The sequence below is a fragment of the Lycium barbarum genome, chromosome 3 (genome assembly GCF_019175385.1).
Source record: "Lycium barbarum isolate Lr01 chromosome 3, ASM1917538v2, whole genome shotgun sequence".
Taxonomy (NCBI): Eukaryota; Viridiplantae; Streptophyta; class Magnoliopsida; order Solanales; family Solanaceae; genus Lycium; species Lycium barbarum.
In genome coordinates this window covers 63,693,677-63,755,130 of record NC_083339.1, presented here as the reverse complement: position 1 = coordinate 63,755,130, position 61,454 = coordinate 63,693,677, and the positions used below count along the sequence as shown (strand labels likewise).

Genomic DNA, 61,454 nt, shown 5'->3' with positions numbered 1-61,454 from the left:
AATTCTCATATAATAAAATTTTATAATTAAATAGAACTAAATAATGTGCTTGCGTAATGTGCAAGAAAGCTAATAATAATAGCAAGAATATTTTATTAAGTAATTTGTGTTATTTATAATTTTAATTTATTTTTTAAATAATTATATTTTAATATGTTTTGTTACGGCTATCCCCTAAAGAGAACGCAAGTGCAGGATTTTCATAATATTCATGACACTAAAAAAGTGGATTTAAATTTTATAATTAAATAATTAATAACCTCTTGAAAACTACTCTATATGTAATTAAATAATTACTACTTTATAAGTAATTAAAAAATGGATACAAACTATAAAAGAGGAAAAGGATAATTAAATAAAGTAAAAAGGGTCAAATATACCTCTTTACTTTATTTTATTAGTCAACTTTATCCTCCGTTAGTGAAAGTGAACAAATATACCACTGCCGTCAACAAAGTGTACACTTGTACCCCTATTTGGACTTGTGCCCCTATTTGGATGAAAACCCCAAATCAAATTAAATTACCCAATTTTAAAAAATTACTCAATTCCTTCCATGACCCAACCCACTCCGACCCAGCCTCAATTTCATCTTATTCCCCAAGAAGAATGCTAAAAAAATCGAGCCAATCTCCTTTAATTCACAATTAAATGAGCTCAAATTTAAGATGCAACTTTCTCAAAATTCAGTGAATAAATCCCAACCACCAATTTTTTCAAACAAAACATTGAATCAAGAATGAAAAAAATTCTTGATGGCTTGATTTGCTCGTAGTTCAAGTAAAGCAATGAAACAATTTCCACCATTTTTTGTCGGCTCTGACATTATGCTATCCCCTAATTGATGGAACTTAGTTTCCATTTCTCCACCGCATCTAACTGATGAGGTCCATCCCATTGTTGTAATTGGCATGTGCCAATTTGCTTGGTTGACAAAAGAACTTGGGCAACAAGTAAAATTTGTGGTGGACAAATTTTGGTTTAACATTTTTTTCCCCTTTTTGTGCTTGAAAGACAAGTTTGGTCTCCTATAAATGGAGAGCCATTCTTCCATTTGTAAATCACACCAACAAAGAGATAAAGAAGAGTGAGGCCTTCACAGATAGGAAAATAGTCTGTGAGGAAAAAATAGAGAGTATGAGTGATATTGTAGTGAGGTGGGAAAATCTTAAAAGAGCGTTATTTCTTTTGAGTGTGTAGTGGTCTTTGGAGTATAATATTCAGACCTACAAAGTGTAAAATCCTTGATATAGTTATATCAGTTGCTCTTCTCGTGTCACGACCCGACTAGGGGCCGCAAGGGTACCCGTGGCTAACCTCCGAGCACCGCTCGTTCTATTACTCATCATACTCATTTAATGCTCTTTTATCAAATTCTATTCAAATCATAAGAAAATCATCTTTCATTTGGAAAACACAAACACTTTTATGTACATTGGCCTTTCGGCTATCAAAAACACTATTTATACATATATACATAAGAGCAACTTCGTAAGACCATATAACCCACACTGCGTATCTACGAGCCTCTACCGGAGTGCTAGACATAAGGACGGGACAAGACCCCGTCATGCCCAAAAGAATAATCATAGCACCTCCGAAACAATGGAGTGCTCTCTAATCAGCTACTGGCTCCTACGAATCCGGATCAAGTTCACCTCCCTGTCTACCTGTGGGCATGAACACAGCGTCCAAGAAAACGGACGTCAGTACGAACATTGTACTGAGTATGAGAGGCATAAACAATAATGAAACATCAATTAAATGAGGAGGCATCAAATGAAGAGTAATCCGTAACTGACTGTGACTCATAAAAGAAATAACATATGTTGACTTAATCATACTCATCCTTATATCATAAATGCATAAATGTATAAGCTGCCCGTCCGTATCGGATCGGTGTGATAATCAATAACATTAGCCTGCGTCCAGGCCTCCCGCGTCCGGGGTATAAGCTGCCCACTATAGTGGTGTGTATATCTGCCCGACCATATAGGTACGGTGTAATATCATCATCATATGCTCATCATGATACATACATGAAGACTCAAGGACAACTACACTCTATCGGGGTGACGTAAGGTCGTGATTCTCCGATTTCATTATGGAGCATTCGCGAGCATTCGCAAGCATTCTGCCTCACCTTGAAAGAAGTAGTATATAAGGTGAGTGTGTACAATGCATAACCTCATCGACTTTATGGTACTCTGCCTCACCTTGAAGGAACAATACATAAGGTGTGTGTATACAATACATGACATACTTAACTTAATGGTATTCTGCCTCACCTCGAAGGGAATAATGTATGAGGTGAGTGTATATAACATATGACTTCATTAGCGTTATAGGAATGTTATATCATGAAATCTAGAGTATTTAGACTCAAGCTTCTCATCATCATCATTGGACTCATAACATATCTCTTATCTTATATAGCTATTCATGATCATAGACTCTTGACTTTCCGGTATATATATAGAGAATTCATGGAGAGAAAGGAGAATCATACCATCGGATTCATGCCATAGAAAGAAAGTACTAGCCTCACATACCTTTGTCGCTTAACTATTTTATTGCTTGCTCGTTCTCCTTTAATACACTCGTTCTACCTTCAAGAGAATTCGTATCGACATTAGCTAAACGGTTACAAGAACGTGCTTGCTAAAGCTAGAGAAAATTGGACGGCATTTCCTTCATTTACACAACTTTTCCCATATTCTATATCAACTCCCAAGCATTCATAACAACGTTCACAATATCATAAACGACAAGCATCATTCATTTATATTATCCACATTTCACAATTTCACTTTAATTCATCTATAATCATGACCATAGTTCACTATCGTGTTCTTTCACATATAATACTCATTCCATGTTCTACATGTCATTCATAACCTATTTACAATCTCAACATATCCATTTTCATGATTCATTATTACTACTCAACAATGTCACTATTCACACCTTCATGACCCATTTCCTATATCTTTCTACAATTCAAGTGTTTCCACTTCTCCATACTCTAAATAACATGCAAATACCATAAAACTTACCTTAGATAGTGTAGGAACAAGTCTTGAGTGATATTACTCTTCTTGCACCGAAACCCTAGTTCACCTCTCCTGAAATTTCTTGACTTGGATGAACTTTGATGTGTTTCTCACACTTAGTTTTGTGGATTTGATGAAATTGATCTTAAATTTTCACTTGGATTCTTGTATTGGAAGAGTTTTGGAAAGTTCTAGAGAGCTATTGGGTCGTGGAGAGAGAAAATGGAATGAATTAAATGAACTTGGGTCATTATTTTATAAATGCAAAAGCTGTCCCGACGTCATTATACGGACAATTATACGGTCCGTATAAATTTATACGGTCCGTATAATTGACCGTAAAACTGCTCCAGTGAGCGTCTCATTTTGTGTCACTTTGACGGCACATTATACGGGCCGTATAATTTTATACGGTTCGTATAATTTGACAGTGAAATTGACCCTTCAGCAACTTCATTCTGTGACAATCCTACGGTCCATTATAAGGGCCGTATAACATTATACGGGCCGTATAACATTATACGGTCCGCATAATCGACCGTATAACCCATCCTTTCACTGATCTTTTTCTTACCACATTATTTGATCTCCAACCCATAGGGAAACTTCTTAGCACTTGTTTATCATTTCATTAACATTCTAAGGGACGTTATAACTCCTCTTCAAAGCACTATTTAGTTATCATTAACTCGGTACTCGTAATTTCTTTCCAATACACATAGTACGCCTTGCCTTCTCTCGGCAAACTTTTTTTTCTTATCTCAAATACCTTTGAAATCTTAATTAGGGTCGTCAAACGTCATTACTTTCTTATTAAAATATTGTATACTCGTATTCTTCGTTCGTCTATTCACTGTACGCAAATGGGGAATCTTCCAAGGTGTAACATCTCGGCCTGTGATTTTTTCCCTTTTGGGTTTTCACGTAAAAATCTTGGTGTCATTATCACACTTTTTATTCTTGTTGATTAACCATATCATAGTGCTACATTATTATTCCGATGTAAATACTGTGAATATTATTTTTGTGGCGGCTTTATTACCAACAGTTGGTATCAGAGCACGGGTTCTGCTCATTCACAGAAATATTTTTTGCTGTGGGTTGTACTATACTCGGTGGAAAAAAAATGTCTGGAGTAAAGTACGAGGTAGAAAAATTCAACGGTAATAGCGGTTTCTCAACATGGCAGAGAAGGATGAGGGATCTGCTCATCCAACAAAGGTTGTACAAGGTACTAGGCGGAAAATTCAAAAAGTCTGAATCCATAAAAGTTGAGGATTCAGAAGAAATGGATGAAAAGACAGCTAGTGCAATCAGGTTGCACTTAACAGATGGTTAATAACATCATCAACGAAGAGAGCGCATGTGGTATTTGGACAAGGTTGGAAAACCTATACATGCCCAAAACGCTGACAAACAAATTGTACCTAAAGAAACAGTTATACACTCTACATATGGGCGAAGGTACGAATTTTTTGTCACATTTAAATGTGCTTAATGGATTAATCAGGCAGCTGAACAACCTCGGAGTACAGATCGAGGAGGAAGATAAAGTCATCGTGCTCTTGAACTCGTTGCCATCATCTTATGAAAATTTGGCAACAACCATCTTGCATGGTAAGGACTCAATTGAGTTGAAGTATGTCACATCAGATCTTCTACTCAATGAGAAGATGAGAAAGAAGCCTGAAAATCATGGTCAGGCTCTCATCATATAAAGTAGAGGCAGGAGTTACCAAAGGGGTTCGAGCAACTATGATAGATTCAGAGCTCGTGGGAAGTCTAAGATTCGATCCAAGTCAAAAGCCAGAATTTGCTATAATTGGGATCAACCAGGTCACTACAAAAGAGATTGTCCAAATCTAAAAAGGGAAAAGGTGAAAGTAGTGTCCAGAAGAATGACGACAACACAACTACCACAGTTCAAAACAATGATAATGTTGTTTTCTTCATAAGCGAGGAAGAGAAATGCATGCTCTTGACAGGTTCGGAGTCGGAATGGGTGGTTGACACAACAACATCTTACCATGCCACATATGTCACGACCCAACCCCGTAGGCCGTGACTGGTGCCCGATCGGGACACCTGTATACATACCTATCAGATATAGTCAAACTGAAACTACGAACAATATGGAACATTACAAAAGAACTCTGAAGGTTCATAGCGTCATCATATATGTATATTTAGATACAATGTCTCCTGAGGAGTCACAACTGATCATATTATGAAATAATACGCAAGCCGACAAGGCTGCCATCACATGTCAATATCATATGCAAGCCGACAAGGCTGCCACTATAGACGAACATCATATCACAGCACATCGTATAGACACAGCTGAACAGAACCCATACACAACCCACACATATGTCTACAGACCTCTAAGAGTAACAACAGTATCATATGACGGGACAGGGCCCCGCCGTACCCCTGGATAAAATACATATACACCACAAGAGATTCTGTACCAAAATCTAGGCTCCGGAACAAGGGAGCTCTCCAAGATAGTTGAATAGGACTCCTAAGCTGGCGGGTTACCAACGTGAGCATCTATACCTGCGGGCATGAACGCAGCCCCCCGAGGAAAGGGGGTCAGTACGGAATATGTACTGAGCATGTAGAGCATAAATACAATAAAACAGGATCATACTGAAGTAAGGAGTACAGAAAAACCAGTACAATAACCAGAAGCCACAAGGCTTACCTTTGAATCATACATCATGGTGTCAAGATCAGACTTAACTCGTTATGAAACTTAATGTCATAATTAGATAATCATCTTGTTCATATGTATATGTATAACGTGTCCCGTCCCTTTAGTGAGGGACTCGGTAAGTAAAATCATATTATGTATATATATAACGTGTCCCGGCCCTCTAGTGAGGGACTCAGTCAGTAAAATCATATCATCATCATGTATATATATATATATGACGTGTCCCGGCCCTCTAGTGAGGGACTCGGTGAATAAGATCATCATATGTCATCCTGGCCGCCATCCCCATACCATCATATCGTCATGTCATCATATCATCATATACATATATATAACATGTCCTAGCCCTCTAGTGAGGGACTCGGTGAATAATGCAGTGAATCTGTGCACGAAAACATATCCTGGCCCGGGACTCAGTGAAAGATGTAACAGTAAGCACGAGCAGAGTAATAAGTAATCATATGTACCCAGATCATCTTTTGAGACTCAATAAAAAAGTAGACTTATTAATTCTTGAATGTCAGGATGACAGCCATATTAAGTTCTCTCTAAATATCATTACGAACTATATAAAGGAACGTGTAAGGGATCATAGACGTGTATCAAATTAATACGAGATAGCTTATGAAAGTCAAGGACACCACTCATTATGGAATTCTTTAAGAATAGGAACTTTTATACATCATATACCAGTCAATCATATAAGAGACTCGAGGGCAATAGCTCGACTATCCTGAGAGTTCTAACATCAAGAAACGAATAAAAATCATAAGTCATGCTCGGAACTAGTGAGTAGAATTACCCCAAAGCTCATATCATATCTTACTTACATCTAGGACATGCCAAAAGAAAGAAGGGATAGGCTTTACATACCTGTTGACGACTAATCGCAAAATCGTTCGCTTTGTCGCTCTTTTAGCCTATTTAACATAAAGGTAACGTTATCGTCAGGAACCATACTTTCTAGTTCGTAAACCGTAGCCCATCACTTTATAGAACTTATTCTTTAATTTATACTTTCTCGTTAAGGGTTTTTTTTCATTATTAAGGACTTAACGAAAATCGGGTAGCATTTCCCCTATATATTCGCCTAACCCGAATTTCCAATAATTCTCCTGTCAACACAGAAATACCAACAACAACAATATACATATAAAATTCTTACAATTCAGCCCATAACAATTCCAACAACCCAACAACTTCTCTAAATTCATTTCAGCCCACAATTTCCTATAACATCGATTTCATGCATTTTCTTAATTCCAATTTCGTCCAATCCAATTTTAATCCTTCCATTACAACACCATTAACATAATTACACCACAAGACAAGAAAATCTTACCTTAATTTTGTCGGAGGAATTTCTACTCTTAATTGCTCCAATTTCGCAGTTTCTTCTTCCCCGATTCAGTATCCTTGTATTGCCACCTCCTTGCACGAAGAACACCCTTGATATTTTAATTTTTGCTGTATAAAAAAACATCCAAAGTTGGATTGGGACAGCCATGGCCGTAAGCTTGCTGCCATGGTTGTTGGTTCATTGGAAAAAAAAATGGTTTCCATACTCTTTTGTCTATTGAAGTTATTGTACGTTCTTGGTATTTTCCTCTCAAAAGGTTAACATTTTTCTTTAATAGCTTTATAAACAAGGGCGTGTATATTGTATGATTTGCTGGCAACTTTTGGTCATATGATTTATAAAGTTGACACCTATTCATTCAATTTGCATAGGTGGCCGAATTATGTCCTCTCAAATCCGACGTTTCACTAGTTGCCCGCGTAATTAATTTCTTGGTCTCAATTCACTTAAACATGGATCACTTTTAACACACTACATATACTCATTATCATAATCATGTGGTAGAATTCTAGTCCATTGCCTCTTTATATGTACACCAAATATTATTCTCAATCACCGTCGTCACACTTGTTAAGGCCTAAATTATTTTTGGACTTCATTCCTCATATACACCAAGTTCTTGATTTTTTTATGGTTTATTATGATCGAATTCTCCGGGCTCGGGTAAATTTTCTCATGTGGACGATTAAATTTTCTAGTCCAAAAATATGGGATATCATAGCTTGGACCGTATTCCATTTGAACGAATTTTGAATCTCGACGAAACTCATTTTCCTCGAGCGGTTTAAGTTTGAATTCTTATGACACACCTGTACTCACTCTAATCACCTATTAGCTTGGGGATAACCACGTTTCCACTAGTAGTGTCATTTAACTCGTGCGCTTTCCAACGCGTAAAAATACGGGCTATAACAACATCGGTAAGAGATATGTTTTGCAGATATGTAGCAGGTGATTTCGGCACTGTGAAAATAGGTAACACCAGTTACTCAAATATTGTCGGGATCGGAGACATTTGTATCAAGTCAAATGTCAGATGCATATTGGTTCTGAAGGATGTGGGCCATGTATCTGATTTGAGGTTGAACTTGATCATGGGAATTGCTTTGGACTGAGATAGATACGAGAACTATTTTGCAAATAAAAAATAGAGACTCACCAAAGGATCATTAGGGATTGCAAAAGGAGTTGCTCGTGGCACGTTGTACAGGAAAAATGCAGAAATATGCCGAGGTGAATTGAACGCAGCTCAAGATGAGATTTCTGTAGATTTGAGGCATAGAATAATGGGTCATATGAGCGAGAAAGGATTGCAAATTCTTAACAAGAAATCACTCATTTATTTTGCCAAAGGTACAATGATAAAACCTTATAGCTACTGTTTATTTGGTAAACAACATAGAGTCTCATTTCAGACATCATCTGAAAGAAAATTAAATATACTTGATTTGGTATATTCTGATGTTTGTGGTCCAATGGAGATAGAATCGATGGGCGGTAACAAATACTTTGTTACTTTATTGATGATGCTTCACAAAAATTGTGGGTTTATATCTTGAAAACTAAAGATCAGGTATTTCAAGTTTTCCAGAAGTTTCATGCTCTGATGGAGAGGGAGACGGGTCGAAAGCTAAAACTTCTCTACAGTGACAATGGAGGTGAGTACACTTCAAGGGAATTTAAAAGGTACTGTTCAAGCCATGGGATCAGACATGGAAAGACAGTTTCAGGAACCCCACAACACAATAGTGTTGCTGAGAGGATGAATCGCGCCATTGTTGAGAAGGTGAGAAGCATGCTCAGAATGGCTAAACTGCCTAAGTCATTCTGGGGTGAAGCAGTTCATAAATCATGTTACCTAATCAATAGGAATCCATCAGTTCCATTGGAGTTTGACATCCTAGAAAGAGTTTGGACCAACAAAGAGGTGTCCTACTAGCATCTGAAGGTGTTCGATTACAGAGCTTTTGCACATATACCGAAGGAGCAGAGAACAAAGCTGGATGATAAATCTATACCCTGCATATTCATCGGATATGGAGATGAAGAGTTTGGGTACACATTTGGGATTTTGTAAAAAAGAAGGTCATCAGAAGCAAAGACGTAGTCTTCTGAGAAAATGAAGTTGGAACTGCTGATGATCTGTCAGAGAACGACAAGAATGGTATAGTCCCTAACTTTGTTACCATTCCTTCTAACCATCCCAGAAGTGCAGAAAGTACGACTGACGACGTTGTCGAGCAGGGGGGGGGGGGGGGCAACCTGACGAGATTGTTGAGCAGGTGGAGCAACTTGGTGATTATGTCGAGCAAGTTGAGTATCCTACTCAGGAAGAAGAAAAACAATCTCAACCTCTGAGGAGATCAGAAAGGCAAAGGGTAGAGTCATCCAAGTATCCTTCTTTAGAGTACATCCTCATTAGTGATGAGGGGGAGCCAGAAAGTCTGAAGGAGGTGCTGTCCCATCCAGAAAAGAGCAGTGGATGAAAGTCATGCAAGAAGAGATGGAATCTCTACAGAAAAATGGCACATGCAAGCTGGTTGAACTTCCAAAGGGTAAAAGACCACTCAAATGCAAGTGGGTTTTCAAAATCAAGAAAGATGAAAATGGCAAGTTGGTCAGATACAAAGCTCGATTGGTTGTAAAAAGCTTCGAACAGAAGAAAGGAATTGATTTTGATGAAATTTTCTCAACTGTTTTCAAAATGACTTCTATTCGAACCATTTTGATCTTAGAAGCTAGCTTGGATCTTGAGTTGGAGCAATTGGATGTGAAAACTGCATTTCTTCACGGAGATTTGGAAAAAGAGATTTATATGGAGCAGCCAGAAGGATTTGAAGTATCAGGAAAGAAACACATGGTGTGAAAATTGAATAAGAGTCTTTATGGGTTGAAGCAGGCACCAAGGCAGTGGTACAAGAAGTTTGACTCATTCATGAAAAGTCAAACTTACACAAAGACCTATTTTGATTCGTATGTATACTTCAAAAGATTTTCTGACAATAACTTATTATTTTTTTGTTGTATGCGGATGAAATGTTAATGTTACATCTCAGAAATTCCGGATCTGTTGTCTTGTGAATAGACTAATGTGAGCTTAAGATGAACATGAAGTCCTTAAGAGATTAATGAGAGTATTAGATCGCTTAAAGTGTGTACCATGAGATTTCAAAGTCATATGGATATGTGAGACAAAGTTTGTTGAAGGAAGTGAATGTAAGTCATGTTTGGAAGGGTTTTCGCGATAGTTGATTTGATACATATTTAGCAATGTCTTGAGGGGCTGCTATAGGGCCTATTGTATGGTTAATGAAGTGTTATATAAGTAAGTGCCAAGAAGGTTCCACAAGGATTAGACGTTGAACGAATCGTCAAGAGTGAAGTTCGAAAATTTCCAGTTTGTACGGCCCATATAATGGTCCGTAGAAAGCTTCTAGAGATGGGTGATTTCCTGGTGGGATTATACGGTCCAATTATACAGACCGTATAATTGGCCGTATATCCGGGTTGGGCCAAAATTTCATTTTTGTTATATATGGCTCCCTTGTTCATTATTTCATTTCCCACCCTCTCTCCAAGTCTTGAGAGCTCCAAACCCTTCTCAAGCATATTCCAATCCAACCCAAGAGAAAACAAAGATCAAATAGTAAGAATTGAAGTGTTCACGTGTTAGAAGACTCCCTAGGGTTAGTATATTTCAAGATTTACTTGGGTATTATAGCTAGGGTTTTGCACAAGTTGATAACTTGATCTAAAGCTCATTCTTATGGGATAAAAGGTTAGTTTTCATGTTTATTTCATGTTATCAAGAATGTTTAGTTGTTGAACAACTTGGGTAGAAGGAGAAAGTAAAAGATGATGTCTAAATGTAGTTTTCATGATGTTTTTGAGTAGTGAGCTAACTTGAATCATGATTCTTAGTATGATATGGATATAATCTTGTTATAGAAGGTAATAATGATGATGAGAAAGCGTTCTATGAAAAATGTGCAAATGGTTGGTATGAAGTTGTTAGTGTAAATTGAATGTGAGAATGAATATGGAAGACTTAATGGAATGTGATCACTTGATTATGATACTGTGGATGTTGTTATGGTTGTTGGGGGTTGTTTTGTAATATGGTGGAAGTCGATGAAATAGGGGAAATGCTGCCCAATTTTCGTTAACTCATGAATTGTTCTAGTTTGAATTTAAGAGTATCTTTTAGGCTTAACCAAGGTATGAATCCTTTTAACTGTAGATTTTTCCAAGCTTCGACAGTGAACGTTAAGTAGTTAAGAAGACAACGAGGTATGTAAGGCTAACCCTTCTTTCATTAAGGCATGGTCCCATTGCTAAATACATTCATATGAGTTCTATAACGTCTTCCAAATGGCTTCATTCCTAGAATCGCTAAGGCTCATGATCCTTGATAAATCTCATGATACCATTGGTCCCATCCTATGATAGTTGATTCTCTACGGGAGGATATAATGAAAATGATGACAACGATGATAATGTTGAGAACGTGTATGTACTCCTACGTATACATATTTATGTATTAAAGTATGAATACTAAGAACACCGAGCTTATATGGCCGGTTATGATACCTATCGCGCGCACACCATTGCAGTTGGGTACGGATAACACTGAGCCTTGGTAGGGCCAGGTATGTATAACACTGAGTCTTGTCATTGCTGGGTATGCGAGACACCGAACCTCTATGGTCGGGTATGGTACTAATATATAAGTAAGCATTAGAAATGGAAAGTTCCTATTAGAAAAAAGGGTAAGAAAACATGATGGTTGCCACTAGAGGTACAAACGGCTCTATTATCTCATGACCCTCCTATCGTATGTTATTTCCAATGCTTCTATTATGATGTTGATTATGCTTTATATACTCAGTACATTATTTGTACTGACGTTCTTTTTTCTGTGGACGCTGCATCATGCCCGTAGGTGGACAGAGAGATAGACTTGATCCGTAGACTACTGGTTCAGAGACTGCTTAGTGGAGCTCCATTTGATTTGGAGCCGCAGCTGTTGGTACTATTCTTTTGTGTATATACATATGGGCATGGCGGGGTCCTGTCTCGTCTATATGATGTCACATGCTCTCTTTAGAGGCTCGTAGATATTTGTGTATAGTTAGATGTCTTTTAGCCTTGTCGGCTCATATTTTGTATATTATTTTGTTAGCCTCGTCGGCTTGTGTATATGGATATGGGCATAGTTGGTGATGATGATATAAATGTGTCGTTGCCCAATGAAATTAGTATTATTGATGTATATAAATCATGAGTAGGCCATGCGGCTCACCTAGATATGAATGTGAATGTACGATAAGAGGTGCCCGGGTGGGTTAGCACCGAGTGCCCGTCATGGCCCTCCGGTTAAGTCGTGACAGTTAATTGTAGGATAAGACAAGAAGCTGATTGCCAAGTTGAAGGGAGATTTGTCCAAGTCATTTGACATGAAAGACTTGGGCCCAGCACAACAAATTCTGGGGATGAAAATTGTTCGAGAACGAACAAGCAGAAAGTTGTGGCTATCTCAGCAGAAGTACATTGAACGTGTACTAGAACGCTTCAACATGAAGAGTGCTAAGCCCGTTAGCACGCCTCTTCCTGGTCATCTGAAGTTAAGCAAGCAGATGTGTCTTACAACAAATGAGGAGAAAGAGGGCATGGCCAAAGTTCCTTATTCATCAGCAGTCGAAAGCTTGATATATGCAATGGTATGCACTAGACCTGATATTGCTCATGCAGTTGGTGTTGTTAGCCGATTTCTTGAAAATCCTGGAAAAGAACACTCGGAAACAGTCAAGTGGATACTCAGGTACCTGAGAGGTACCAATGGAGACTGCTTATGTTTTAGAGGATCAGATCATGTCCTGACAGGATATACAGATGCAGATATGGCAGGTGATCTTGATCACAGAAAATCCACTACTGGATATATGTTTACTTTTTCAGGGGGGCTATATCATAGCAGTCAAAGTTGTAGAAGTGTGTCGCACTCTCAACAACTGAGGCAGAGTACATTGCCGCCACTGAAGCTAGCAAGGAGATGATATGGCTGAAATGGTTTCTTCAAGAGCTTGGATTGTATCAGAGGAGTATGTCTTCTATTGTGATAGTCAAACTACAATAGACTTGAGTAAGAACTCCATGTACCAAGCAAGGACGAAGCACATCGACGTGAGATATCACCGGATTCGAGAAAAGATAGAGGATGGATCTATGCAGGTCAAGAAGATCCCTACAAGTGAGAATCCTTGGGATATGCTGACCAAGGTGGTACCTAGAGACAAGTTCAAGCTGTGCAAGGAACTTGTCGGATAGCTCGAACTTGTCGGCATGCACTCAAACTAGAAGCCCAGCATTACCTCCTTCTGGTGAATAGGACTGAAGGGGGAGATTGATGAGGTCCATCCCATTGTTGTAATTGGCATGTGCCAATTTGCTCGGTTGACAAAAGAACTTGGGAATCAAGTAAAATTGTGGTAGACAAATTTTGGTTTAACTTTTTCTTTTTCCTTTTTGTGCTTGGAGACCAAGTTTGGTCTTCTATAAATGGAGAGCCATTATTCCATTTGTAAATCACACCAACAAAGATAGAAAGAAGAGTGAGGCCTTCACAGATAGGAAAATAGTTTGTGAGGAAAAATAAAGAGTGTAAGCGATATTGTAGTGAGGTGGAAAAATCTTAAAAGAGGGTGTTTTCTTTTGAGTGTATAGTGGTCTTTGGAGTCTAACCTATAAAGTGTAAAATCCTTGCTATAGTGATATCAGTTGCTCCACTCGGCCCGTGATTTTTTTCCTTTTGGGTTTCCATGTAAAAATCTTAGTGTTATTATCGCACTTTTTATTCTTGTTGATTAACCATATCATAGTGCTATATTATTATTCCGCTGTAAATACCGTGAATATTATTTCTATTGCGGGTTTATTCCTAACACTAACTTGGTTGACTCCATCACAAGATAATTATGGACTAACTAATCAAAATACAGTGCGAAAACTCAAATTGATATGCTAGGAGTATGAATTACCAGCTACACCTAATAACTATTTGGAGCCCATATAATACAGTGGGTGTACCCAGAATAGTTAAAGAAATAGAGTAATTTCAAGTCAAAGTGCTTTAGCAACTTGAAGAAGAATGCAGTAAAGAAAGGGGTAAAAACTTATACTTGAAGATTTTCAAATGGCGTGGCAGCAAAGAGGAGTGAAAATGAAGGTTCTCTAAAATGCTGCTGCTTCTTTTTTTTTTTTGGGTTAAGAGTTTGGTAAAGTGAAGCTTAAGGTTCAATGGCGATAAAAAAAATTCAATGTTTATTTGAAGAAATTGGTTGTTGGAATTTCTTTTATTGAATTTTGAGGAAGTTGCATCTCAAATTTGAGCTCAAGGCTGGGTCAGGTCGTAGAAAGAATTAGGTAATTTTTTTAAAATCGGTAATTTAATTTGATTTGGGGTTCCATCTAAATAGGGTACAGGTGTAAAATTTGTTGACAACGAGATATATTTATTTATTTTTACTAACAGAGAATAAAATTGACTAATAAAATAAAATAAAATGATATATTTGACCCTTTTTCCTTAAATAAACCTCTTGGAGTTGGTTAGATGAGGCAAAGCAACTTTCGGGAATTGCATAACGCAACTTTTTTTGTGTTATGTTAAAATATTTTTTTTGAAAAAAAAAACTTGGATAACGGACGTTAACGGAGGATGTTAACTTATTCTTGTATAACTCACAAACAAAAGTGCGTCAAAGTTAGTTTTGTAACTTTTTATTTTTTATTTTTTTATGTGTTACTTTAGACTTTTTTGGGCCATTTAGGTTCCAGATTCCACATCTGGTGCATGCATCACCTAAAAATCTCAAACCTTAAGAACCTATTTGTAACCTTTTCGAAACTTCATGTGGTCCAAATGAATACTCCAGCACTTCATAAAAAGAACACTATAAATGGGAGTATGCAACTTAAATGACCCAAAAAGTGTGTCTGGGTACCAAAATAACCCGATAAAAAAAGGAACCAAACTACCCTTTGCGCACTAAATTAGTGCGCAATAGAAGTTATCTTTTTTTTTTTTTGGTACAATTTTAAAGTTCTCAAATTCACGTTTTTTTTTCATACTTTGACCAAAGATTAGTCATGTTTCAAAACTCCGAAATATCAATATTTTATATAGAACTTGATATCTTTTTTTGCGGACAATAATGTCGGCTCATTACATCAAGTATACTTAAACGTTTGGATCGTCATTTTAGGGGGTGTAAAGTGCCCCGAAGTAAGTTTTGTTTGTTTGAATCTAGTTATCTTTAGGTTTAGGTTTAAGGAATATGTAGACACTTTTTATGTTTTATAGTGTTCACTAATGCTATTTATCTTGTTTTCTCAAATTGAATTTCCAACATTTAAATTGACATTTAAAACTTCATTACCAGGGGATTTCCGGAATATCAATATTTTATATAGAACCTGATATCTTTTTCTGCGAACAATAATATAGGCTCAATACATCAAGTATACCTAAACGTTTGGTTCGTCGTTTTAGGGGTTATAAAGTGCCCGGAGTAAGTTTTGTTTGGTGACTTATTATCGTTAAGTTTAAGTGTTTTATTTTATTAAGTTTTAACTTGTTTTTTTAGTCAAGACAATTTTATTTTAAGGAGTAGAGGGAGAAAAATTAGTTGTAAATTGATGAAACTTTAAACGGTCATAACTTTGTGCTCGGTTGTCCGTTTTACGCAATTTTTTTTTTTGGGTATTTTTCCGAGATCTAGTGGGTCAAACTGCCGCTAGGCCAATTTTCCAAAAAAAAAAAAAACGCTTATTATCTCATTCAATTTGAATTTTTTCCCAAATTGGTGCACAATTTTCATTCTTCCTTGGTAAAAATCTGATGATAAAAAGTAGATTTGAAGATAAAAATCCCGTGATGATGAAGTTTTGAATGCCATTTTCAATGTTGGAAATTCAATTTGAGAAAACAAGATAAATAGCATTAGTGAACACTATAAAACATAAAAAGTGTCTACATATTCCTTAAATGCCAACTTGGTTTGGTGGTCTAACTATTTGACTGTTTTTTTACCTCAACCACTAGGGATCGAACCTTGGTGGAGGGACATGATAAGATGTGGTGGTGCAAGTATGTCTCCGGAAGAGCCTCTGTACTTGACGTATTATTTTGTTGTTGTATTTTTGAATTATTTTGAACCTCTCGTATTGGATGAATTATTTTTTAATATAATATTTTTATTTGTACATTCGAAATAAAGTAATGCCTTTACTAAATAATAAAACACTTAAATGAAAATCTTATAAAATAAAACACTTAAACCTAAAGATAATAAGATTCAAATAAACAAAACTTACTTTGGGGCACTTTACAATCCCTAAAACGACAATCCAAAAGTTTAGGTATATTTGATGTAATGAGTCGACATTTGTTATATCCCGCATTTTTGTGCAATCGGATAATTCAAGACAATCGCGGGAAGACAACAAGCAAGGCCTTATTTTTGTTTTGTTTGGCATATGAGTTGGTTATGAAGAATTTAGAAGCGGAATTATTAAAAGAGTCTAGGGGTAAAATCGGAATTTTGGAAAATAGTTTTATGAATTACAACTTGTCATGAAAAATAGAATTGGGCTTGAAATTTTAAAAAGAAAAAGAGGGCCCAACCGGCCATGGCATGGGCTAAGCCCATGTGGGGGTTTAATTCACAAAAATAAAAGATGACTAAGTCATCTTTTTCATTGAACACTCTAGAAATTTCAAGAAAGAAAAGAACAAGAAAAAGAAGGAGAAAAGTTGAAGGCCATTCGGCCAACTTCAACTTCCACAAGAAACCCTGGAAAAATTTCTCCAAAAATTGTGTTCTACTAATTGAAGGGCCCCTAACAAGGTGGAGTGGTTTTTGGAGCAAGAGAAATCCATATTCTAGCAAGTTGCAAGTCTTAGCTAAGTGAAAAAAAAAAACAAGAAAGAAGGTAAGAATTTATTTCTTATATGTTATGGATGATTTTGTGTGTTGTAGCATGTAAAAGTGGATGAAACTCATGGAAGAGAAAAACCATGTTGTGGCCGTGTACCTATGGGTGTGTGTAGGAATAATGATTTAACTATTTTATCTAATATTTGGTTGTGGTTGTTGTGGATGCTATGTTGATAATGAAAATTGGATGAGCTTAGTGAAGTTGTTGTAGTTGGAGACTTGTTTTAGAGAGTATGTTAATTGAATATAATGTTCTTACATGTATGGGAGACAATGATAGTAGTATGGTGTTGTTGGAATATAAATTATAAGGTTGTTATTGTTTTTATTGGAGTTGGAAGGTTTTGAAGGAAGTAGTATATTGATTGAGTTGTTATAATGTATCTTGGATTGAATGTGGAAATTGTTAATATGGTTGTTGACAATATGTTGATAATTTGGCCGGGTTGAATTCCCGGATTGTTGTTGATTAAAAATTGGCTAAGTTAAATTTTGGGGATGGTGTATTTACAGGGGAAGTGCTGCCGAAACTTCGGTAGACAAGTGTTATCTTAAGATTCAACTTCTAAATGCTCTAATCAATGTTTGGTAAATGTGACCAAATTGTAGATTTTGGCGGATTTGCAACTTGAATTTGGAGTAGCATAAGGAGCGGAAAAAGGTATGTAAGGTTTTACTCTTTCTTCCTTGGCATGTCTTAGGCATACTAGGTTGGATACGAGCCTCGGGGACAACTCTATTCTCCGGAATTCGCACCTAAAGTTACCCTTTTTTTTTATTCAGTAGAATTGAATTAGAAATTGTGTGAAATGTTGGAAAAACTTCCTAAACATCTAGAACTTGCATAAATAGGACCCGACTACCTTAAAACCCTCACAAGTGACGTCATGAAATGTAATGTACGTAAATTTGGTACGCCGCCTCATTTGATCCGAGGTGGGCCCATTGTTCCCGGATTTTCCTTATTGTTCCGTTTGACTTATTTTGAAGTAGAATCCAAAGGAAACTTTTGATCCTTGTTCCGTTTATCAAATGACAAGTACTGTAACTATTCTAACGAGAATACTTCTACGATGATAATGATAACGATGATGTAAGGAAGAGGATATGCCTATGATAAGTATGACAAGGATGATTCCATGACTAAGAATCTTAAGCTAAGGATTCAATATGAGTATGAAAGTATCAAACTAGTTCTTGATCTTTAATTCTATTCCTTGGTTATGACACTAGCTTCTAAAGATTTCAAAGTAGAGGAATTGACTTCTATGACATCCATGGCTCCATTCTATGTTTCATTCAACGCTATTCTCCGTTGATAGTCTCGCCTTAAAATACTCGTTCCTTCAAGGTGAGGCAAAGCGATCACGGTTATTCCATAATGTAATCGGAGGTCACCGACCTTACGTCACTCCGATGGATACATGATTTTCTTTGGGCTCTCCTACATGCTTATATGACATATGTATATAAGATATGTATATGTACATGGGGTGGGGGAAGGGATACATGGGGGATGGGAAGGGAAACATGTTTCATTGCCACCTGGTCAGCTGGCGTTATCATCCCGGACGCGGGATGCCCGGACGCGGGATATATGGGCGAGCCGACGTATTTCGGTGCTATGTGGGCGAGCCGACATTGTTCGGTGCTATGCTATGACATGATATGATATAACATGATATGATATGATATGATATGATATGATATGATATGACATGATATGATAAGACATGACATGATATAAACTCTATTTTCTATGTCTATGAAAAAGAAATGTTTTTAAAAGGGAAAGGCAAGCACGCATGGTATCCGGCCTGAAAGGGCATTCCTATGTACAGGTTACTTTCTTGTCCCACTATATGTCCTATGATCCCATGATATTGTTAATCATATCTTATGTTTCTGTTTGTATTATCTTCGATGCCTTACATACTCGGTACACTATTCGTACTGACGTCCCTTCTTGTGGACGCTGCGTTTCATGCCGCGCAGGTTAGTAGGTAGACAGATTTGACTCATAGGAGCTTCATCAGCAGTATTGTAGCAGCGCTCCAGTTGTTTCGGAGCCTCAGTCCCTTGGTACTACTTTTGTGTATATAATCGGGCATGGCAGAATCTGACCCTTCATATGTATATGTGTACTTTGTTTAGAGGCTCGTAGACAGATATGTACAGTTAGATGTTTTGTACTTTTGGTTGTCCTCGTCGCTGTATAATGTGCTAGCAAAGTTTATTAACCTATGTTTATAATTATGCTACTAATGTTAATGTTAAAAAAAAAAAAATATGGTATAGTTCATACGGCCCACTCAGTAATAGAGGTAAAATGATAGATAAGGGGTGCACGGTACAAGTATCGGGTACTCGTCGCGGCCCCTAGTTGGGTCGTGACAACATTATTATTCGCAAAAAAAGATATCAAGTTTTATATAAAATATTGATATTTTAGAATTTTTAAACATAACTAATCTTTGATCTAAATATGAAAAATAATGAATTTGAGAACTTTAAAATTGTATAAAAATAATAACCTCTATTGCACATTAATTTAGTGCGCAAAATATAATTTGATTACTTTTTTTTTTTTTCTGACTTATTTGGTATCCGGACACAGAGTCATTTAAGTTGCGGACTCCTATAACTGGGCCTGGTATCGCTCAACCGTCGTATCTGTCCTGCCGTTCCCCGGGAAAGTGAGCGGACATAAACACTGTACATTAACAAACGTATATTTTTGTTTCAATGTTACAAAGGCGGTTGTTTTGCACCAGGATTTCTAAAACCGTGCTCCAATCAAATCTGGGACATAGCCACCAGAGCAAATGGAGTGTAAAGCAAGTTACAAAGTCCAACTTCTCAGTGGCACTAGAAGAGGTTAGCAGTTACATCTCCGAATCTGATTTCATCGCAGTCTCATTGAAGAATAGTGGGGCCTACTCTGCACAATGGCAGCGTGTTATTCCTATTGACACAGCCCACACAGCGTATCTCAAAGCCAAATATGCAGCCGAACGGTTTCAGGTCCTTCAGTTCGCCGTTTGCCCTTTTTCCATTAAGGGTTCTAAGCTCATCGTCCACCCGTGCGTCTCTCTATTTTGTTTAGTCTTTATTTTTTAATGAGTTAATGGTCAATAACATACCTAAACTGTCACTTTTTCGCCAGTTTTACAACCCCTTTCCTTTTCCTATCTGAACTATCTTTGTGTTTCCTTGAAGCTGATTAGGCCAACTATAAGTTGTTTCGTTTTCCTACCTGAATACATAGATGGTGATACTGAAACTCGCCAAAAAGTGATAGTTCAGGTGGGTTTTTGACCATTATCTCATTTTTTATTTCAGTTCTCAAGATTGTGTTGTGTATAAAATTCAATTGATTTTATGTTCAATCCGAAGTTTTGGGTTCAAGTTTCAGATTTTTTAGAATTGTATATCAAAAGCAATTCAGTTTACTAAAGCGTGTGAAGTATGTACTGAAGAAGGTTAAGTTAAATGCTAGGACACATTTGAACTAGTTTCCCTTTTCAGACGTGCCAAGTGAGCTTTCCGTGGAAAGGGTATTGTGCAGATACATCAATGTGTATACAGTTTCCTTCATTCAGACTTGCATCATTATTTTGAACTTTCAAACCCAATTTAATCTCATATTTACTGTTGGTTCCGGTGATTTAAAAAAAAAAAAAAAAGGAAATTACTTATTGTTCTGTGTAGTTGTGGAGAAAGCTTTGTCTTTATAAGATGTGGCTGAAGGTATCTTAGGTTAAAAAGAAGGATAAAGGGCACTTTTTATTTTAGAACTACAGATGATATAGTGCTCAAATTTTATCATATTGCTTTCTCTTTACCCTTACAAACACCTTGATATTGTCACCGTTGAACTCTAACAAACACCATAGACGCTTCTTAGTGCTTGGCAACTTCACCTAGTGTAACGGATGTTTTTCTTGTTCTTTCCTTTCATTTTTAACTCCGGTTGATTTATGCTGTAGAACTATTACTCAATTTTGTTACTGCTTTCAATGTGTTTTATGAGGCCGGATATTAGGAGGCGAAAGGGATGGTTGGTTCTAATTTGAACTGTCAAATAGATGTTCTTATGCTAAAAAATCCCACAAAAAAATTGTTTTATGTTCGCTTTTCTTGTGTTAGTTAGTTGCTGGTGTAAGTGACAGTTTTAGATGAAGGATTAGTTGCTATATTTCTAACTTCTAAGTTGAAGAATTATGTTGTCTGAGAAAGGGAAACATGAAACATGAATGACAAGTGTTTTGTGCTTTTGGTGCAGATACAACTTTCATTTGTTCCCTCGTGATGAGTTAAAAATAGGGATGCCTTCTTATAGTTTCTCTTGTCAATCATCATACTTGACCTCTATGGTTCAAGAAGGTTTTGATTTCAATGCCTGCATATACGATGGTAAGCTGAGCTGGACTGGTTTGAAATGTAATGCGTAACTGATATGTTTCTGTTATTTGTTTTAATGGTTAATGTATTATTAGGATCTTTAGGTTACCTGCCAAAAAAGAAATGTGCAGTGGCTTTTACAATGACCGAAGCACCTATATGAAACATCCGTTATTGTAATATAGAGATGTATGGTAATTGGTGACATAGGCAGAAAGGATAAACCTCTGCAGTTGCTGCTCCATTTGCCTCATTCTCTATGTTAATTATCTGCAACAACAAGTAGTAGATGTTCATAATGAAAGGAAGTATCTGCCTCGAATTCCAGAACTCAAGTGCCATGAAACATAATTCTTCTACCACAATCATCTTATTTTGAATCGTAACACTTTTCTTTGTTCTCTTTTTCTATAGTAGATGCTACTGTTGTTTGTTGTATACCTTTAGCTGGCCGAGTAGCTTTTGACTGAAAGCTGAATCCTGACAGGCATATCATATTTATCCAAATCGCAAGAATCAGCTGCAATAGATAGAACTGGGAATGCATCACCTATTAGCTGTACAGTGCCAACTCCATCAGGATATACAGTTGCTGATTCTGTATTTGCAGAAAGGATCAAATCTCGACTTAAGCATTGGATAACTGCTTGCAAAGACACAAACAAGAAGCCTGAAGGTGAGCAAAATGGTATTATTAGTTTTGTCAATTCAACTCTTCTCTGCTCTCTTTTTATACTCATGACGTCCTGCAGATGCTTTAATCAGTTCCTTGAGAAAAATTGTCTCGGGAGATGAAGTATATGGATCCAGACCATGCTTGAGCATAGATGTCTGCAGTGAACGTCAAGTGCGCCTTGTGTTGGAGGTGTCTATCTGGTCTCTTTTACCTTTTGAATTGCTCTCTTGAAATTTCACGAAAAAAAAAAAAAAAAAAAGAATAAGCTAAACGATGATGCTTATGGTTAGCAGCATACAATGTTCCAAATTTGATTATGTCCGAAGAATGATGCTTCAAGAATTCAATTGCTGTCAATGTTAAAGGTTCCATTACATGGAATAAAAAGTCACTTGATTTGTTTTAGCTGATATTATTGAACTTTTCTGTTGGGTCAGACACTGAAGGATTTTGTTGATGTCATACCTTTACTAACCCCAGCAAAGGGAGGGACAATGAGGCCTGTTCGAGTTGTTTTGACAAGTTCAGAAGAAGATAGGATTCTTTTACAGGTATTAAACTAGCTGACAGTCTTTGGTTTTACTGCTTGTTAATGACGAATTTCTCCTTCTTTGAATATTGCTTTGTACTCACAGAAGGAACTTCAAAATGAGGAGAAGGAGCATAATAAGCGCCTCCGTGGGTTTCGAGAGGTGATCGATTTGATTTCCGCTTCTCAGAAACCTGTTGTTGCCCACAACTCTCTTAATGGTTAATCTCTATGTGGAAATTTTTTGCTCATGTTAGAATTGCGGCTACCGTACCTTTTATGTTATTTAAACATTTTGAGTTTTATTTGACAGATTTTACTTTCGTTCATTCCAAGTTCTTAGCTCCGTTGCCATCAACGCTAGATGAATTTAGAAGTTCATTATGTGTGGTCTTCCCAAATGTACTTGATGTCAACCACCTTATGAAGGAAATCAGCCCTCTAACAAAAGTGAACAATTTGCCTGCAAGTATCTCATATTTGAAACAACGGTTCTTTGCCCCTATTGATGTAGAGATACCTAACCAAGGCAAGTACCTGTGATATCATGAGTTGCATGTTAGATAAATCGTATCTCCACCTTTCTTTATAATGTGGTTCTGTTTAATAGCACTTACAGCATGTGTCCTGCTGGTGTCCCTGTGAAGGAAGTTCTCCATGTTGATATTTTATTTTAACATTTTTATGTTCACTGCCTACTCTTTTAGATCTTTTAATTATGTCGATGGCAAAGAAAAAAAATTACGTTGCTGACTGGACTAGATTTTTTCTGGCTTTGCATGAAATTTCCATTAATTCCTTTTTCAATTGCTTAAATAAATTCTAACCTGCGCGAAATTACTAACAGCTGAGGTCAGTGAAGTGAAGACTCTTGGACATGATGTTGTGAAGATAAGCGAATTGTTTGCAAAGTTGTGCTCCATATTGAAAACTGCTCCAAGAACTCCTGAAGCTGACGAGGGCCAATTGCCTGATGCAATTGAATGCTGCACAAACTCGTTCAACCCTTGCTTTACCAGTTCTCATAGTCCTGCTGATGAAGATATTAGTGTGTGGACTGACAATACTAGAGAGATTAGTATTAAGAATCTGGTTTTCTTATGGGGATTCAGGGTTGGGACATCTGCAGGAAAGCTGAAAAGCCTCCTATATGGTTCACATAAAGTTTTCCATAATGAATTTGATGTTAGGATGGTGGATAAAAGTTGTGCAGTGGTTGTTTTCGGGGATCTTGGCTTTCCGGAAGTCCTGTTGCAGCTAATGGACTCTGGAGGAATCTGCACTAATACCCTGAAGGAGATGCTGGCCGACGGCCTGACAGCTGCAGGTTATGAGACCTACCAGAAAGTCTGTGAGTTGGGTCTATGGGAAGCAGATTTAGCCAGTTCGATGGAAAAGGCTTTGGAAGAAACTGAGAGCTTCTCAGAAGCTCAGTCGAAAGAGTTGTCAGGGATATGTTGGAATAATGATGAAATGATTAACCTGAATGACCTTTGAGACGCTCTATAAATCTGAATCATATCTAGCATTACAAGAGCCAAGGCTGGCTGATTTGTGGTATACTGAGTCGATAATACTTTCATCATATATGTTTTGTTGGTTGTCCTCTTTGTTGCCTTTGAAGATGTATGCAGGAATCAAATTCATAATTGATGCATCAAAAGGAGAGAGTATTTTTTCGACGGCTAGCGTGGCAAACTCAACCATTGAAAGTAAAACATGTTCCTTAAGATTTATGGCATTTGATTCTAAAGACAATCACTTAATAGCTGACAAAGTGGGGGTGATTTGTATTTTTTGGACGATGTGATGGGAGGATAGCTGAATTTTGGAGGATAGTTAAGTAGAGTGGCATTATTTGGTGTACCAAACGGATCTGTTTATTGGATTGTCTTCTTATCTTCTATTCCCTTGAAGTTCTTGCCAAGTTAAATCGCGCTAGTTTGAGTTTCGAAGATGTATTTGTTTGACCTGTTTTTGCAACAAAAAGGAAAGGGTTTCTACTTCTGTTGAAGGTCTACAAACGCAATCTTTCTGAACAACTGGAAAAACTCATAACTTGAGTTTGCAATTGAGTATGAACTCTAGAACAAACGTGATATGTGAAGCAAAAGTAATGGTTACTTGCATTGTCTCTCAATTGATGTCTACAGCCTATTAGTTGTCATAAGCATTTCATTCCGTTGTGGCCACTCTTTTAAGCATTAGATCGTTGTTCAACATTTGTTAAACAAAAATAAGTAATTCAGAGCTTCAAAACTAGAGTAATTTGCAATTTGCACCCTTATAGCCTGTTTGGTCAAGTTTATTTTTCCTTCAAGAGTACTTATTTTTTCAATAAGTGCTTATTTTAAAAAAAGCGAAGTGTTTGACCAAGTTTTTGGGAGAAAATAAGTACTTTTGGGGAGTAGCAGAAACAGTTTTTTAGAAGCTAAAAAAATAGCTTTTGTCCAAAAGCATTTTTTTAAAAAGTACTTTTGAGAAAAATGCACTTAGAAACACTTTTTAAAAGTTTGGCCAAACACTAATTGTTTCTCAAAAGTATTTTTTAAATTAATTGACCAAACACAAATTGCTTTTAGCCAAAAGTACTTTTTGAAAAGTGTTTTTGAAAAAAAGTACTTTTTAAAATAAGCTATTTTTATAAGCTTGGCCAAATAGGCTATTAATGTATGCTGTTTTGTTATGGCAAAAAAATGATACGCATGTAGCACCCTTAAAATGGCGTAAGAGGAAATCACTCCTTCTTCTCAGAATTTATCAAACGTAATAAAGAATAATGATAATAACCTTTAGTTTTATTCATTTTGGAACTTAGATTTGCCTTTTCTATTGAAAAACTAAAAAAAATCTGGATGTTATTGTTATATCATTTTGTTTTGTATTTAACTTGTATAATATATATATATATATATATATATATATTCTGAACTTTAGCTTTTTTTATCATTTTTTAAAAAAGTGAAAAAGGTTAAAAAAAAAAGTTAATCCTTCCTTCCCAATTTAAGTGTCTTAAAACCTATTTGGATGAGTTTATAACTTATGGCTTAAAGTTAGGAATCTTAACTTATGATTTTTGACTTAAAATAAGTGTTTAAAAATACTTTTTTATTTTATTCAAATACTACAAAAGTGTTTAAAAGTTTTTTTTTTTGTTAAAGGACAAAAGTACTTAAAAACTACTATTTTGACTTAAAAACACCTGAAATTAGCCAATCCAAACATGCTCTTACTTTCCTGTTTGGTTAGTATAAAAATGTGCCTTTTTTATATTTAGTAAGTTGACAGTTCAATTATTCTATATGACAAGTTTATAAATCATAAATTTCAAATGACATTTTAGAACATTATATACATTTTTCGTTTAGGACTACAAGTAGGGGTGTACATGGACCGGGTTGGTTCGAATTTTTTAAACACCAAACCAAACCAATTGCGTCGGGTTTTAAAATTTATACACCAAACCAAACCAATAAAATTCGGGTTTTTCAACCTCGAATTTTCTCGGATTGTTCGGGTTGTTCGGTTTTCTCGGATTTTTCAGGTTTTTTTTCGGAATGGTCTAGATACAAAACATATCACTTTTACTTTAAATATTTCTTTAGTCCTAATAAGATACAATTATATAATTAAGGTGTTTCTTAAGAAAATAACACAAAATGTGAGAAGAGTGATGACATTGTATTAAAATATTCAACAAAAGCTAATATAATCGGTTAAAATAAATATTGCTAATTAACAAGCCATAAAAGAAAATGACCATAATCTAAAAATACTAAGTCATGCTAAAATAAGTATTAATTATATGACAAAGAAAAAAAACTTAAGCTATGTATTTTTACTCTCTAAATCAATTATGCAAAACTAAAGAATAAATATCCAACATTATTGTCATTTCTAGTCGTAAATTGAATTTCTTTTGTTAGGATTAGTGTTGAGTTGGTTTTGGTTTGAACTTTATTTGAGTTACTAACATCCATAGAATATAAAACTTATTGACATTCAAAATTCTAAGTTCAAGCTAGAATAATATGATAATAGATAAAAAATTACGAAAAAATTTAAGAAATATTTATAAATTACTTTACAAATAAATATTTTTATGTATAAAATATTTTAAAAATTGAATACATGTAATGTCGGGTTGGTTTGGTTCGGTTTGACTTTTTTTAGTTAAACCAAATCAAACCAATTATGGTCGGGTTTTTTTTTCCAACACCAAACCAAGTCAAACCAAACCACTAGTCGGGTTTTTTTCTCGGTTTGACTCGATTTATCGATTTGGTGCGATTTGTCGATTTACTTTGTACACCACTAACTACAAGAATAAAAAAATTTTCTTTATTTTTTAAATTCCGTAACTATTCAAACTAAGCCACGAGAGTACGTTTTAAAATGACAATTTGATGAAAAAACCTGTAGCTATGTGACAATTTGCTATTAGTGTACGGAAAAAAAGTGAATTTATGAAATTTATCCGGCTGATTTCCATTATTTTATTGCAAATGGAAGTCCAGGACCGGAGACGGCGACTTTTATATTTTGAAGCTGGAAGCAGTGAGCTGATGCGTTAAAACGTTTGCACACAAAAAGCAAACTCAAAAGACTAACTTTAAAAATGGCAGGAATGGCCTTGAAAATTACTACTACAATAAACTCTAATCTCAATACTAACGGCGTATTTTCACCTCCTCCAAACAAGCTACACTCACATCTTTTACCCTCAAATAAAAAAATCTCTGGCCGTAGGATCCTTAGAAATACACCTCTATCGTTGAAACAAAGTAAAAGAAGTAGTCATGGACCACTTGGAGTTTCGAATTTGAGTCAGTCAAAGTCCTTTGATGTTGTCATAATTGGTGCTGGAATAATTGGGTTGACCATTGCACGCCAGTTGCTCCTTGACTCAGATCTCTCCGTCGCTCTAGTTGATGCTGCTCTTCCTTGCTCTGGCGCTACTGGAGCAGGTATAACTTTATTCAATATCTTATACATTCTCGATAAGACCCCAATTTATTGAATATTGGAATGAAATAGGTCCAAATAGTGTAAAGTCGATGTATGCTGACCCAACTAGCATGGGATGGAGAAGTAGTAGTGGTATTAGTTGTCCTTGTATAGCCGAAGCCAACTAGTTTGGAGTCAAATCTTTCATTTTTGGTCTGTCCTTTCTATATTTAGTACTCCCTTCGTTTCAAAATGTTTGTCTGGTTTTGACTTGGCATGGAGTTTAAGAAAGTAAAGAAAACTTCTAAAGATATGTAAAATGTACCAAGATGTTCTTTAATCTTGTGTTCTTAAACATGCCATGTGGAAAGTTGAAAGTAAAGAGCTGCAAAAAAAAAAAAAAAAGGAAAGAGGCATACTTTTTGAAACGGACTAAAAAGGAAAGTAAGACGAACAATTTGAAACGGAGGGAGTAGTAGTTTCGTTGTTATGGTTGAATATATTCATATGCATACCCTCTTGGACTAAATGCTGTACATATTAACTTAGCATGCTGTCAATCTTGAGTTTATTCAAATTCACGAGCTAGTACTGATTGAAGTTAAATTGACCACAGAGATTAACTGAATAAGTATGGCAATGATCTGTCTTTACACTTATGTTGGAAGAGTTAGTTTGTTTCTATAATAAGTGTTAGAAGTGTTAATATTTAAGTTTGTCAAATTGCTTTATAAACTTATCGAAGGTAGTTGAAAAATGTTGTGAACTCTTATTCTCTCACCGTAGAAATTTGGAGAACATCTCTATCTGCTGACGTGTCGTTTTAAGCAGGAAATTGTATTCCCTATTGTCCCCAGTGACTTGACTGATTGATTGTGGATTCACTGTAATGTTTGGCGTTTGAGCTGTTTCTAGGTCAAGGATACATATGGAAGGCACACAAATCACCCGGTACTGAGAAATGGGAGTTAATAATGAGAAGCCATCAATTATGGGAGAGTCTAGCCGAGAGCATTCAACTTCAAGGGATGGATCCTTTAGAGGAACTTGGCTGGAAGAAGACAGGTGATTTAATATCCTTCCGGGTATCTGCCTTCAGTCATTCTACTTGCCGCTATCTTTAGTTAACGTACGTCCGCTGCGTGTACCTTTTTAAGACTTTAGGAATGGGTCTGGACCTTTATCATGTTATATGTCTTGTTTTCTGTTCTATCTTGTTTTTATGTTTGATGCTCACAAAGTTGTGATTCCCTAGAAGCTTATGCGATATAAATATAGGAGAGTATCTAGATCGAAGGTGGATACGATTCTGACCAATGTGTTTTTTAGCTCTACAAAAACAGCCTAAGGGGTTAGAAGATGATGGAGCAATGGTGAAATATCACATTATTTTCCTGTCTTTTAGAAGACATTTTCAGAATTGAGGAGGTCTGTTCCTCCTTAATGATATACATACTCAATTGTAACTATTTTTCTTTCTCTAGAAAACGCATTTACAAATTACAAAAAGTGGTATATTCTATGACATCAGTGATCAGTCCTGAAGATTTGTCAGGCTTGAGACAATTCTGTTAAGTGCCAAAGTTAAAGTCACCTCATATTTGTTTAGCCCTTCTCTGTTTAATGGACCTTTTGGCAACAGAGAGTCCAACATTCTTTCAGTCTGTTCAAATTGTAGATTGTCCCAAGTTGGTTGAAGGAATGAGTTGTTGTCTCCTTATATAGTCTTAGAACTTTTCACTTCAAGAGCTAACTTTTACGGGTTGAATTAGGCTCGAAGTCCATTTTCTTAACATGGTATTAGCGTATCAGAGCCAAACCCATCCAAGTTATTGGCTTACTCAATGTTGGGCCCCCATGTTATGTCATTCACTCTTCAATTGGTAGGCTCAAGAGCGAGCGCACGCGTGCGGCGGGGGGGGGGGGGGGGGTGAGGTTTAGATTATTGTCCCACATTGGTTGAGGGAATAGGTTGTTGTCGCCTTATATGGTCTTGGCAATTCTCACCTTATGAGCTAATTTTTAGGGTTGAGGTAGGCCTAAAGGTCCATTTCCTTAACAGAAATAGTGTGGATTTTCTCCATAGTGTTCATTGAAGGCATCTTTCTGCTTCCCTTTTTTTCAGTATACGTCCTTTTTTGGGTAAAAGAGAGTTTAGAAAGCAAATCTCATTGATATCTCTCATTTAAAGGGAAGGTATGGAGTTTTCTCCTGTCCTTCCCTTATACCTATCTCATGTGCAGTGCGCAGGCTAAGGAAAAACCTTTCTTCTTTAATAATCATTACTATTCCACTCCATCATATTAGAGATTGTGGGAGAAACTACTGAGTGGAGTTCTTATTATCTGACAGGAAGTCTTTTAGTAAGTAAAACAGCAGATGAGTCAGCAACGTTAAAAAAGAGGGTGGAGGAGCTATCACAGGAGGGGTTGAGAGCAGAGTTCTTGTCCACCAATGACTTGCTATCAGAAGAACCGCAACTTGTGCTTGAGAAGGGAGGTGGAGCAGCTTTTTTCCCTGATGATTACCAATTGGACGCTCACCGTACTGTTGCATTTATTGAGAAGGTTTGTTCCCTTTCTTTCTTTCTTTCTTTCTTCCTTCCTTCCTTTCCTTCCACTTCAATTCCTTCTTTAGGAATAAGCTTTAATGTTCTTCTCTCTGGGTTATCTTATAATTCTTATATATTGTCACATTGATAATTACTTAAGTTATTGATTATTGTCCAGGGTAACAGGCGTTTTGCTGCGGAAGGGAGATATGCCGAATTTTATCATGACCCTGCTATTGGATTAGTTAGGTTCGACAGTTTCCATATTTACTGTATGTTTGAACTCTTCCTGGTCCATGTGATCACTATTAATAGATATAATAATTCAGACCTGGAAATAGCTGCGAGGTTGGAGCTATTCAAACTTCCAAGAATACACTGCAGAGTAAGAAGGCTGTTGTGATTGCAGCAGGTTGTTGGACTGGGTCTTTGATGCACGACCTGATTAAGCAACCAGATATTGAACTCGATCTTCCAATTAAGCCTCGAAAGGTTTTGGATAAGATGTAACATGTCCATCGTGTTGTTTACTTTGTTGCATTTGTTTTTGTCGGTCTTATTTTCTTATTGAAGAAATAATAAAGGATTAAATGAAAATAGATTAGAAATTTGTCAAAGAAAAACCATGTCGTTATGTGTTGATCTTCTATAGATGCAAAATTTTTAGTCATCTATCCCATAGCTACAACCAAATGGCATATCAGATGGAGGAGGGGATGCATGGAAGTGAACTAGGGTGAAATACACCCATTCACATGCCGATGCTTATATGGTCAGCCCAAACCAGACAATTACTTTTATCTCTTATTTCTCTCTTGTGGCACCCTTTGTCATTGTTTACATCAACAAACAACAACAATAACAACAACATACCTAGTATAATCCCACCAAGTGGGGTTTGGGGAGGGTAGATGTACGCAGACCTTACCCCTACCTTGTGACGGGTAGAGAGGCTGTTTCCGGTAGACATTTACATCATTGTCACCTTTTTTTTATATGACAATTTACATCATTGTCACTATATTACTCGGAACTTCATTTTCTTCTCCTGCCGACGGGGCGGGCGGGGATTGGGGTTGAACTGGGAGAGTCATATCTGATTCACGGTTCTTCACATGAATATGCTAGTCTATCAGCCACCATTTCTTACTCTTCTCCTCTCTGTTGAGCTTCAGACCATTCCTTTTTGTTCAGCTGAGCGTTTTGCCTTATTTAGTTCTCAGATCCTGCATAATAGGCAAAATAAATTCATACAATATTTTAAAAGTAAACATGTGATGTTTTGTGGGTATGTAACTGGATGCTAACCTGATACTACTATCAACTATACTAGTATTAACTTTTGTTTGATCCCCTACCTCCCCCTCCAGTGGACCACTTTCTTTCATAATTCCATTACTGCTATGGAGGGGTTGCTACATAACCCAAGTTACAAACTAATTCTGGAAACAAAAAAGAAGAGCATGAAAAGAGAGAAGAGAAATGAAATCAAAAGTTTCTCCATGACTTCTTATCTCAGCATATGGAATCTGTAATAATCTACTCCTTTATCCCTTTAACTGGTTATTAAATTTAAATAAGATATTGTTTTACAAGCTCAAGATACAAACTCTCAGCGGTGAGAAGAATCCGAAGCTCTTAATGGGACGTCTGTGTGTCATTCTAAATCAGCCTTAAAAGAATCCAAGATTTTCGATGAGTGTCTGGATGTACATTATTGTCACTAGTTGTCTAGTTCCCTTCAAAGCCAATCCACCTCAAATAGGGAAATCATTAAGTGAATATCAATAAAGAAAAGGTGAAGACATAGGACCAGAGAGAGAAGCATGTAATGTGTGATGGCAATTCCATTTATCTTTTAATATATGGATCTACCACACTGTCATAAGTTTTTCGCATGAGACTTTGTCGTGTGCCTACTTGTCAATAGATTCAATCCTAAATATTTGATATTCATTTATTTGTGAAGCTAAATTTTGCCTCTGTAAACAGGGTCACCTGCTTGTGCTAGAGAATTTCAAGTCGTTCAAGCTGAATCATGGAATTATGGAGGCAGGGTATGCCAACCATCAGTCGGCAACCCTGAAAGCTACTGCATCTGATTCAGGGCCTGTCTATAATGCACAAGATTTGTCTGTTTCAATGACGGCAACCATGGATGCTTTGGGCAATCTTGTCCTTGGTAAACTATATCCTGTTGTTGAATTATTCAACTCTCCCGTGTTTCACCCACAACCAGTATGTCTAACCCAAATAAGCTAGATGTGGGTAGCTCCAAGCTCCATAACACCCCCCTTGCTCCCTTTATAATGCAAAGGATTAAGTGCTTCTTGTTACATGTTTTTTCTTTTCTAAGTTCATGTGTTATTCATTGCAATTGATCTTATTTTTTTTACTGTTGATAGCTAAATCAATGCACCATCTCTTAGGAAGCTGGCTAGAATGCAAGAAAGAATGTCTACCTACTCTGGATGCTCCTTATGTAGAAGTCTATTGTTTAAATTGCCTCATCTAAAAGTTTAAACTATTAAATAGGCGACACTATCTTTTTGTTAGGCCAAGCACGTGGAGATATAACAGATTGATAATGAGAATTGAACTCAAGGCCGCTTAAATTGTATGAACTATATTATCTAAAAGCTTGTGGGACCACACTGGGTATGAGTTGAGCTTATATTATCTAAAAGCTTAAGTTGCTAAAGAGGAGAATAACAACTAAGCCTCAGTTCCAAACAAGTCAGGTTTGGCTCACTGACCATGTTTCCTAATTTAAGCTCAACTCATGTCATCATCATACCAAAAAAAAAAAAAAAAAAAACAAAAGTGGAAAATAAGTCAAGTATATGAGTAGTAATAATAATAATAATAATTTTATTAAAAGTTCTTGATATTCTTACTGACATATAAATCTATGATAAAGTCAAAATACTCCTAATAAAGCAATGTGTTCAAAATGAACATACTATAAAGGCTAAAATCTATTCCCACTTGTAGATATCACCTATATGGATCTTTTCCTCCATTTTGCTCTATCTTTAGCTGAGTTTGCATTTGCTAAAGAGGTGACACTTTATTTATTTATTTTAGGTCTACAACTTGTTATTTAACACAGATCTTTGCCTAATTTCTCATATATTTATTTGAAAGTATAGTAAATCCAGCTAGGATATATCACTCGTTGCATGTCTTGGCTAACTTCTCGGATATGCTATTCATGATCTATAGAGCCGTTTGGACAACTTTTTCCTTAAGTTGTTTCAAAACATTTTTTGGGGAAAGTTTCTGCAAAAGAAAATAGTGTTTGAATAGTCATAGTTCTTTAAAGATTTGTGAGTCTTTTGTGAGTGGAAGAAGAGCTTTTCAATGGAAAGTACTTTCAAAGCTTCTCTCCACTGAAAAAGCTTTTTTGAAATAACTTTTCGCAAAAACTCTTTTAAAAAGCTAAAGACATATTTTCTCAAAAGAGGATCAATGTTTCAAGCTGTGTAACTTTGGTAGCTGGGGCTCTGGTCCCATTGTTATCGTATCTGGTAGTCCATTTTTTCCATTTTGCTCTATCTGTTGTGTCATCTTATTAGCTTGGTGAATTTGTAATCAATTAATCACATGGCTTCACAGCTAGACTTTCTTCCTGTCCATCTTATTATCCAAACCCTTTAAGGTAAGTGTGGTTTATATAAATGTGCGCTCGTGGCTATTCACCAAGATCTTTTCTTACAGGGAGTAGCCGGCAGCTTGTTGGGCTTGACACAGAGGTAGATGAATCTGTCATCAACCACATATGGCAGCGGGTTGGGGAGTTCTTACCTGCTTTAAGACAACAGTCTCTTGAGGATTTGCGTCAAAGCAGAGAAGTTAGAGTAGGACTGAGACCTTATAGTAAGTGAAAATCAGAAACCTTTATCTTGTTAATGATCGTGTCTGCATTCCTAAAATAATGCTAAAGTTGCAAGCATGCTTATGGACTTAGCTCTTTTTTGATTGAGTTCCTGATGGAAAGCCTGTCATTGGGCTTGTTCCTGGATTTTCGAACGTCTTTCTTGCTGCCGGGCATGAAGGAGAAGGACTGTCGCTGGTATTTTGCTCTAATCTATTTCTGCAGATAAACTGAAAGACATTGTTTGCTTATAAAAGTTGTCATTTTCATTTTAATTTGAAGTCTCTTGTTCTTGCTGACTTTCCAAGTTCTTATATGCTTCTAAGTTGATTTGTAACACTCATGGGCAATGCTTCTCTTACCAGGCTCTAGGAACAGCTGAAATGATTGCTGATATGGTGTTGGCAAATCCTTGTAAAGTAGATGCAGCACCTTTTGCTCTGCTAGGCCGGTGCTTCCACTAAATAGTGAGCCCAATGCAAAGATTGAGCATTAATGAAGCCGAAATTTGAATGCAGTCCCCCCTCAAGGTCACATGACATCCTTATGTTACTGCGACATGATGTTGCATTTTGGTTATAGCTTTTTGTTCTATCATTTCTGTGCCATAACTGAATAATGAGAAATTACAACTGTTTTTACTGGCATGTGGATTTCTCAACAGATACTGTCGCATTATAAGTTGATGAGTTGGCTCTGGATGAATTTATAGGTTTTGATCGAGAGATGTAGCTTCTATAGATAGAGACATGCTAGAACCATTCCAGCAGAAGACTCATCTTCCCAGCTCTCCAACCCTATGGCTCTTATGTAAAACTAAAATAGCAAAATGCTTTTGCTGTGGTTGGTTTCCTAATGGATTTAGTGCTTGCAATGCTTCATTTTGATAGGAGGTTGTGGAGGGCTCAGATTATGATAGAAGGCTAGTAGGTAGTCTCGCTTTTCTGTCGCACTAGTAGGCGTAGTTTTGCTCTACTTTTTATTGCCCTTTGTTTCCTGCTTTTATGTGTTGGGTCTTGTCTCTCCATGCTGTTTTATCATGACTTCTTTGCCTTTGTTTTTTTCTCATTTTCGCATTGCTTTGATTTGCTTGTCGGTATCTGACTTCTCTCCCCTTGTTTTCTTTTGAGCCGAGGGTCTTTCGGAAACAACCTCCCTACCAAGGTGGGGGTAAGGTCTACGTACATTTAACCCTCCCCAGACCCCGCACTGTGGGATTCAATTGGGTATGTTGTTGTTGTTGTAATGCTTCATTTTGAGTTCTATCTGTTTTAGCTCAAGCATATGTGCATTCGGGCTCATTTGTTCCAGCTAGGAGTATTTGGGTTTTGTTTTTGTGTGTGTTGGGGGGGGGGGGGGGGGTTGTGGGGCTGAATTTGGGCAGCTCAGTTGGTTCAAATTGATCCAAGCTTTTACATGGATCAATATCGGCAAAACCCAAGTTGACCCATCAAAGAATATATTCTTAGCCCAACCGCTCAAGCCTGGGGGTTTGAGCAGGTTACACTTTTTTGGGATAAGATAATTTTGCCCCTAGATTTAGCTAAAGACTCATCTTTTAAGCTCTCCAGTCCTGTAACCCTATTCTGTATAAAAGGAAAAAGAAAAATGCTCTTCATGTGGTTGTGTTTCTTACGGATAAAATGCTCTAAATGTTGTAGTCTGAGTTGTGATATGTTGTAGCTCATCTCAATGTTTATTTGGAGTTAAGATTTTCTCTTTTTTCGCTTTAATTTGTTAAAATAGTACTTTCTGAGTGAACTTTAAGCATTAGGAGATGGTTAAGGCTCTTCTGTCTGTCCCTTTTTTTTTTTTTTAAATAATTTACACTCACTTATACAAGTGGCTTGTTAAGATACACATTGACAAGTATTTTATAATAGTGATTTACATGGAAATGCTATTAGGTATCCCTATTGCTGTGATACCCTGACATGATTTAACATTGGAGACCGTAGGGTCCAGAAGCTTGTAACGGATATTGGAAGGGCCCCGTCTGTTTTTAAGTTTGGGATCTGCATTTCTTACCACTATCCTATTACCCACTTCGTTCAGTTCCTCTGCAAATTGCTCAAATCTTTGCTTTACCCATACATCATCTATCCAATATGGAGATTGTCGTTGACCCAAGTATACTTCATCAGATATAGGCGCCATATATAGGGTAATTTCAGACTTGTTGGGTAACATTTTGAGAAAGAACTTGTCTGGGTCATGGAGAAACTCCGCGAATTCCCTTGTCTCTTCCATCGGGATGAAACTCCGACATTTGGTTGGCGATTGAGTGGATGACCCACGTATTCATATTGTCCAAAGTTAACTGAAGCATGAAGACCTGAGGAAATCCATATAAGGGTTGTGAGAGCCTCTACTAGGTCAGAGAGAGTAGTCATCGGGTTCCACCATGTTTCGTTACACTTGTCTCCATGGCCAATTTTCGTAATCTCCAACCACCATTCTTGGATCTCATGGTCAGATCTCAGGGAATTATCATCCTTGTAAAAATGTAGACAAAAGTCAGTTACCCATCTCTTGGTTGCTACCCAAATTTCTAGTCCATCTGTACCATACGGATAATCTTCAAAGAGAAGCTGAACGCCAGCCAGGCAATCTGGGTTGCGGAAAGCCATACCTCTGCAAGTTTGGTTAATATGTTAATTTGTAGTAGTAATTGTAGTAGTGGTAGCTATAATGTACATCAGCAGATTTAGGGGTGATGGAGGGAAATGTTTTCAATGATTTACTTTATCCAAAAAAGAGCAGGAAAATTTCTTCATGTTTTACTTTGGGAAATCATTTTGGATCATTTTCCATGTATTTTCTAATATAGAATTAGGTGAAATATGGTACTAATATACAAGGTGGAAGATAGCGTAGGAAGATGGTGAGTGATACTTTTGAGTATGAAAATTTAATAATAATGTCTAATTGTTGGTCTCAAACAAGGATTTGGAGTAAGAATTGGGATATCTCTAAAAGATGATGACTTCCATAAGAGTTGGAATATCACTAAGAGACGATGATTTTCACCAATAACTGGCGGAAGTAGTTTCCTTTCGTTTAATGGAAAATATTTTTCTTGTAGAAAGCATTTTCAACTATTTGAGATAACCAAACATTGAAAAATAATTTCAAGAAGAAACATATCCTGTATGCCAAACACTTGTTAGGTCACCAAGTTCATATCTCCTGCTTGCATACCTTTTCAGTAAATCACCAGGGAGGCTTTGTTCATCAAATCTCCATTCCTTATAGAGTGAAGAAGATAGCTCCATAGAGACTTCACCAGAATAAAGGGTCTTCTCGATGATTCCTCCAGCTTTTAAGACCATACTTCGAGCCAATGCATTAATATGCATAGTGTCCTTGAAGTGAGGATCTAATAACCGGTGAATCGGGTGCATAACACTCAACTGCCTTCTGGTGGCAATAATGAATGGCTCTACAACTGCATGAGTTTTTAGCCTACAATTTCATAATACCCATGAATAATGGAAGTATGGTCAAATTTGGAAATTTAATAACACTGCAATTGCTACATGATTTTAGTAATTTTACCAATGGCTGATTAGCTGATGATAACCAGAATCATTTACTGCCACATGAGCTTTAGCAAGCTGCCATAAGGCTGCCTCTGATCCATTGTTCTCAGGACGAAATACCCTGTGAATCTCAGTGCTAGGTGAAACCTCTGGTAAACTTAGTTCTATTGCAAGTGGCTTTAGCGTGGTATCGTCCTTTAAGAATAGTAGAGTTCTAGACGCATAGGCACATGCACCATTTTTGTTTATTTTCTCTAAAAATGGCATGAGATAGTTGTGGTGGTCCAAGATGAAAATCCTCCACTGGTTCATTGCCTGCAAATTGAACTGAACTTTTTAGGAAATTTTGAATGTTTGTTGAAGCTCTTTCCTCACCATTCATGATTAGTACCTTCGGTCTTTGGAGGTTTTGTTGTGGGTATCTTCTATGCTAAGTATTGATGTTACTTAACAATGACTCTGTAATTGGTCTAAAAGTACTTACTTCTTGAAGAGTGAGGCCACCAAGGTTATGTTCTATGTGTGATCGTCTTATTGAACTCCGTATTCCATTCTTGCTTCTTGGTGGAAAAGCCTGTGATGTCAAAACTATAGCATCAAACACGATATGAAACTTACAACACATTGTTACTGTACAACTTGTCAACGTGGTGCCCGGGACCGTGCAACTTGTACACACCTCGACTAATTTCATGATGTACATGCTACCTCCCACCAGCACAGGTACCGGATAATTCTATCCATCAAGGCTTGGACAGATGAGATGAAATCACTTAGTTTGTTTGCCTTTGTACTTGAGACCTCATGGTTCCCAACCTACTTCATTGACCACTAGGCCATATCTCTATTTATTTCACTATAATCAAGTTATTTATTTATGGGAAAAGGGATATATTTACACCTCTACTTTCAAAAATAGTTTACATGTAACCTCTATTATACTTTGTGAACAACACGCCTACTGTTAGCGAAGTTATTAAAAATGCCCTCATTCTAAACTGATGTCCACCGTATCTCAGGCCCAGTTATTAAAAATGACACGGTGAACATCGTGTGTGTATTCATTTTCTATATTCATTTGAATAAATACCCAGACATCACTCGTGGGATTACATTGGGTATGTTATTTGAATAAATACCCAAACCATTAAAATCAAGTCTCCTCCTTCGCAGCTGACACCATCATTGCTGTGAATTCAAGGGTCTTCCAAATCAAACATCGCTTCATAAATCTGCCTGCTGGAAATTTTTGCCGTTATCAGGAAAGGAGATTATTTTCTATGATTCTCGACGGTCTGCTAGCATTGAAAAGACATAACAATGGATGCTCAAGCTGAGAAACGAATTACTAATGCGGTGGAGATGTCAAATGGAAATAAAGTTATTGGGGGGTGGGGCATAGGACCCTGCAAAGTTTAATAATTGAATATGGGACAAGTTTAGGGAGGTCTTAATGTATTTCCCTTCTCATAAAATGCATTCACTATCATCACGAGAAAGCACAGATCGTTAGTATTGGATCTATTTTTGCATTCCCTTATAAGAAAATTATGGAGCTTCTGGTTACGCTTATCATAACTCTTTTTAAGAAGTAAAAGCACGTTAAGCATACCTGCAAACTCTGAATTACAGTTGCATTAGTTCCTGCAAGCATCTGGCGTCCAAACTCCTCATCATCCTTCCATGCCAGTTCGTTCCCTGTGCATAATAATTCAGACATGAAACAAAACTTGTTTGGAGAAGGAAGATTCAATAACCTTCTATTCATAAAACCAGCATCACCTGCAAATAACTGAGGCATTGGGAACTTTGTAGTATAATCTTTGATTCCTTGTTTAATCTCCTTGAAAATCTCTTTGGGTACACTAGCTTCCAGTTTCTTTATCATCCATTTTTCCATCTCTTGGCTTTTCTTCCCCGAAAATAGCTGTTTGATCTCGTCGAATGACTTGAATTGATTAGTTTCTTCTCTTGACACTGATCCTCCCTGAGAAACGACAAAGTGCAAAGTTGCCTGGATGACGTTCTTCGCAAACTCTGTTAGTTTCTCGGGGCTAAATCTTTCATCCGGAGGGATGCAGCTGTCTATCTTGAACATGTCCTTCACATTTTCTGTTTGAAGAGTTATAGTTTAAGCACAAGAATATCACTGTCCGTATGATTTCTGTGACCAGAAAGTTATACTAGAAGGTAGAGAAATTTCTTGCCTGAGACTGAGTGAATATGTGGTTCGCCAGTTTTTCCTGCTTGGATATGGATAAGGAACTGAACCTCCTAAAACAGGTCTTTCCCCTTGCTGAGGATCACTGAGATTATTATAGAAATCATAGTCATAAACCCGATGCCATTCTCTAATTCTCCCTGCAGTTCCATCTCCTTTCAATGTATCAACTTCTTGTTTCCTCAGTTGCAGCAGACCATTTGGTGTTTGGCTTGGAAGATAACACTAAATAGCTGTTGTTGAAAGATACATGTTAGGAGAAATGCTTTACTCACAGTGTTTGAGAAGAAAATTCTTGCTTTTTGCATTAAATGATTGGGATATATCCAAGAATTGCATTCAAAGTGAACCATTTGTCTGAATGTAACTTGGAGAGACAGTGATTGAAGAAAAAACTTGTCTTTGTGCTGGTTCCAGATGACAAAATCTCCCGGTAATGCAAAATCTCGGTCAACATCGAATGTCAATTCATACTTGAAACATCTTTTACCATTAAGCTTGTTGTGGATACGTTTCCCATGATTCGGGTGCACTTCTTGACTCAACTTTCCTTTCCCCGTACCTATCCAAATGGAAGGAAAAAAAGCAAGTCTATTGTAAGTGAAAGAAAAACTAGTTGTCATAGTGTGTATATATCAAGTTGGCCTCTCTTGGATCAATTTCAGAGAGATGTATTCGTGAAAGAAAAACTAGTAATTTTAGTGTCTATTATCAAGTTAGATTACTTGGGTCAATTGTAGAGAGACTATATAGTTGAATACGGATAGCTTTTCCAAGGCCTGATTTTGCAGGGTTATGTTGAATAATGATTTCTCCTTTAATGGACTCTGTATGTTTCTTGCTTTCAGCCAGTTGAGCCTTCACACTTCCTTGAAACACATTCAGACAATCAATCGTCCTTGAACGTTGTCTCGTATGTTCCATCGCTGTCTTCAAATGATATTTGGTGTCAAATTTTTGTCGTCATAGTATCTGAATTTTCTGAGCGTCCACTTTATAAATGATATATATAGAGAAAGTAATGAGAGGAGAAGATTTTACAAGACGAAGAAAGATTGTCATAGCTTGAGTTTTTAGCATTGCATCAGATTCATTGCCTTGCTCTGAGGTTTTCTTGCTAGTGCTCCAGCAGATTCGTATACGCTTTAGCACTAAAGCTGTTCTCTAATCTTTCCCAAATGTTCAAAAGTTTAACAAGTACATTCCAAAAAATAACAATCAATTTAGTGTTAAATATATAAAGGTTTAACTCATCAAGTTAACACCTGAATCCGCCTCTCCATATAACGCATGGTTAAATCGAAAAAAAAAAAACTGCTCTCTTATATAAATGCTTATACATCTGCGAAGCTGAGGGTAACTCTAGTCTCTAAACACGAGTTATGACAGATTTTGAAATATCGTGGGACGATGTTGAAATTGCGCAATAGGACAAAAAATACTGTCATGTAAGTATTTAGAGGGTTTATTGTTAGTTCAAACTCAAAGCTTTACTATTTATCACAAGAAATGCAAGATGAAGCGATTAAACCATTTTCCACTGTGCACTTTGAACAGGCAACAACTTATTTTCCGAACACACAAAATTCTATTTTGTTCATGCCATGTCCTATATGTGTATCCATGATCTCTAGCAAAAAACTAAAATTTTGAAACGTGTAGAGATTTTTAGCGTTTCAAGAGCTTCCTTTCATTTGGAAAATAACATAGCACGTAGCTGGAAGTTATTTTACTATACTATCTCCCTAGATCTGCTTCCTAATTTTGATATAGAAAGCGGTGCTCAGTTAAACATGTTTTAGTGTTGAGTAAGCTACCCAAGAAATTTCATCTTTGGTATCTCTTTTTTTTTTTTTTTTGGGGTGTATTTGAGCTAAAGCCAAAATGACGTATATTTGAATCATAAAATCTCACCAATATGATCACAGTTTACAACAATCAAAATGAAGTGTTGAAACAATACTGTGTGTAACAAATTTTGATAAGCGGAAAGTAAACTGCAACCACAAACAAAATATAAAGAAATAGGAATATTTTATTGATAAACAGTGCGGGTACAAATCTGTTTATTCCCTTGATTCTTCTCTCTTAATATTTCTCCATAATTCGAGGGCTGTTAGTAGCGTATTTCTTGAACGTAGGTTGATCTCCTTGTGATATATTTGATCTCCAAGAACGTCTGGCACAATATTTGATGCCTCGATCCCTATGAATATCCCAGGGGTTTCTGGGATTTTCGAGATGCCTTTTCAAGCGAATATGTCCCTTTATATAGGCGTGGGCTAGAGTTTAGGGTAAAGTAGCCTTCAAGAACCCTAACAGAGATTGGACTCGTCTTGTAGAGTCCCACAAAATTTCGATGTCTACAAATGCCCCTTAATTCAAGGTTTATCGGGGTATAGTCTTGCCGAAACTCGAAGACGAGACTTGAAATATCCATTAAAATGGAGCTTCCATCTTTCACTGCGGATTTGATTTGTGAGAGAAGAGATGAAGGGCAGACTTGGTCCCACTGGGCGTGCCAATTTGTTTGTAACAAATTTTGATATGCGGAAAGTAAACTGCAACCACAAACAAATTATGAAGAAACAGGAATATTTTATTGATAAAAAATGCAGGTACAAATCTGTTTATCCCTTGAAACTCTTCTAATATTTCTCCATAATTCGAGGGCTATTAGTAGCATATTTCTCGAATGTAGGTTGATCTCCTTGTGATGTATTTGATCTCCAAGAGCGTCTAGCACAGTATTTGATGCTTCGATCTCTTTGTGAATATCCTAGGGATTTGTGGGATTTTCGAGATGCCTTTTCGAGAGAATATGTGTCCCTTTATATAGGCGTGGGTTAGGGTTTAGGGTAGAGTAGCCTTCAAGAACTCTAACAGAGATTGGATTCGTCTTCTAGAGTCCTACAAAATTTTGATGTCTACAAATGCCCCCTACTTCAAGGTTTGTCGGGGGTGTAGTCTTGCAGAAATTCGAAGACGAGACTTGAAGTATCCATTAAAATGGAGCTTCCATCTTTCACTGCGGATTTGATTTGTGAGAGAAGAGATGAAGGGCAGACTTGGTCCCACTGGGTGAGCCAATTTGTTTGTAACAAATTATGATATGCGAAAATTAAACTGCAACCACAAACAAAATATAAAGAAACAGGAATATTTTAGTGATAAACAGTGCGGGTACAAATCCATGTATTTCTGGAATGTAGGTTGATCTCCTTGTGATGTATTTGATCTCCAAGAACATCTCGCAGTTTGATAAATGCAGTATTTGATGTCTCGATCTCTTTGTGAATATCCCAGGAATTTATGGGATTTTCGAGATGCCTTTTCAAATGTGTCCCTTTATATAGGCGTGGGCTAGGATTTAGGGTAGAATAGCCTCCAAAAACCCTAATAGAGATTGAACTCGTCTTGTAGAGTCCACAAAATTTCGATGTCTACAAATGCATGAACAAAGCCCCATCTGGTTAACGTCAAAACCAAAAAGTAATAGTATAAGAAAATAAGAGAAGTAATACACATGTAAGCAGGAGTAGCAGCTTTCTATGAATAGTTTTATTTTTAGTAAATTTCATCATTAAGCTGGTTGCCTAATGACTATTAATAATCAGCATAGTTCAACAAGTAAAAAACATCTAAACTATTACAGAATGTATTAAGTATGAAATCTCTAAAAATAGGTAACAAGAACAATAAACTGCTGTATAAATCTCCTGATTGAGTCTTGTCTGAGCTGCTATAAACCTCTGAACTATCAAACTGGAATTGCTGCTTCATCCTGTAGAGTTTATTCTGCTAGTCTTGATCCTCAAGTTTGGTAATTGACTTTTGTCCATGTTAAGTATTCTAAGGATAATTTTAGCCTAGAAACCTGACATTTTTTTTTTTATCAACAAGAAAATTCATAGCCGTTTGCCTTATGCCAGGTAAATATTTAGAGTAAATGACCAAAGTAGTCCTTGACGTATGGAGTTGGATTATTTTGGTCCTTAAGATATACTACCATATAAGTTGTAAAAAAAATAGTTCGTGGAGCTCGTTTGGTTTGATAGATTGAGTTATGATAGATTGAGTTAAATAATCATGTTGCAAGATTGGTATTGTCTTTATTTAAAGTTTGGTTTGTCTTTTGAACCATGCATAGCTAATCCTGGTACAATTTAATACATTAATTAGGGATCGTTTGGTTGTTGGTTAGGAATAGGGCCGTCTCAACAAGATTGGCGGTCTAAAGCCAAACTTCATAGAGAGGCCCTAATTTTTTTTAATTTTTAAATAGAAAGATCGTCATATATATTTTTATTTAAAGTTTACTTTTCTAGTTTTTTTAGGGCAAATAACACTTTTAGTCCTTGTGTTAATGCTATATTCTGGTTTTAGTCCTTGTGTTATCCGACATACCACTATTAACCTTCAATTATATTATGTGAGTGATTTTCATCCTTCATCTAACAGATGCCACTACTAAAAACCTATCAAAAAATCGACGCCCTTTTTCATTGAAACCTATGGCAAAGCGACCCAAACAAGGTCCGTCGGTTTTCATAGCATCTCGTTCTGGAAACCGACAGACTGCGTCGCTTACGTGGTCCGTCAGTTTTTTATCGAATAATAAAAAATATTAAAAAAAATCGACAGACTACGTCTCGATTTTTTTAATTTTTTTTAATTTAAAAAGAAATATTATAAATTTTATAAGTGCGTCGGTTTTTATTTAATTTATATGTTTTAAAATAAAAAAACCGACGGATTGCGTCGGTTTTCTAGAAAAATACCTGCATGCAATTGCTACATTTTCTGCAGCCACACCTGCACAGGAATCTGCTCAAAACCAACACTAAAATGCTCCAAATCAATTCTAAAAGAGCTACAACACATAAAATCACCCTAAGTAACAATCAAACACATCAAACACTATCTAAACACATCAAATACGATCTAAATAAACCTTCGAAGTTCAAAATATTCAAATGTCCAACCAAAAGTACCATTAACTAGTCAAACATAGTTTTAACATAAGTCCATAAAGCATAAAACATAAGTCCATTATGAAATCCAAACTACTACAACTCTCCATCCGGTGTCTAGGCTACGAAATCACCGTCATCATCATCTTCTAGGTTGGGGTGGGGGGTGGGGGGTGGGGGAAGGGGGCACACCAAATGGTCCACATGAAATGTGGCTTTTAACTTATGCCTTGAGCGATTCAAGGTTCACTTTTATCAACTTACGTTCCTCAACTGTTTTTGCCTCGGTCTCCGCTAATTTCCGATTAAGTTCTTCGATTTGTTGTGCCATAGCTGCGATCTGAACACCATCAAGTCCCTCAGCTTGTCGAGAAGACCTTTCACCTCGCAATCCTGACCGAAGGCGACTTAAGTTGTTCCTTGGGCCTAGACCGTACGCTCTACCCTTTTGTACTCCCCCAACTGCTCTACACCAAAATTCTACCGCTAATTCTGGTAGAGGATGGCTCGGGTGGTCAGGTTGACAAATATGTGGCCCTGGGCTGTATGCTCCATGAACAAAATGCATCCCCATGAATTTGGCTGTACTGGTCCACTTCTTGCATAAATTGCGTCTGTATATTTAAAAACGAAACTTAGCATATAACGAATATATCATAATTAAACTTATATATAATTACTTTAATAATAAAATTATCACTTACATAAGAATCATGATCCCTGTTCTCAACCCATTCGATCGGATCCGACTCTTGCTTCTTTTTTGTGTGGGTCTTTAGGAATAGCTGATCCTGAGTTGACATCTGTCCTGTAGCCTTTTTCTACAAAAACAAAAAAGTTAAAGATAGAATTAATAACTCAATAATGACATATTGATCGTAGGTAACTTTAAAAGTATAAAACTACTTACCATTTTCCTAGCCACGTGCCCTTGACTTCTTGCATCCGCAGTGTGCAAAGAGCCACCTTTCTGGGACGCACGGGCAGCCTTTCCTGCTCAGACTTAGCGATAAAACTCAGAAGTTCGCCAATATGCCTTAAGTTGCTCCCACTGTCCGTCGGTTAGCCATTGGGGCTTCCTCATATACTTTTTAGCCCTGGAAAACCAATCAGACAACCTTGAACTCCCCTTCTTCTAAAAATTCGCAGCAACCCTATCATTGTGTATTGGATCCCATGTACACAACATCTGCAAATTAAAAGGCTAATGTCAAATGATATATATAAAAGTAAATTCAAGTTATGAAATGTATAATAAGATGCATACGTTAAACTCTCTAAACATAGCCTGTCGAGTATCTTATGGAATTTGACCCCATGTAGTATAAAGTTGATCGCCATAAAGCCTCCGAACAACATCCAGTATGGCTTTTGTAGTTTCGTGATCTGGATAGTACCTGCAGCTAAAAAATTCAAAGCATATAAGATTAAGATGAAAAAAACTTTAAGAAAACTTCATAAAAGACAATCTTACCCAGCTCCCTCAGGCACGATAAAACCCGACCCATCAAATCTGTATCTCCCGACTGTAGACCATGATATCATGGTGCCTGTGCAGGTGTCACGACCCAAACCGATGAGTCGTGACGAGTGTCTGACCTCTAGCGACCAAACACCCCTATACTCATATCTGAATCTTACTGAACATTAAGGCCCACAAGTGACTTAAACTGATCTCATAAATAGGTGACATAGAGAACTCTGTACAACTTGCATATACATAAACATGCTGAAGAACAGTGCAAGACAGCTAGGCTGCTACATATACTGTGCACAAAAGAATAGTAGCCGATAAGGCTACATCATCTAAGTAATACATACAACCGTCTACAGACCTCTACTGGAATAAAAGCTGTAGAAGGACAGGACAGGGCCCCGTCATACCTATCTATATACATCTCAAAAGAATGTCCTACCAAAATAGACTGCAACCCCGGATCAAATGGAGTGCACTGATCGCTGTTGGATAAAAGTCCTACTAAGCTGGACCACCTGCCCGTCTACCTGTACCTGCGGGCATGAACGCAGCTCTCCGAGCAACGGGGAGTCAGTACGGATAATGTAATGAGTATGAAAGGCATAAGAGCAACATGTATATGTAAGAATCATGAATAAAATTTGAACTCATAAGCTGAAATGGCTATCTGCATGTACTTGTATGAACTAGTATCTGTATGTATCTGCATGAATCTATATAACTGATAATGCCATTGTGGGCGCATAATATGCATGCTCATGCCTATCAATGGAGGTCATACATCTACATATATGTGTGTGTATAATGCCTGATATATGTGCGTGTATCATGCCCGTCAAGCCTCTATGGCATCCCATCATATCATATCGGCCTCTCTGCGACCATCATCATATACATTGCTGCGGTACGTGCAGCCCGATCCCTATATCATCATCATGGTGCACCAGCTGACCAGGTGGTAATGCGTGTATAACTCCTATCTATCTTCTCATACCCCACATATATCTAATATTCGCATATATAACGCCTTCTTGTCACGGGTTAATGTACATGGATATATACTGAATGTAATGCATGAATAAACTGTATACATAGAACTGGATACATAAAACTGGACCCATGAACAGAAGGAATTATCATAAACGAGGTACATGAACATCAAAGACTGAAGTACTCCTAATGCTTCTAAGAGTAGAGTAATATGGAAGCTTGTTGGCTCATATCATAGGATCATGCCTAAGGAAAGAAAAGATAGCCTTAACATACCTCGAACTAAATCCAATCGTCCAACTTCTAATCCTCGAGCTCGTAAGTCTACAATCAAGATAACGTAGGCCTTAATTAGATTATTTACCTCGCTTACTAATCATTTTAAATACGAATAGAGCTTAACAAATTATAGGCAACAGTTCCCTTATAAGCTTAACAATCCTTCAACTTCCCATTCAATCCAACATAAACCATAACAACAATAACAACACTTATATATAAAAATATACTCAAATCTATTCCCAATCATCTCTTAAAATAGCGCCAAACCACTATCTTAACCTTTATCAACTTACCACTTCCACAAATACCCTCTCTTCACTTAAAACCACTCAAATCCTTGATAAATAACTTAAATAAAAGGGTAGGAATCATTTGCATACCTTGAGGGGCCTAAGCTTCCAAGGATCAACTTCAAGTACAACTTCCTAAGCTTTCCAACTTGAAGAAACCTTAGAAACAACCTTCTTCTTGACAAGCACGGGTTCACGGGGCTCAGATCTTACCAAATCTCCACTAATAATGATGGAAAATGTTGGGAGAGAAAATACTAGGGTTTTTCTGATTTGGAATGGAGGAAAAATGAGCAATGAAGTTGTGGATCATAAATTTATACTTGGGAGTTAAAAGGTTATAGCGGTGCGGTTCGACGACCCGTCAACGTGTCGACGGTCCGTCGACGTGCTCCGTCGACCTGCGCCTGCAGATTTAGGGCTGCAGAAGTCCATCGATGCCGCATTAACGACGGCCCGTCGATATGTCGATGGCCCTGTCGACGATGATTGGTGTCAGCAGACTTCTCTGGTTCAGTTCAGACCGTGTCGATTCAATTTGTTCAACTTCTAATCCTGTAAATTGCCAGGAACACCTACTGGTACCTTTATACACGGGGTAAGACACTTTCTACCTCCAAACTCGGGCTCGGGTCTCTATTCCATAGGCATACTCGACGAGGAAACCATAGGTTCTCCTACGACGAAAATGAGAGGTGTAACAGTAGGTGCTGGAGGATGGGTCTAAGCCTAGCTCAGAGCTGGTGTGGATGGATGTGACTCAAGCTCAGAGTTGCTATCTCTAAGGCTCGAATTAGATATACTGGGAGGTATACCACGTGGAGAAGAAGAATGATACAAAGTGGCCGATGTGTTAGGAGATCTGCCCCATGGAATATATAGGTGTAGGTATAAAAGTAGGATGGGTAAATGAGGGCGGCTGAGGTGATGCCACTTGGAAGAACCATTGACCAGACTGGGGCTGCATAGCAGAACCAGGCATAAAAAAAGGAGGCGGAGTAGAGTGCATGTGTGGAGTGGAGGGAATGGAGTGGCTACTAGTAGCTGAAGGATCTATAGGTCTCTTATCTTTTTTCTTACTAGTACCTCGACCTCTACCTCTACCTCTACCTTGATCACTACCACATGATGACATATGCATACAAATTTATGTTAGTATAAATGAACTAATATAATTACCAAGTACAAAAAGTTAATTACGTTAGAATAAAAATTTAACAAGTATAGAATTGTTTCATCACCAAGTATAGAATAAACTAACATGCAACCAGTTATCCTCCCACTCATCCTCGCTTGTTTCATTTTCATCAGATGATTCTTCCCCATCGCTTGTTTCATGTCCATCGGTCGATTCTTCCTCAACATTTTCTATGATAGTTACATCATCTTCATTCAACTTCTTCTAATATGTGTTGACGATGTTCCAGACTATTTTCTAACTCTGTGTCCACCATTTGATGAAAAATTGGTACATCGTTTTGATATGCCAACGCATTATCGACCTCAATCCTCCCTACAGGCTTAGTCGTTATAACCACCCACCAATCAGCCTTATCTCTACGCAAAGGATATGGAGCATAATACACTTGCTTAGCATTTTTGCAATTATAAAGGGATAATAGCGATTGCATTGTCTTTTGTGTTTGACTTCAATTATGTTATGCTGACGATTCACCCTTGTACCTCTTTGGTTTGGGTCAAACCACTTGCACCGAAATAATGTTATCTCCTTCTTAGGGTAACATAAATACTTAAGTTGTATGATCTCCTGCAGCACAGTAATAATCAATAGTTACACCGCTACCATCAACATCGCCTTTAATGCACACTACTGTTATTCGTCTTCTTATATTGAGAAACTTCTTCGGTTTGAAACTTGTAACCATTCACAATGTACTTTTTCATTGTCTTAACTTCACTGCCTGGTCCGAGAGCTATATCTTTCACATATTGGGTATGTTCTCCTGTATGATAAACCTATATAATAAGGAAGAAAATTAAAAATCAATAAATTATATATAGCCTACATTTAATTGAAATTATGCAATGAACTTCCACACTTACAAAATCATACAGCCAATGGGAAAACTTCGAATATATGGCTTCATCGCCCTCAAGTTCTATGAAGTAACTATTCGACATATGCAAGATTCATTAGTTTCACCCTTATCAGTTACCCATGTAATTCAGTAAAATAATTCGACACTCACCAAATATATACTTGAATTTTAAGGCAATTGAGCAAGACATTTGTCACAACTGATTGCCTCTCCTTATTACTCATGGTTCGTTTTGGAGGCTTTTTAAAACCTCGTCCTGGCTGATTAAAGATGGACATTGGTGGGTAGTTAGGATCAACCCCACCCACATCATTACGGTTGGGCCTATTTCTCATACACGACACTTGCTCTCCAAAATAATATGAACAGAAATGCGTTGTTTCCTTTGCAAGATACGCTTCGCAAATAGATTCTTCAAACTTAGATCTCTGCTTAGCCAATTGTTTGCATTTGTCAATGGTCCTGCATATGTATAATATCATGTTATACAATAATTAGTTAAAAAAATATATTAGTAAGTTTGGGTTCCTTACCTCTCGAAAGGATACATCCAACTAGTTTGAAACGGGCTTCCAAGGCGTGCCTCTGGTACAAGATGAATGGGAAGATGTTCCATCACATCAAAAAACTCACATGGAAAGATCTTCTCGATCTTAGTTGTAATGACTTGCATATTCTGTTCCACTCTTTGAAGGTTTTCTACCGTCAAAGTGTTAGAACATAAATCCTTGAAGAACAAACTTAACTCTGTGATTGGTTTCCATATTCTTTCAGGTAGGCGACTATATACAATAGGAATCAAAGTTTCCATGAAAACATAGCAATCATGACTTTTTATACCAATCAATTTTCCTTCATTCATATTAACACGCTTGTCAAAATTGGACGCATACCCCTCTAGCATCCGCAAATTCTTAACCCACTGACAAATCTCTCGTTTCTCCTCCAAAGTGAATGAAAAACTAGCCTTGGGCTTGAACACTTTATTATTCGCTAAGTCTTGCAAATTCAATTTAGGGTGCCTACAATATTCCTTTAAGTCCAATCTAGCTTTTTGGTTATCTTTTGTCTTGCCTTTAACATCCATAACAGTGTTGAACAAATTATCAAAGTAATTTTTTTCAATATGCATCACATCAAGATTATGCCGTAGAAGATTATCCTTCCAATACGGTAACTCCCAGAATATGCTCTGTTTAGTCCAATTAGGTTCAACACCATAACTAGGTAGTCTAGAAGGGGCAACTTCTGTGACCTTAGGCAAGTGACAAACCCTCCCTCAAATTTCCTCTCCTGAAAATGCTCAAGGTGGCGGATCATTTTCAGTTTTATTCTTTCTAAATGCTTGTTTCATTTTTCGGAATTCGTGATCCATAGGCAAGAACTGACGATGACAATTAAACCATGAATTTTGTGGCCATGTTTTAAAGTGAATGCTTTACTATTTTCCATGCAATGAGGACAAGCTAGCTTTGCAGCAGTCATCCAACCAGACAACATCTCATACGCAGGAAAAACATTAATAGTCCACATCAAGAAGCACGCATATTGAAATTTCTCTTAGTTGATACATCATATGTCACTACACCTTCACCCACAATTGTTTTAACTCATCAATCAAAGGTTGTAGATAGACATCAATCAAAACTTTTGGATTACGGGGACTAGGGATAACACAATTTAGGAATATGTAGGGACTTGTCATACACATCTCAGGCGGTAGATTAAACGGAGTAAGAAATACAGGCCAACAAGAATAGGGTGTAGCCGAAACAAGGTATGGTGTGAAACCATCCGCACACAAACTCAAACGGATGTTCGATAAATAATAAATAAAAAGATAAAAAGAAAAGTCATTCTATTTCGACAAAAGACCCACACCCAAGTTGCATAGCATTTGGTTCGCTATCCCGATCATGATTTTCCTACCCCCCAGAGGGAAACGTACTTCCCTTTTGGGTCGGTTATAGGCCAGGAGGGATTTGAACCCCCGACACCGTGGTTCGCTCTTGGTTCACTAGCAAAATCAGTATAAGTTCTATCAAAATGTTTCCACGCTTCTTCATCCGATGGATGACACATAACACCAGGTGTCCTTCTATTTTCGTTGTGCCATCTCATGTGAGGAGTAGAACTCAGAGATGCAAACAACATAGAACTCATAGATGCAAACAACCTCTTTAACCTAGGTATAATAGGTAAATAATGCATCCCCTTAATTGAAACCATCTTCCCACTAGATGTCCGCCTATAATGCACATGTCCACATAATTTACATTCATTTAAATTGGCATCTTGCTTATAGAACAACACACAACTGTTTGGACAACAATGAATTATATCATATGACAATCCTAATTTGGAAACCAATCTCTTTGCTTGATAGTAACTCTTAGGTATGTCGAATTCCGAAGTAACTAGTTCCCCTACAAGCTTAATCATTGAGTCCAGAGAAGCTTCAACAACAATCTAATCTAATTCAATATTAATCATTCTAACTGCAACAGACAACTTAGAATGCTGACTCCCTACCCAAAGTGGACGACTAGCCTCTTCTAATTCTTGATAGAAGCGCATTGCTTCTTCATTAATGAGGTTGCTCAAAATTTTGCTCAGGTTCAAACCCAGATTGTACGCCAAAAGCATCATTAACTCTATCATTAATAAAACTAAAATTGAAAGAATTTTAAAAGCCCTAATTTGAAAGAAACTAACCTCAATTTAGAAGTTAAAAACGGGGCTAGGGTATGCGGGTGTAGGCTGCGCATGTGGCGGTGGTGGTCGGCGGCGGCATGAAGCTCGATAGCGCAGGTGATAGGGGTGGGTGGCGCAACTAGGTTTTTTTTTTTTTTTTTTTTAAAAAAAGAGGGATGTAGGTTTATTTTAGGAAAGAGGGGAATGGGAGGAAGAACCCGTGTGGGTCTTCTTGTATTAAAAAAATCAACGGACAAATCGACGCAGTCCGTCAGTTTTTTTTAATTTTGTTGACCCGATTTGATAAATTTTGTTTTTGAAAACTGATGTCGTCCGTCGGTTTATTTAAAAGTATCATTTATTAATATTTTAAAAGACAAAATTAATTATAAATTATTTAATATATTTTTAAAATTAAAACTGACGTCGTCCGTCGATTTTTTTTTTTTTTTTTAATAAAACCGACGTGCCACGTTGGTTTTTGTAAAAAACAATTGGCCGAATTATAAGTTCAAAATTTCGTGAAAAAATCGACGTTGTCCGTCGTATTTTTAATTAAAAAAATAAAAAATATATTAGAAATACAACGTCGGTTTTCCGTTGATTTTTTGTCCGTCGAAGTTTTGTAGTTTTTTAGTAGTGTGCCCCAAAAATTAACAGACAGTTAACTCACCCAGGGACAATTTTGGTATTAAATTTAGTTGGTGAAGAAAATTTTTTCTAGAACGACACCTTTGAGAACCAATCTTCTCCATCGGCCACCGGAAAATATCCAACACGCCTCTGCGTTTTTGATCATTCCTATAACAGATATGAGTTTTCGACTAATCTCATATGTCAGTCTAGTCTGATTCAGTCGTTCTAAATTTCCATCACTACATACAAAAGTCTGATGGTGGCGGGGAATAATAAGCTAGAACACTATAGTCAATGATGAAAAATACAAAGGTGTCAGAGAAGAGACAGAAAAGTCAAAGGTTACCATTCAGCCGTTGCTGGAGAAGCCTGTCCCGGGTTGTGGGAGTGGATATTAGATGCCAGTGGGACATGTATTATGAAGACGTCGAGGAATATAACAAGTTTTACCAAATCAATCCAGATGTCAATTAATCCTTCTTAGATTTGTTTGTAAACTGGAATTCATGTATATTGTTGACGCCTAATTTTTGACCTCCCACATTTATTTTAATTGTTCAGAGTCCTTGGATGTCAAACAGAGAAAAATATATATTTTTCCGTAAATCAAAATGATTTTATAAAATTATCTGGATAATATTTTGCCATTTCATTTGGCAAAATAATTTCTATAATACTAGAAATCATTTAGAAATTAATTAACATATGTTTCTTGCAACAATTAAGAGGCATTTGATAAATTTAACCAAGGGAATAGTTTAAACAAAATTGTTTATTTTATTGTTAAAATTATCAGAAATCAATTAGCAAGCATTTTACTTCGTTTAATTCAAGAAATCATATTAATTAAATGAATTAATCATTTTACCCTCAACTCTTAATTTTGCATATTCAATGTGCATTTGTACAATTTATGAGAATTAATCACAATTAATTGAGTGTTGTGGTTGATTCCATAAAATTGTTTGTTATATGGCTAATGGTGGCTACAATTGAAATAATCAATTGTTAGTTAATTTTGGCCTTAATTGAAAAGCCAATTTTCATGGTTTAAATCAATTAAGGTCATTTTCGCAAAGATTTGCTTTTTATTTGTTTGATCAATTGTATTCTGGCCTTAATTGAAATAACCAAATGCATAGTTCAAGTCAATAGAGATCATTATTGCAAATTAGCCTTTAATTTGTTCAATTGGGTCAAATTTGGCCATAATTGAAATGACCTATTCCATAGGTTAAAGTCAATTGAGTCTACATTTGCAATTTGAGCCCATTTACATAATTGATCATGTCTACATTTGCAATTTGAGCCCATTTACATAATTGATCATGTTGGTTAGTTTGTTTAATCAGTCAATTAATTGTGTTTGATCGCATTTGAGAAGTTGAAATTGATTGACCTTCTTAATTATGGCTATTTATTAAATTAGTGTCGAATTACCTTTATATATATATATATATATATACGCATGTACACACGGATATACATGTATATTGCGCGTCTACGCATGTGGATATATGGACTGCCCTTTGATTTCTTTTAAATTAGTCGGGCCCGGTCTATTAAGACCGCGACCCGGCCCAAGGACCCGCTTAAGGGGGGTAATACCCTCTCTCTTTTCAGTCCAAACAAACCCTTAGGAGAGGAGAAAGGTCTCACTCTCAAACCTTAGCGCCGCCTCCCCTTTCTCTCTCCTCTCTGACATCACACATGCCGAAAATGGCAAAAACGAAGGGCCCGCGTGGTTTCTTTAGTATTTGTAGGGTCGAGAATGGCAAGAGCATTTATTGCTCTGTCATTTCTCACCTATTTCTGCCGCAATTCAACCCAAACACGGTATATCTCTCTCTTTTTCTTTGCTTTTTGGACGGATCAACGGTCAAATGACTGAAAATCCTTAATGGTTTTTGTTTTACTCAATTTTGAATACTTGTCTTCCATTGTTTCATGAAGAATCAATTGGATCATTACAATTTGGGTCAAATCTGGCCTTTGATGTACTTGCATGTTTAAATCTCAGCCTTTGATGGCTGAGTGAGGGTTTAGTTTCCAAAAAAATTGATGAAGTCCCACATCGGTTGAATTAGGGTTTGTCAACTTTTTGGGGTTCTATAAATAGAACCCCCAATTCACACTCTGGATACACCGAATATCAATATTCACACAAAAAAGACTCAAAATACCTAGGGTCTCAATAAATTTTGAGACCTTTAATTTTTCTGAATCAAGTTTAAGTTTTAAATATTTGTTTTTTTCTTTTATTTGTGGCTAAGTTCTGAGCTTGGGTGGAGGAAAAAGGGTCTCCAAGTTCATTATCGATAGAAGGCTGCGCAAAAAAGAGGTAAACCCCTTTCCTTAGCTATTTCTGTTTGTTTAAGTTGTTGTTTATATTGTTTATGCTATGTGGTTAATTCTGTGTTAGTAGTAAGCGTGATTAGGATAATTTTTTATTTTGTTAGAGTTACAGTAGTAAGTATGAGTAGGATTAAGTTATGTTATTTGTTTAGTTAGAATTATAGTAGCAAGCATGATTAGTGGCTAAATATCAGTATGCTTATGTTGCTTAGTTGGAGTTATTGTTTAGATGTTATGTAATGAGCATGATTAGGGTAAAGACATGCTAATATGATTGTGCTATTTGATTAGAGTTATAAAATGCTATTAGTAAGCTTGATTAGGGAGTTTTAGCATGCTATTTAGTCAAATTTGTTACTGCATGCCTATTTGAGTAGCTTGTTTGTTTGATTAGTTGGTATATATATGATTAAAAGTATTTGTTTGTCTCTGTTAGCATAGTTGATCCTCTGATTATAGTGTTTGAGCATGTTTAAATGTGTCATGGGACTGATCCTCTATTAATATAGTTGGTAATCCAAAATGATGTTTATCTTAAAGTGTTTGAGTTCTGTCTATATGCCATTACCATTAGATCATGATCTCAACTTGCATCTGTGTTTTGTCTGAACTCACCTAGACATGGATTGCACTCCATAAGGTCAAAAAGAGGATTCTGAGTTTAGTTCTAGTATTTTCTACACACATATAACATCTCTGATTAACTCTGTGGGAGTATTGAGGTTCATTATTGATAAAAAATGACAACTACATGCTGAGTGGTCACTCTCTGTTAAATTTAAGTCTGTTTTCACTCATTATTATCACTTAAGAGCATCATATGAATCAATTAAGTGCACATCTCCATGTAATACTTGTCTAAACCTGGAAAAATAGTGATATTGTTATGTTCCATTGAGAAACCATGCTTTGCTCATATCTTTTAAGTAATCATACCAGAATAAAAATTTCAAATATGCATGTTTATATGCTCAAGAGGGTTAAATACCATGTCTAATGTTTGGTCTGCCTGTATCTATGTCAAATGCCTATGCTTGTTAGTTGTAAGACTACATATCTACTTTTCTCTCTGTGTGTTTGTTGAGTTAGGACTGAGTATGAATACTGGATCACATGTATAGTTTGAAGTTTGGTATATGATTTTAAGTATCGGGAGGTTTGAATTGAAGGAGGTTGTCACTTTGTGTATGAGTAACTATGAGTGTGACTTACCTAGGGATAAGAAAGGGATGATGGGCTTAGAGTTTCTAGCTAACTCAGCCTAATCTCTCTATTCTAGGCTGCTAGGGTTCCCTCATGGAAGCTCATATCCCATGGGACCCTCCAATTTTAAAAACAAGGAAAGTATGTGTATATGTGCATGCTGAGTTACCTTTTAAAATCTAAAACCAATGTGAAGTTTTTTGCTTGTTAAATGGTGTAAACTGGCTTTTGACACCTGATCTTTGCACATTATGTACTGCATTGCCTTTTTATTTTTTATTTTTTATCTTTCCTCTATGGTTCTGTCTGCATTTTTTCTAAATAAAGTCTCAAATATCATATAGGCTTTAATGTGTTCCCCTTGCTGAGTTTTGAACGTATGTTTTCCTTCATGATATACAAGGAGACATACCTAGATATACTAGGTATATCCAGTTCTATATACATACAAGGGTATAGGAGCTAGTGTATTTGGTATATGGTGGGTATATCACTCATGTGAGTCCATAAATGTTGGATTTTGCTGTTAAGTTTTTGTTTTGGCTGTGGGCCTACTCTTCAATTTCTTGTTGTTGGGCCTTGGCATTATTTGTTGTTATTTAATTCTGTTTGGGCCGCAGTCTTGGGCCATAGCCATCTTGATTTGGACTTGTTAGTTTCCTCTGAATCTTCCTTTATATCTATGACTTTGGTTTGGGCTTCTTGCATTAGTTATGAACCTGCGTTTATGTATAAGTGTGTTTGCCATTATAATCTGCTTTATATTAAGTAAATGATTAAGTCTAAAACACTTGTCGAATCCTACCACCTCTTTTGTGTTGCATGTGATACCTCTACGGGCCATTTGGGTCACCTCTCTGCATCTGAAAACCTGTTGGGCCTGAGGCCCAACTACTTCTGTTCATTGATCAAGTCCGATAAAAGAAAAGGGAGCTAATATTTGCATGAAGGCCCAGCCATGGGTGAAAATGGTCTGAAGGGCCAGCTATGGGTAAAAATAGCCAACTAGTAGGCTTAGGTAGGACAACCATCCTAACTCCCTTCATTTATTTATTTGTAAAGACAAGTAAAAAAATATTGAAACCCTTATGTATGTTTACAATTTAGGAAAACGTAGTTGTAATTCCGAAATATCCATAATCGTGTCATCCTGGACCCTTGTGTTCACTAAGTATTTCCAACGGACATCTAGACAAGCAGGACCTATTGTGTAGGAAGGAATCAATCATCGGAATTCGTGTCAGCGACCCAGTTAGACCTCCCCAGCTCTGGTTTGAGCGCTACAACGGTCACGCTCCAGCGGTCATGACCCTTCGGAAGCGTTGGTGTTATGGCAGCAGCAAGTTGCTGCAGCGGCTAAGCGAGCACTAAAGCGCTGCCGCTGAAGCGGTGGGTCAACCGCTAAAGCAGTGACACGTAGTTAAATTCCGTATTTAAGAAATCATTTCGGGAATTGGTCCCATTTTCTCACAACCCTAAATTCCAACCGCCCCAGGCCTTTTGGGAAGTCTAAAAATCAGATTTGTTGGGCATGAAAATCCTTCTAACACCTTCAAATCTTTCTTCCACCTAGTAAATTACTCGTAAAAGTCTTCACCTAGAGAACCATCAAATGGGTATTGCAAGCCCCTAGAGTTGAAGGAATGTTGGGTTAGCATTATCTTTCACATGAATCTCATTAAGTAATCTTCCATGTTCTTCACTTAGATGGGTTAATAACCTAGATCCCTACCTTCTTCCTTCTTAAAAATGAGTTTCTTCATGGATCTTGGAAATGGGTCTTCTCAAGGATGAGCTTAAAAATGGTAACTTTACCTAGCCAAGGGTGTAAATAGTTGACCTTATTCATGGAAAGATATTGATATATCACCTAGTGTTGTTATGAACGAAATCTAAAAGTGGGTTAAGTTCCCAAGCCCTCCTTATTAATCTGAAGTCTCTTACGAGGGTCCTAATGATGATTTCTATTCTTGGGCCTCATGTTGTCTCAAAACTCCTTCGTGCGGATTATGACGTGGTGATCGAATTAAAGAATCAATGGATGTTCGTGGCACCCGCTCGGCCATGAGGTAGGTTACGGCTTCCCTTTCGGTAGACTCTGGTTAGTTTCTCATATTCATGTATTAGAAGAAACGGAGAATGCATGTATAGGAATTGGAGATTTGGGATGGAATCATAAGATGGTATTGTTGTGCGATTTGTATGTTCGGGCATATGGCCTGTAGATTCCCTAGGATTCCTGAATTTGTTTTTCCTTGGGTATTGGTGGATTTTATGCGGCTTGGAAGTAGTGGGTGGTACCTATTTTTCTATGTCTCTCGATGAGAATTTCCGTAATATGCGATTAATTATGCTATGCCATTAATAGTGAATCTATTGGATAATTGGGCGGATAAAATGTACCAACGATTGTGATTGAGTTCTAGGCTGAGTAGTAACAAATGTCTTGTGAGTAGAAGGTGAATTTACTTGTACTAATCTAATAGGATAATAAAGGAAGAGTGGTAATAATGTATTGCCACTTAATTGATCTATTATGTTGGCTTGATGCCACATGTTGTTATTAGGTATTGGCAACCTGTTGTTACATCTTGATTTTGATATGGTGGTACCTCACTTTGATGTTGATACGAGGATAGATTTCCGTATGACTTGTGTAGTTATTGATGATATTGTTGGAATACCCATGTTAGTATTTGTGACATTAATATATTGTTGGCGTACCTATGTTGGTACTTGTGACATTGATATATTGTTGGCGTACCCTTGTTGGTACTTGTGATATTGAGCATAATTGTTGATATTGATACATGCATTGCACGCACTCTCATTCTTCATGACATACTATTGAGACACTGTTGGTACTTGATGAAACACTGTGATGAGCTGGACTCGATTTTTAAATGAGAGTGACGTGAGAGTCTGATATCCGATGATAGTTCCGGAATCGTGGATTGAGTGAGCATGATTGTTGATATTGATACATGCATTGCACGCACTCTCATTCTTCATGACATACTATTGAGACACTGTTGGTACTTGATGAAACACTGTGATGAGCTGGACTCGATTTTTAAATGAGAGTGACGTGAGAGTCTGATATCCGATGATAGTTCCGGAATCGTGGATTGAGTGAGTGCATGGACTCCGCGAGTCCCCAGAGTGGTGCCGGTGAGAACCCCCCGTGGGCAAAGATCTGGGATCCCGTATGTCTGTTCGGAAAAGATCCAGGACGGGTGGCACTTAGACTTCGCAAGTCACTTTGGGTTGTTCTACCGAGATGTTGATAATTTCATCCGGAGTACATATGTACACAACATGGCATTGCATTGCATTTGCATTCATACATTATCACATTGCATTGCATCATGGCTTATATTGTGTGACTTGGTGTTCTATTGTGATGTTGGTTCAGATTGGACATATTGAGACTTGGTACAATTGGGTTTAGATGCTCTATTTAGTCAATGATGTGTGCTTGTTTCCAAATATGGTTGCCTTATACTTGTTAATTTATCTCCTAGATCGTTCGTAGGATCAGTACATGTTTGTCTTCTAAAGGATGTAGAATATTGAATATCATAATGATGAGTCGACTTTTAGACTAAAGACGGATGGTGTAATGATATATGATTTTTGTGAGATTGTTGTGAAATGGACTCGTGGTCATTAGAGGAAAGTTAACGATTCAAGGGCCTGGATGTTGAAATGAGCGGTGGATAGATGTATGACTTGATTTAGTTACTTATCATGCTTATTTGTGATTTTTTTTTTACTAATATGTGTTTCTAACCATTGTCGGCCTATGATACTTACTCAGTACGTGTTGATTGTACTGATACTACTCTTGTTATACCCTTTTTGGGTGTAGAGTGTTTCAGGTGATTGATTGTGAAATGTCCGGAAGATATGCGGTGCCTATCTTAAAGGCCTCCTCCCACTTCATTCCGGGACTGGAGGTTGGGTCTTAGAGTTTTGTTGTAAATCTGGATCACTTAGTCGCTCTTGTACTAGTCTAGACCCAGTCGTAGGAAGTCGGAAAGAGTCTGTATTTATTTAACTGTTGTAATTTGATTAATTGGGTTAAATGAATTGTCTTTACTTGGGTAATGTGTTATTTGATTAAGGATTCGCCTACCGAGGAGGAAAAGGTAGGTGCCCGCGCGATCCTAAATATGGTCATGACAATAGTATTATTATTAATGTCGCCCAAAATGTTTTTTCAAAACTCGGTTAATCCTAAAGTTTGCATGAAATCGATTTAATTTGATTTGTTAAGTATGAAATGGATTCAATACTTTCATAAGGTTAAATGGATTTCAAAAAGACTAAATGACAGAGTTTGGGGTTCTCGTCCTTTGGCTAAGATCTGAACTGAATTCTTGGGGAGTAAAAATGGTTTTGGGCCTTAAGCCCATTATGGAAACTTTCAAACCTTCTTAATGGACTTTAGATCCAACCAGTTTTAAGAAAAAAAGTACAAAATGATTTTAAGGCAGCTTGGTGTTACAAAAAACGATATTTGGGCATTCTTTATACTTGGATTCAGATGATTTTTGATAAATTGAGCCGAAAACCCAAAAACCATGGACTGCAAAGCAAAAGGAATTCTATTTG

General features: G+C 36.9%; 2 protein-coding genes and 1 pseudogene across 6 annotated transcripts; 2 read left to right on the top strand and 1 right to left on the bottom strand.

Annotated features, from left to right (window-relative positions):
- The first annotated feature begins 19,738 nt into the window (after nucleotides 1-19,738).
- On the top strand, nucleotides 19,739-24,879 carry LOC132631459 (poly(A)-specific ribonuclease PARN-like). Its single transcript, XM_060347033.1, has 8 exons — nucleotides 19,739-20,213; nucleotides 21,416-21,546; nucleotides 22,022-22,210; nucleotides 22,287-22,399; nucleotides 22,648-22,761; nucleotides 22,846-22,960; nucleotides 23,053-23,268; nucleotides 23,587-24,879. Exons 1-8 carry the CDS (start codon nucleotides 19,876-19,878, stop codon nucleotides 24,234-24,236), a joined length of 1,866 nt encoding a protein of 621 aa, XP_060203016.1. The 5' UTR covers nucleotides 19,739-19,875; the 3' UTR covers nucleotides 24,237-24,879.
- A 2,310-nt stretch (nucleotides 24,880-27,189) lies between these two features.
- LOC132631460 (uncharacterized) lies at nucleotides 27,190-34,995 on the top strand. 5 transcript variants are annotated; one of them, XR_009578844.1, is made up of 10 exons: nucleotides 27,190-27,706; nucleotides 28,602-28,751; nucleotides 30,039-30,253; nucleotides 30,416-30,486; nucleotides 30,567-30,729; nucleotides 32,230-32,419; nucleotides 33,958-34,116; nucleotides 34,224-34,312; nucleotides 34,480-34,644; nucleotides 34,827-34,995. XR_009578844.1 is itself a non-coding variant. In XM_060347035.1 (9 exons), the coding sequence occupies exons 1-9, from the start codon at nucleotides 27,358-27,360 to the stop codon at nucleotides 34,576-34,578; spliced, it is 1,485 nt and encodes a 494-aa protein (XP_060203018.1). In that variant the 5' UTR covers nucleotides 27,191-27,357; the 3' UTR covers nucleotides 34,579-34,995. The 5 variants fall into 5 exon arrangements, 2 of the variants coding, with proteins under 2 accessions (XP_060203019.1, XP_060203018.1); XR_009578843.1 differs by having other exon boundaries at nucleotides 34,779-34,995; XR_009578845.1 differs by lacking the exon at nucleotides 34,827-34,995 and having other exon boundaries at nucleotides 34,208-34,312; nucleotides 34,480-34,530.
- A 283-nt stretch (nucleotides 34,996-35,278) lies between these two features.
- Nucleotides 35,279-40,834, bottom strand: LOC132631461 (linoleate 9S-lipoxygenase 5-like; annotated as a pseudogene).
- Nucleotides 40,835-61,454: the final 20,620 nt, after the last annotated feature.

Excerpts from the sequence above, each read along its gene's own strand:
- LOC132631459 (XM_060347033.1), top strand. The coding sequence starts at position 19,876 with ATGTTACAAAGGCGGTTGTTTTGCACCAGGATTTCTAAAACCGTGCTC. Across the intron at positions 22,762-22,845 it reads AAGATAGGATTCTTTTACAG|AAGGAACTTCAAAATGAGGA; the intron begins GTATTAAACTAG and ends TTGTACTCACAG. Across the intron at positions 23,269-23,586 it reads TGTAGAGATACCTAACCAAG|CTGAGGTCAGTGAAGTGAAG; the intron begins GCAAGTACCTGT and ends AATTACTAACAG.
- LOC132631460 (XM_060347035.1), top strand. The coding sequence starts at position 27,358 with ATGGCAGGAATGGCCTTGAAAATTACTACTACAATAAACTCTAATCTC. Across the intron at positions 30,254-30,415 it reads CTGTTGCATTTATTGAGAAG|GGTAACAGGCGTTTTGCTGC; the intron begins GTTTGTTCCCTT and ends ATTATTGTCCAG. Across the intron at positions 30,730-32,229 it reads TTCCAATTAAGCCTCGAAAG|GGTCACCTGCTTGTGCTAGA; the intron begins GTTTTGGATAAG and ends CTCTGTAAACAG.